This window comes from Setaria viridis, chromosome 7 (assembly GCF_005286985.2).
Source record: "Setaria viridis chromosome 7, Setaria_viridis_v4.0, whole genome shotgun sequence".
Taxonomy (NCBI): domain Eukaryota; kingdom Viridiplantae; phylum Streptophyta; class Magnoliopsida; order Poales; family Poaceae; genus Setaria; species Setaria viridis.
Window position 1 is genome coordinate 12,115,435 of NC_048269.2, and position 62,064 is coordinate 12,177,498.

General features: G+C 44.5%; 1 protein-coding gene, 1 non-coding gene and 2 pseudogenes across 2 annotated transcripts; 3 read left to right on the plus strand and 1 right to left on the minus strand.

Annotated features, from left to right (window-relative positions):
* The first annotated feature begins 36,466 nt into the window (after positions 1-36,466).
* TRNAH-GUG (transfer RNA histidin (anticodon GUG)) lies at positions 36,467-36,538 on the plus strand. Its single transcript has one exon. It is a non-coding gene; the product is annotated as a tRNA-His (tRNA).
* Positions 36,539-37,358: 820 nt separating this feature from the next.
* Positions 37,359-49,122, minus strand: LOC117864208 (transcription factor tau subunit sfc1). Its single transcript, XM_034748231.2, has 15 exons — positions 48,701-49,122; positions 48,366-48,624; positions 48,057-48,243; positions 46,859-46,951; positions 46,667-46,757; positions 43,669-43,735; positions 43,475-43,517; positions 42,383-42,554; positions 42,177-42,275; positions 40,490-40,555; positions 39,906-40,041; positions 38,921-39,113; positions 38,492-38,610; positions 38,387-38,423; positions 37,359-37,684 (listed from the first exon to the last, which is right to left on the minus strand). The coding sequence occupies exons 1-15, from the start codon at positions 48,757-48,759 to the stop codon at positions 37,509-37,511; spliced, it is 1,797 nt and encodes a 598-aa protein (XP_034604122.1). The 5' UTR covers positions 48,760-49,122; the 3' UTR covers positions 37,359-37,508.
* On the plus strand, positions 44,120-45,434 carry LOC140223299 (uncharacterized; annotated as a pseudogene).
* A 5,039-nt stretch (positions 49,123-54,161) lies between the features above and the next one.
* LOC117862473 (factor of DNA methylation 1-like) lies at positions 54,162-58,756 on the plus strand (annotated as a pseudogene).
* The last annotated feature ends 3,308 nt before the right edge of the window (positions 58,757-62,064 follow it).

The following is a 62,064-nucleotide window of genomic DNA, read 5'->3' on the forward strand; positions in this document are numbered from 1 at the left end:
GACTTCTGGTACAAAATCACTCTGAAAAAGTATTTCCACAGCGAGAAGTGGGGCTCGATGCCCAGGAATCCCTCGCACAGTGCGACGAACGCCGCAATGTGCTGGATCCCGTTGGGGTTGAGGTGCTGGAGCTCGAGCCCATAGTGGTGGAGGAGCCCGCGGAAGAAGCGACTCGGGGGAGAAGCAAACCCCCGCTCATGGAAGTGAGCGAAGGAGACGACATAGCCGGAGGGAGGCATCGGAACTTGCTCCGGCCCTGGCAGTTCCCACTCCGCCGTCCTCTCACAGAGGAGGCCCTTCCGCACCAGGCCCTCGGCACGCGAGGAGGTGAAATGGGAGACCCCCCAAGAACCCATCGCTGGAGGAGAGAGGAGATCGACGGAGACGGGAAGAAAGGGCGCGGCTTGGAGCGAAGGAAACGAGGCAGGCGCGGATGAACTGAGCGTGAGGCTGGAAGGCAAGAAGGCTCGAATGCAGAAGGAAGGCGGAGCCGGCGCGGCGGGCCCCCATTTTTATAGGAAAGGTACCGGGGAAGCCAAATCGACGCCCCGGCCGCCATAAATGCAGCGCCAGGTACGCCCCTGCCACACCCGTTTCCTTTTCGAAAACCGCGCGCACGATCGGCCGCGAAAACATCCTATCCTCCTCGGTTCGCGGGACGGCGCTCCCCATAACTCCACTTCCCAGATGGCGCACCCACGACGCCCCCCACGTTCGGCCCAGACGCAACGACCGCTCCGTTCCGGCCCAAGGCCCGCAGGGAGGTAAGAAAGGGATACGGGACTGAAAACGCCCCTACGGCCCATTACGGTCCAGAGGTTCGAAAGCTGGCCCAACACGGGTTCGACAGCTGCCTCAGGACATCCCCCAAGCAAGGGGTGAGAAGGGACGGGTCCGCTAGCGGCCAACACCTAGGCGAGCGAAAGCCAAGGGCGTCCCAACCTCACGTTCGAGTCCCGCCCGGTGTAAAGTTCATGGTTTTTCCACGGGGAAAGGCAACGAGCCCCCAGATCCGGTCGAACGGATCCGGGAACTATATGAACTGGCCGGCGGGAAATTGGAGTGCGCCACCAGCTTGGCCCGAGCCGGACCCCCCCGAACGGGGACCGGGACTCCACTCGAACCTACCCGTTCGCAGCTCAAACGAGCACCACGGTTCATCCAACGCGGATAACGTGGCCCGGCTCAACCCCTCCGTCCTAGAGAACGGACGCTTGAGGGACAACGATCAAAAGTCGACCTAGCCTCCCGATCGGTTTCTTGCAACGAGCAGGAGCTCGGGGGCCAGCATCGCAACCAACGACCACGCGTGTGGTCACAATTCGCAGGTTCCCCGGCCAAGCTGAGATAAAACAAGCGCGCCATAAAACAGGGCCCGCGGCGAAACAGCGAAAGAAGCCTCCGGAGGAGCACTTCTGCTCCACCACAGGCTCGGGGGCTACTGTTGGGGGAAAATATTAACGATCCCCTAAAATACCGCTTAAAAAAGCAGACACGAAGGCCCAAGCCCACCTAAGCATGATCAAAGCTCCGCCTCGCCCGACTGCGGTCTCAGGGTCGGAAACGCCCGACCCCCCTCCACAAGGCTTCCGCCTCGCCCGACTGCGGCCCCGGGATCGGGGGCGCCCGACCCCCCACCACGAAGTTCCGCCTCGTCCGACCCCAAGCGGAGGGGTCGGGCGCGCTGGGGCCCCTGGGGCAGGCGTCCCCCTCGGATGCGGTCCAGGTGGGCAAGACAGACAAAATCCTGTGGGTCCCCCCGTCGGCCTCGCCATAAATGCGCCGCAGGCCTGGCGGAGGGAAGGGATGACCGCGCTCCTCACGCGACCCGTCGCAAGTACCCATGCACAACCACACTGTACAAGCTACAGCGCGGGCGGCTCGCTCCCATTCGCCGCAGGGTACTCATGGCCTGCGCCGGCCGGAGCGAAGGAGAGACCGGCCTGTCCTCGGGCCCCGCGCGCCCTTGGGTCCCGCGCGCCCGGCAGCAAGGATGTGACGCCCTCTCTCCCGAAGCCGTCGCCTGAACGATAGCATCCACCGTCCTCCCCAACAGACACCAGGATAACGACGGAACGCCTTCATCATGACCCGACACCTACGAGTGTCGAAGGAGCTATCTGTAGGATGCAACGACAGTTGGCACACGGCCGCCTCCCCCTCCGGCATGCACGCCGGCGTTCGCCAGGAGCCGGCAGAGGCGTCGGGCGTCTGGGAACTCGCCCCTCCTCCCTGCCGTATTTTTTACCCTTCTACGCTTTACTCTTTACGGTCCTCTTCACCCGATCCCAACTGTAACTCCGGCCACCCCCCTTGCGATATAAAAGGAGGAATCCAGGGTCGGAGGGGGGATCGGCTTCTTCTCGGACAAGCCACAGCACACAACGACTCTCCCTAAGAGCACAAGCACGAAAGAGACTTGGGACCAGTCCCTCTCTCGGCGACCTGTAACCCCTACTACAGAACCTCGCGTGGGCAATACGAGCATCCTCGATACTGGACGTAGGGCTTCCTTTGCCCGAACCAGTCTAACCCGTGTCTCCCACGCCACCACCTGAGGCTTTACGCGCATAAAAGAAATTTACTAGTCTAAGTCTTGATCCGCCGATCTTGACAACGACAGTCAGCTTAGGCCCTTGATCAACTGGTTCATCTTGCTCACAGTTTAGAGGACCTAGTGTTAAAGAATGATTCAGATATGTGGACATATATATGGGGGAACTCTTTATTCTCATCATCAAAAGTATACCGCCATCTCACTAGCCATAGACAAGTCCATCGAGTATTCCAGTGGCTATGGAAATCACGATGTCAGAATAAAAATAAAGTATTTTTTTGGTTGGTACTTAAAGACAGGCTCAGCACAAGGAACATCCTTAGGAGGAAAACACAGGCTCAGCACAAGGAACATCCTTAGGAGGAAGAACATGTTCCTTCCTTCATATGATTGTGTTCTATGTCAACATGGGGGTGAGGAAACCTTATTTCACCTTCTGCTTGGTTGCTCTTTTGCACAAGAATGTTGAATTCACCTTGACCTATTTTTAAACCTTTCTGATGAGCCATATGCAATTTTAGAAAGCTTCAAAACACAGCTGCAGGTGCAATTCTTTATGGAAATTATCATCATCATGAGTTAGAGCATCTGGATGACCAGAAATGATTGGATCTTTAAAAGGGTCTCTCCATCTGTGCAAACATGCTTGATTAGATTCAAATCGGTTTTTACTCAGGTTATTCTTAGAGTAAAAGAGGATTCGAAACTTCCAATATCGTTATGGCTAGAGCAGACATTGCAATCTTTTTTATCTTTTTCTTTTCATTCTTTGGTTCTTAATTCTCGTTTGTAAGTTGATTCTCTTTATTCTTAATATATCATATAATCAGTAGGGGATTTTTCCCCTCCTATTTCATCAAAAAAAATAAAGTTTAAAAATGTGACCGTGGATCGTTTTCTAGGCCTGCAAGGGGTGCGGAGCGGAGCGCCGCTGCCCCTCTGCTCCGTCAGAGAAAAAGAGGGTCACAAGAACCCTGCTGGCCCGCGGGGCACCGAGGGTCGAACCGGGCGCGGGGTTGATTTTGCTTCAGTCAGGTTTTGCTTAAAGCTAGTGCGAGTGGTGGCCCCTGGCCTAGCCTAGCGCATCCGTTCTGCATGCATTTGGCGTTTGCGTGTGCATGAGTTGCACCACAAAGGTGTACCCGTTTTAGTTGATGGCATTCGTTCAGCCATGCATACTTCAAACTGGTGGTATTTGCACAATAACTAATCGCAGATGGAATGCAAATCATGGAAATTCTGAAATGAGAAAGAACAAAGTGTGAAAGACTACTTAAATTACAGAACCTCCAACAAATCTGGCTGGGAACATTAACTCGTTGCCAGACGAAATTTCATGACAAAGCCATATGAGAAGCATGCTCCATATCGTTTCAGAAGATGATCAAATGGATGATAGAAACACCAATCTGATTATCTGAACTGTCTCACATATTTGCTTTCTACAAGATGAATACATGGATCTGAATATTTGTTAGATCAACTAGAAGAAAGATATTTGATGGGAGCATGTCATGGCAGCAACGCGATGTGACCGGGGCCGAGTGGGCACGAGGCAAGACAAATGGCTAGGGGATCTGATGGCTATCGGAACCTGCTGCAGGTGAGGTAGCTGTAGAATCGGCGAGGAAGCTAGGTCGGAGAAGCTAGTTGGACAAACGGCTAGCTCGATCTGGTGGGCGGCGGGGTCGACCTGGTGGGCAGGAATCGGGAGGAGAGCGAGGCGGCGGGGAGCTGCAAAGCCGGCGACGCCGCGAGGTTCGACCCCAGGGGCGATTGGGGTCGATGGGAGTAACGAACCTGTCGCTCCTGTTCTGATTGGGGTCGGTCCGGTTCGATCCGTCTGTTAATTTCAGGGTTGGAGCGAGTTCACAAGTGGATCGACCCGCTCCCTTTGCTGGCCTATCGTCTTCGCTATCATTCCCGTGCAGCAGGGACTTCCCGGGTTTCAGTTCTCTCCAACGGATGTGTAAATCTTCTTCTTAGTACTCGTGTAGCTCATTACATGCAACAAGGCTAGTTAGTCATCCAAGAAGCTATTAGCATATCCGCTTGCAGATGCTTTGTGTCTAAGCGTCGTGCATGTGGGCCCCGTGGATACAGAAACATCAGACGAGAAGTAGTTCCTGCTGCCTTCTATTCCTAACGGGTTGCATGCTTCAACTCCGAACCCGAGTTCCCAACTGGTATCCTCAATTTCGTCCCAAGCGGTCGTTTACTTTTGGTATCTCTACCCGAGATACCCAGGCTCCATAAATACCAAGATGTGTGTTCACACCAGGCTACTAACTATCCTAAGACTAAAAATATGAAAATGGCACTGGGGACTGGGGAAGACTATTCAGGCAGAGAATACATATATATGACAAAGACTAAAATGCATCTAGATGCATTCTGTGCAGCAAATGCACCCGAGCACAAGCGCGAGCCGCGAGACGTGCGGAGCGCGGAGAGCGGCGAGCGTGAGCCGTACCGGCGCGGAGCACAGGCCTGACCCCGGTTGACCCACGAGCCGCCGCGGGGAGGTTGTGCTGTGCCAACAAGGAGGTTGCGCCGCCGCCAGCGGGGCCGCCCTCCTCGCCACCGCTCGGTCGTCCTCGACCGTCCTCGCCACTGCTCAAGCTCGTCCTCGCGCGTCCTTGCCACTGCTCATCAGAGCACGGCCACCCGCTCGCCTCGGCCCTATCCTCCCCTAGTTGTCCAGCTTCATCTCCCTCTCCCTCCCATTCTTCTTTCTTCTTCCTCCTCCTCCACCTAAACCAAAGACAGAAGCGAACAGAGCAAGCAGAGCTTTCACCTGCCGGCCAAATCCACCGCCCCTACTCCAACATTTCCAAATCAACGCCGCCCGCACCTGCCTCACCTTCACAGCTCCCTCCTCAACCACTCCCTACCCACCACCATGAACCATAGCACCGGGGATTGAGAATCCCGTGCCCGCCATTGCCCCACCCGCACAAGCTCCATCCCTCCACCGAGCTCCACCTTCTCGGCCTCCTCCGGTCCAACGAACCGCAAAAACAAAAACACAGTGATCTATTGGTTCTCTAGCCGTCCACCCATACCGCCGCTCACCGCCGGCCATGCTCCAGCTAGTGTCTAGCAGCGGCAAGGGGGGTTACGGGTGTGCCCCAGCGAGCTGACCGCGCTGGCGCCGCTCCCCTTGCCAAGGAATCGCTGGTCAAGGCCGGCAAGACCGGCCATGACTTGGCCTGGGTCAGGTCGACCTCGGACCCCACCCATCTGTCTCTGTTAGGATCTGTTAGGATGAAGATTTCAATGGATCTCGGTGAAAATAGATTGAGCCAGGTTTTAGATTTAGCTAATATTTGTGATTTATGGCTAAATCTTTTAAAATTCATATAAAATTGTAGAAAAATGTTAAAATGCAAATTAAATTTAGTTGATTTCCTTATACTCAGTTCTACCTAGGAAACATACTTGTTCTTGTGAATGAAATATATATTTAGGTTGCTGATTAAAATGCATGTTCTTTAATCTCCTTTATTCTAATAACTAGAGCTAATTGCAACAAGGGAACTTATCTGATTGCAACTACTGCCAGTTGCAACCGGATCCCTTAACTGATTGCAACCATAGCACTGGTCAGTTGCGACTAGTTCCATATACCATAATAGAGAGTGTATAATCTTCTGTTCTTTTTACTTCGTTCCATATACCATGATAGAGAGTGTATAATCTACTGATAAACTCTTAGAAATCCTTTAGGGATAATCTTCTGTTCTTTTTACTTTGTTTTTCTACTATTAACGAAGGGAAATAGGGAATAATCAGTAGTGAAAATGGAAGTGTAAAAAAATTGGCTTGACATTAATCAATCAGTTGCTATGAGTGCTAATAGAATTCTTAAGAGGCCAACATTATCTTGTTCTTGCTGCACGACGGGTGGCTTCATATGTCCCTCGAAGATCGTGCGCTAGCAGCTAGTGGTGGGTCACGGCATTTGCTAAGGTTGGCCTTGCAGCCGCTGCTGCTGCAGACGCCGCCACACGAGGTGCTGGAGGCCGCCGCCGCGCGGTGCCTCAGCACCTCATCCGCCACGACCAAGGCACCAAGCTAGGTAGCTGCCACCGTCGAGCCAGCACGTGCGCACCGCGTGCAGCGCCCTATGAGCGCCCCAGCCCACACGCATCGTCCAGCAGCACCGCTCTACTGTCGCGCCCCGCACGCAATCCGTCCCCCAAAAAATCGAACGCAGTTGGACAGGGACCCCTGGACACGAAGCGGATTAACAGAAAATTGAAGGAATGTTTTGCAAAATTACATGCGCCTGTGGCAGCGTCAGGACGGATCGGCTGCGATCCAACCGACGCGAAATTCGGGCAACATGGCCCGGCCGAATAGGCGCGGTAGGACCCCGGAACAGGGAGCTTGATTCTGTGGCCACCTATAGAGTATTAGTTTTTATATATAATGCACCTAAGTGTATTTTGTATACAGAATGCACCCACCCTCTAGTTGCAACTAGTTTACTCTCGTTGTTGCAACTGGCTCGATCCGAATTGCAACTAGTACGTGTCTAGTTGCGACTGGTTCGAACTGAGTTGCAACCGGCTCAGTCGCATCACAACTTGTAGGCGTCTAGTTCCAACTGACTCCCACCGAGTTGCAACTAGTTCGGTCCAATTGCAAATAGTTTCGTAGAGTTGCAATTGGTCTAGTCTCTCAGCTGCAACTGCGGGGTCTGTTCATTCTGAACAGAGAATGCACCTAGATGCATTTTGCGTAAAAAATGCATAGACCTCTGGTTCACGCGAGCCCACGCACTATATCGCCTCCGCGCGGACCACATAGTAGCCCGCGCGTCCCATCAGCCCCACACGCTAATTCAGAGCGTGATTGGTTTGTTGCCAAATTTTGGCATACTAAAGTTTTGCCAAGCCAAAAGTTGGGTAAGAAACTTGCCAATATTTTGGTAAGATAAGTGGGAGAGGTTGCTAAATTTTGGTAACAAACCAAACAATGGCTAAAATATAGGCTTCCCAAATCCCTGGCATGCTAAAATTTTGGTAGCCAACCAATCAGGCCCTAAGGCCTTGGCCAGCCCAGCGCGCCTGCGAGCCCACGCGTCCGCACGACCAGCAGGCCGCAGCTTTGCTCACGTGCCCGCTGCCTTGCATGCACCAGTCTGGCAGTCCCGCAAAGCAAAGATCAATGAAGCCATCTTCAACCAGGTGACGCCACGTTCTAAATGAACTCTCGGCTAGAAAAGAAGAACATACGAAGCTTTTGTTGATTCAAATTAATTAAATGCGATATCTCTTCCACCAGTAGGCCATGTACAACGATTAAGCTAGCTTGCTAGCTCAAAGGTTGAGCTGGCTCTTCCACATTGAAATAAAAGACACCACGGCTATCAGTTTAGCTCTTGTTGCGGCTGGCCAAAATTACAACTAGGTAGCTGGCCACAATTGAACCCATTACAACTTCCGTCATACACAAATTGCAACTCTGATGTTAGACCAGTTGCGACTCGTGTGATAGGCCAGTTGGAATCCGGTTGGGTAGGCCAGTTGCACATGTCCTGCACGGCTGGTTGTAGCTCCGTTTGTATACCAGTTGCAACTCAGCCCGTCAGCCAATTGCAACTTCCGTCGTACACAAATTGCAATTCTAGTGGTAGACTAGTTGTGACTCGTGTGATAGGCCAGTTGCATTCCGGTTGGTTATGCCAGTTGCGACTGCCCTGGATGGCTGTTTGCAGCTCCGTTTGTATACCAGTTGCAACTTCGATCATCAACCGATTGCAACTTCCGTCGTACACAAATTGCAACTCTGGTGGTAGACCAGTTGCGACTCATGTGATAGGCTAGTTGCATTCCGGATAGGTAGGCCAATTACGATTGCCGTGGATGTCTGGTTGCAGCATCGTTTGTATATCAATTGCAACTCAGACCGTTAGCCGACTGCAACTTTATTCGTACGCAAATTGCAGCTCTAGTAGTAGACCAGTTACGACTCGTGTGATAGGCCAGTTGCATTCTGGTTGGGTAGTACAGTTGCAATTGCACTGGATGGCTGATGGTAGCTCCATTTGTATACCAGTTGTAGCTCATGCCGTCAGCTGATTGCAACTTCAGTCGTACACAAAATGCAACTCTGATGGTAGACCAGATGTGACTCGTGTGATAGACCAGCTGCATTCCAGTTGGGTAGGCCAGTTGCACATGTCCTAGACGGCTAGTTGCGGCTCCGTTTGTATACCTGTTGCAACTCAGCCCGTCAGCCGATTGCAATTTCCGTCATACACAAATTGCAACTCTGGTCGTAGACCACTTGTAACTCGTGTGATAGGCCAGTTGCATTCCAATTTGTTAGGCCAGTTTCCACTGCCCTGCATGGCTGGTTGCAGCTCCATTTGTATACCAGTTGCAGCTCAGACCATCAGCCGATTGCAACTTCCGTCGTACACAAATTGCAAACTTGGTGGTAGAACAGTTCTGACTTGTGTGATAGGCCAGTTGCGACTGCCCTGACGGCTGGTTGCAACTCCGTTTCTATACCAGTTGCAACTCAGACCATCAGTCGATTGCAACTTCAGTCGTACACAAATTGCAACTCTAGTGGTAGACCAGTTACGACTCATGTGATAGGCTACTTGCATTCCTGTTGGGTAGTACAGTTGCAAGTGCACTGGATGGCTGATTGTACCTCCATTTGTATACCAATTGCAACTCAACCCATCAGCCGATTGCAACTTCAGATGTACACAAATTGCAACTCTGGTGGTAGATTAGTTGCGACTCGTGTGATAGGCCAGTTGCACATGTCCTGGTCGGCTGGTTGCAGCACCATTTGTATTCTAGTTGCAACTCATCCCTTGAACTGATTGCAACTTCCATCATACACAAATTGCAACCTTAGTGTTAGAACAGTTGCGACTGCCCTGGATGGCTGTTTGCAGCTCCGTCTTATACCAGTTGCAATTGAGACCGTTAGCCGATTGCACAAATTGCAACTTTTATGGTAGATCAGTTGTGACTCGTGTGATAGGCTAGTTGCATTCCAGTTGGGTATGCCACTTCCATTCCGGTTGGGTATGCCAGTTGCAACTCCACTGGACGTCTGGTTGCAGCACCGTTTGTATACTAGTTGCAACTTATCCCTTGAACCGATTGCAACTACAGTCGCACCCAAAATTAAAACTCTAGTGGTAGACCAGTTGTGACTCGTGTGATAGGCCAGTTGAATTCCGGTTAGGTAATACAATTGCAAATACACTGGACGACTGGTTGCAACTCAGACCATCCACCGATTGCAACTTTGGTGGTAGACTAGTTGCGACTCGTGTGATAGGCCAGTTGCATTCCGGTTGGGTAGGCCAGTTGCTACTGCCCTGGATGGCTGGTTGCAGGTCCATTTGTATACCAGTTGAAACTCATCCCTTGAACTTATTGCAACTTCAGTCATACACAAATTGCAATCGTGGTGTTAGACAAGTTGTGACTCGTGTGATAGGGTAGTTGCATTCCTGATGGATAGGCCAGTTGCACATGTTCTGGTCAACTGGTTGCAGCTCCGTTTGTATACCACTTGCAACTCAGCCCGTCAGCCGATTGCAACTTCAGTCATACACAAATTGCAACTCTAGTGGTAAATTAGTTGCGATTCGTGTGATAGGCCATTTGCATTCCGGCTGGGTAGACCAGTTGCACATGCCCTGGTCGGCTGGGTGCAGCACTGTTTGTATACCAGTTGCAACTCAGCTTTTGAACCGATTGCAACTTCAGTCATACACAAATAGCAACCTTGGTGTTACAACAGTTGCAACTAGTGTGATAGGCCAGTTGGAATCTGGTTGGGTAGGCCAGCTGCGACTGCCCTGTAAGGCTGTTTGCAGCTCCGTTTGTATACCAGTTGCAACTAACACCGTTAGCCGATTGCAACTTCCGTCGTACACAAATTACAACTTTGATGGTAGACTAGTTGCGACTCGTGTGATAGGCCAGTTGCATTCCGGTTGGGTAGGCCAGTTGCTACTACCCTGGTCGGCTGGGTGCAGGTCCGTTTGTATACCAGTTGAAACTCAGCCCTTGAACTTATTGCAACTTCAGTCATACACAAATTGCAATCGTGGTGTTAGACAAGTTGCGACTCGTGTGATAGGGTAGTTGCATTCCTGATGGATAGGCCAGTTGCACATGTTCTGGTCGGCTGGTTGCAGCTCCATTTATATACCACTTGCAACTCAGCCTGTCAGCCGATTGCACCTTCAGTCATACACAAATTGCAACTCTGGTGGTAAATTAGTTGCGATTCGTGTGATAGGCCAGTTGCATTCCGGCTGGGTAGACCAGTTGCACATGCCCTAGTCGGCTGGGTGCAGCACCGTTTGTATACCAGTTGCAACTCAGCCTTTGAACCGATTGCAACTTCAGTCGTACACAAATAGCAACCTTGGTGTTAAAACAGTTGCAACTAGTGTGATAGGCCAGTTGGAATCTGGTTGGGTAGGCCAGCTGCGACTACCCTGTAAGGCTGTTTGCAGCTCCATTTGTATACCAGTTGCAACTAACACCATTAGCCGATTGCAACTTCCGTCGTACACAAATTGCAACTTTGATGGTAGACCAATTGCGACTCGTGTGATAGGCCAGTTGCATTCCGGTTGGGTATACCAGTTGCAACTCTACTGGACGGCTGGTTTCAGCTCCGTTTGTATTCCAGTTATAACTGAACCCTTGAACCAATTGCAAGTTCAGCGTACACAATTGCAACTTTAGTGGTAGACTAGTTATGACTCGTGTGATAGGCCAGTTGCATTCTGGTTGGGTTGTACAGTTGCAACTGCAGTGGACGGCTGATTGTAGCTCCATTTGTATAACAGTTGCAACTCAACCCATCAGCCGATTGCAACTTCAGTCGTACACAAATTGCAACTCTGGTGGTAGACTAGTCGTGACTCATGTGATAGGCCAGTTGCATTCCAGTTGGGTAGGTCAATTGCGACAATACTGGATGGCTGGTTGCAGTTCTGTTTGTATACCTGTTGCAACTTCGACCATCAGCCGATTGCAACTTCGAAATCTGTAAGGATAACTTTCTACTCAAAGCAAACCTATAACTAGGTAACTGGCAACAGTAGATTACTCTTTGCTCCTATTAACTATGTACATCAGCTCACTAGACCAATAAATCTGGAAAACAAATGAATTAAAGGCTCCACAATAGAAATAGAGAAAAACAGAGTTGACACATCTGACCACGTCTTTTGACACATGCAAGATCAAGAACCTCCTCTACTGTAAGATCCATGCATACCGCTAATCAGATTTTTGACACAAAAGGATTTCAGCTTTCAACCCTTTTCCTGGTTCCTACTCACGTTGCAGACCTGAAGAGAGAAACGAAAGGACGGAGCTGGTTTTCAGCTTTGCTGGGCATTTACGCAAACACAAAGCATGCGTCATCTTTCACCCTGGTTAATCTGCAAAAAAATGCATACACAACATGCATCCGTGGTGAGGACGACTTGTATCCGCGTTTAGCAGCTCACCGTGCCTGGATGACTTGCATCCGTGGTGAAGATGCCCGCGCTCACGGGCGCACCGGCGGCGCCGCCATCCTTATCGTATGCCTTCCCGTCTGTCCGCACAGGCCGCGGACAAGCTGCATGATGGATTGTCCAACATCAAATCCTCACGAGCCGGTAACGACGTCTTGGCAACTCTGGACTCTGGAGGGGGCTCGCTGCTCGCTGGGTACCATCGATCGAGCCGCATTGCGCGCCGGCCGGGAAGCTACGTTACTGCTCTGCAAGGCTGGTTTTCATATTGCATAATATGTATTATAAGAATAAGATTTGCACAAAGAAAAACAGAAGGGGAGAACAAGAGAGAAATGAAATCAACAGCAGAATACCCTGCATGAATGATAAAGTACACAGAATTCTTTTGTGTTCAGCTACAAATTGATCTCACCTATTCTGCCTTGTGCCAGAGGTGCCAGCTGCCTTGTGATGATCACCACAAGAACCGTGGCCTTGGCCAATCCTGCTCTTAGCATCTTGCGATGCAGCAGGCCAGCCGCTTTCCTCCTCGTCTAGCTCGGCGACGGCATCCTTGCCGGTGAGCCTCTGGACGACAGACTCGTTGAAAAAATTTGTTGAAAAAATGTGCTTAACAAAATGAGATCCATGAAGGCTATATTTAAGCTATATTTATTGAAATTTTTTTTAAAGAATGTAATTGCAACTAAATTGTACAGTGAGTTGCAAGCACGTCTGCAATACAATTGCAACTTGGTTGTAACCTATTTAGCACTGGTTGCAAGTAGTTATAATCTAATGTAACCCTTTTCCTTTAGTTGCAATTAGTTACTACTCAGTTGCAACCCAGTTAATTGCAACCAGATGTGCTTCCTACTGAATTGAATTGCAACCAGTTATTACCCTTGCAACCAGTTAGTACTGATTGTAGCTACTTACTACTCAGTTGCAATACGGTTGGTACTTTGGTTGCAACAAGGTATGGTTGCAACTTGATATGATTATGGTGACCGGATGCAAACAATATACAGACTTATAATAGTTGCAACTCAATAGTATACAGAGTTGCAATCGATAATACATCGATATGCACATGCAAAAATAATAAAATATACCCATATTGGATCTATTTCTGTTAAGCATATTTTTTTAGTAAGATGCAGCAAACGGTTTGTTAATCGGGGTTACGGTTTAGGAGAAAATTTATTTCAAAGAATCGAACTCATAGAAGATTCCATCCATGCATGCAGGCTGCTAGTTGTCTTTGTTGCGAGTGGCTAATCATGAGTGATGAGAAGTAGTAAATTAGTTATTGGTTGTCTCGGGTGCATGCATGCTGGTTCGTTCACTCTGACTTGCCTATTGGCTTGGGTGTGGGTGTGTGTCTATATACATGGCTAGCATAGAATAGCTTATTCTGTGGCTAACCCATCCAACACACTAGAATGGTTACAATAACTTGAATAGTTTCAGACAACAATGTAGTCGACTTACTAGAATTGATATGTCCATTCTTGTATGTCGTAATTTATTATAAATCGATTGTAGACTAGGAGTTACCATAATTATTTAGTGTCAAGATAATTTTTTTAGAAAAATTATGGTACAATCTGCCTGAATTCTCAATATGATCCGAAGTTCCTTTTGTGTCGCTGATGACGTAAATGGATTAGTGAGTAATGACCCTAGTCCAACCGGCGCCGATGACGCGACTCTCAGCTCCTGGACGCTCGGCTCGCTCCATCAGTGGGCTCGCTGCCAGGGAGGTTCGGACCCTGGTGGAGTAACTATGGCCAATCCTGATGAGCCAAGTAGGTCTGACTATAGAATAACTATTCCTGACTACAGAATATACTCTCTCTACATATGACGAGGTTAAAATACACCCAGGTGCATTCTATAACGTAAATGCACAGACCCCCCACCGTACGTTCCGCGCGCCAGCTAATTCACGCGTCAAGGAAAATCCACACTCCTGCATGCAAAACTAAATGAGAAGAGCCAAGGCTATTTGTTTGTATATAAGGAAAAACCAAACTTCACCTAACAGAGGTTCATGGGTGGACTGCTCAAATTACCACTTCATTAACGATCCACATGATTGTACCCAGTAGTAGAAGAAGATCCACAGCATTCAAGAACTTTATTTGAACGGCAGTCATATACACCCATGTCTTGAAAAATGTCAGAAATACCATTAATTGAGACGGGGTGAGATGGTTATGAGTCACTAAACTCATGCGCTAAGTAATTTTTTGGATGCACATACAGCAACTTATTCGAGCCCTGTTATGATTGTACTCCATCACAGAACGCTGACATGCCACTTGGCAACGTATACCATAAAATGATGTGAACTTGGTAATTATATTACCGCGCATGTGGTAGTTTCAATCTAATAGTAACAGACAGCAATAGTTATCTGACATGAGATACGTAACTTGAGAATTTATGAGATAAAAACTAGTAGATTAATCCATGCATGCTCTTAAACAGACAAGTAGTTTTGTGAACAGAGCTTGGTAAGGTTCCTTATGGCGAACCTGCCTATCTGGATTCGAGTACTCGACTCAGCAAGGGTGCGTTGTGTCCGCCGACAGCGAGATGTCAATAGTAACTTAGTCAATCTTGAAGATTTACCGGCTCAATCTTTCGGATGTGCTTATAGAGGTATGGTTGCGTGCGTGCATTCATAGGAGCAAATATGTCTGCGTACGTGAGCACCTGCATCTGTAATGTGTGATTCGAAAAAAATAAACAAGTAGTTTTAATAGATGAAAGTCTAGGAATTTCGTTAATAAATTTGGGACCTACACCTTGTAAAAAATATTTGTTATCTATGCTTTCCTTTTTGTTCATATTCTAACATAATAGTGGGACATCGTCGTATATATAATGTGAGGAAAATCTGCCACAGTACAGTTGTAGCCCAACCATATCTGCCTTGGTACTCCAAAAGTTTGGACACCGGGGCACAGTATGAAATAATTATGTGTTGAAAGTGGATTCACTGCTCTATAGAGTATGTCATTCGTATAGGCTCATACGTACGTTAGATCCATTTTCACCAGTGCGGTAGCTGAGGAGCGGCTCGAGTAGCGGCATCGGCACCGGCACGAAAACTAATTAAACATACTGGTGCTAGAGAAGCACCGGTACGCTTATTAAATCTACCGGTCCATTTTTCCACAGGCACATTTATTCTTCGTGTCCTAGCCGGTGTGAAATTGGACTAATTCGGTGGAGTGAATTTGGTTCGATTCGTATCAGTGTGAATGGGGTTCAGAGAACTGAAATTGAAGTACTCTATCTTCCCATCCAAGTTACTTAGTTCCTTCCCATGAAGTTGGCGCACAGTGAAAACTTGTGTATACACAGATGATGTGCTCTACCCCGCCTCGTTTCTTGAGCCAGCCAACATTTGTTCTGGAGTCCATCGAGATCAAACGATTTCTAGCAGATCGAATTCAAAAATCCTTAATAAATCTCAAAATCCCATATATGCACCCATATAGGCACGAGGAAGTGGTGGAGCTGGTGCTAACTTTAATCCCACCTTGCTAGTGGAAGAAGAGGATGACCAGCATAAATATCAAAGTTGTCTCTACATCATTGAGCTATGTGTACGGGGAAAGAAGGAAAGCTCCACATGTCCTCGCTCGCATCGCTTAGGCCAAGAAGGGTGGAGGGCGCGAGCGCGGGAATGGTCCGCCAAAATTCGGTTCCTAAAAATTAGAAATATCAAATAGAGTGAATTTTCAAAATTTTAAAAACTTTTTTATGCATTGTGTGCTTATTTAAAAATAAGGTCAACTTCTAATCTCTCATAAAAATTCCCTAAATATATCTCAAAATCATTTTCAAACTTATGTACTAGTTTGATTTGGATTTTCTTTGACTTTCAAATTTGAGTGTGTTTGAATTTTGAATCTGATTCAAAATCCAAACTAAATCTAAAACTAAAAACATAAAAACAAAACCTAAACTAACCCAACTAACACACCAGGCTGGTCCGCAACCAAACTGGCCTGGCCCTCTCTAACTCTCCCTCTCTTCCGCACCGGCCCACCATCTGGAGGAGAAGAAGGAAGGAGAAGAAGGAGGCCGCACCCGAGGAGAAGCTAGAGCACTGCGCCTGGAGGAGCTGCTGCTGCTAGAGCTGTCATTGCCGTTGCGCCGCAGAGGAGTAGCCATGCGTTGCCGTCATCCACGTCAAGAAGATCCGTAAGTCACCACCTCTTCGTCAAGCCGACGTCCCTCTTCTTCGTCGACCAAAAGTGAGCGCCACCACTTCCCTCTCCCTCGCTTTGTCCCGGCCTTCGCCGCCGGCTCCCTTGAGCACGAGCACGACCGGCCGCCGCCACCGCATGCTTGCCCCTCCATGACCTTATCACACCACGGGACCGCGCGCGCTGGGGACGCCGGGCGTTTCTACGCCCCAGCCACACTGCCGGCAAGGCCCCCGAGGCTAGACCCTGCAAGGCCGCCCACGCCGCCACCGCCTCGCAACACCGCGTCACCACCCCACGCGTGCACCCGCAGCCTCGCCGCACCCGAAGCCTCATGCACGCCGTCCTCCCCTCCGTCTCCCGGCGCGGTGACGGCGACGTGCTCTGCCCTCTCCTCCCGGAGATTCCTGTTCCAACCGGCACGAGGCCGCACGCACGAGGGGGACACAGCTTCAGGTCGCGTCCAGTTCGTTCACCTGGTGCTGTCAAGTCAATCTTGTTCCCTGTGCAGCAAAAGGAAAGCGATGACGAGGACATTCACCATCAGTCATCAGATGCCCATCGCTTAAGAGTAGTAAAAGAAAAATATGACTAGATGGATGGATGTGTAGCTGAAGCAACACACGTACGAGATCCAACCCAACACCTTGTTGACGGCAACGCAACGTTCTCGGAGAGGAATCATGTCCAAAAGGAGGTCAATTGCAAAAAGGTAAAACACGGAGGTGGCTGGCCCAGCGTGAAAAGGAAAAGCTTACCGACCAAAAGTGAATGGCGTCTGGAATTCTGGATCACACAAGGAAGAACCATTGTTCACCACAGCTGTTTCTGCATTCCTTATATATTCTCGACCTGTACCACCCCCGGATGGTTATCCAGTTTCTTCGCTTACTATTGCTTGCTGAAAAGCTTCTGGGATGCGTGTGGTGAAAGAATCTCCTTGTATTGCTAGTTCAGGGGTGTTTGGATACACCCTCCTAAACTTTATTACGTGTCACATCGGATGTTTGGTACTAATTAGGAGTATTAAATATAGTCTAATTACAAAACTAATTGCACAGATGGAGTCTAATTTGCGAGACGAATCTATTAAGCCTAATTAGTCCATGATTTGACAATATGGTGCTACAGTAACCATTTGCTAATGATGGATTAATTAGGCTTAATAGATTCGTCTCGCGAATTAGTATAGGGGTTCTGCAGTTAGTTTTATAATTAGCTCATGTTTAGTCCTCCTAATTAGCGTCCGAACATCCGATGTGACCCTTCTAAAGTTTAGCACCTCGTATCCAAACATCCCGAGTTACTGACTACAGTCTCTTCGCATAAAGCCAGGTGTCCTATAGTATCCTACTACAAAGCCACGAGTTAGGGCCTCGCTTTCAGCTTTGGCAAAGCCAAACCACAAAGAATCGAGTGGTTGCATTGTATGATTCTCTTGAAGTGTTTTAACTCTAATAGGTGAAGTGGTTGGGGGGCTTTATTTAGGGTTTTCCGATGAAGAAGGCACACTACTTGCCGAACCAATATCTCTTCTTTCTCTCTGTCTCTTTAACTATGTGCACTTGTCCAGCGAAGTCTTGCATGATCTATCGGCGATGCTCTATCTGTTGGGATATATGGTAGGTTCATAAAGTGGCTTCAGAAGCTTGTTTGGCAAAACACAATGCTGCCTGCTTGGAGTTGAGCCGTCGTTGTCACCCAAAGACGACGTCGAATAAAAGGGCAGACGCAAACCCCGGCAATGACGAAGGCCCGTTTGGATACACCCCGCTAAACTTTAGCACCTGTCACATCATATGTTTAGATACTAATTAGGAGTATTAAATATAGTCTAACTACAAAACTAATTGCACAGATGGAGTCTAATTCGCGAGACGAATCTATTAAGCCTAATTAGTCCATGATTTGATAATGTGGTGCTACAGTAACCATTTGCTAATGATGGATTAATTAGCCTTAATAGATTTGTCTCGCGAATTAGACTCCATCTGTGCAATTAGTTTTGTAATTAGCTCGTGTTTAGTCCTTCTAATTAGCATCCGAACATTTGATGTGACACTGCTAAAGTTTAGCACCTCGTATCCAAACACTCCCGAAGTTGAGTGAAAAGGTTGCCGGGTGTAGATATAGGATTTGAAAGGCTAGTGTTGTAGCATAACAAGTCTACATAGGTGGAGCCTTGGAGAGGGGAATAGCCTTCCTGGCAGAGAAACACTATAAAAAACGATTCGTAGGGGCATCTCGTTTATTTCTAAGACGGGAGAAAGTGTCATCCGCACCTACAAAATAGGGGTGGTACTCACTACGCCAGAAATAATTTGTGCTGGCATGTCGAAATTAGCGGAATTGGCACCCGCTAACACAAAGGTGACCGGAGTCACCGAGTCAGTGCCCGCCAGCACAGATGGAATGTATCTGTGCTGGCGGGTGCATTAGATGGCCCGCCAGCACAAATGCTAGGCGCTGCCTTATCTACTCTCCACCCTCTCTCTCATCTTTCAGTGCCTCACATCTCTTTTTCCCTTCTCTCTCCCAGCCTCACATCTCATTTTCCCATCTCTCTCCAGGTCAGGAGAGCAGCGCAGGTGGGTGGCTCGAGGGCGGGCGGCGCGAGGCCAGCGAGTGGCCAGCGCGAGGCCAGCGAGCGGTGGGGCTTGACACGGGCAGCTTGAGGGCGGGCGGCAGGAGAGCGGGCGGCGCGAGCCCAGCGAGCGGCGGGCCTGACGCGGGCGGCCGGCGCGAGGGCAAGCGGCGGGCGGCGACGAGCGCGGCGGACGAGCGGCGGGCGGCGACAGGCGGCGGACGAGCGGCAGGCAGCGACAGGCAGCGGACGAGCGGCGGGCGGCAACAGGCGGCGGACGAGCAGTGGGCGGCGAAAGGCGCAGCGGACGAGCGGCGGGGATGGAAGCGGCAACCGGCGACGGGCGATGGGCACGGGAGCGGCGAGCGGGCTTTTTTATTTTCGCAAAAATATCTGTGCTAACGGGTGATGTAACACCTGCCAGCACAGAGCGGTCTGTGCTGGCGAGTGAGCACTCGCTAGCACTGACGCCATTTGTGTTGGTTCAAAATTATTGGCGGGTGCTCTATCTGCCAGCACAGAGCCCATTTACCCGCCAGCACAAATCTTTTGTGGCCTAGTGGCTGTAGCATGTGGCGCGCCCCTGATTCTCCAGGGGCGGGTGATGGTGTCACCCACCCGTGCAAATGGGGGCAATTTTCAGGGACGGGTGAAGGCAGCACCCGCCCCCGGAAATGATTTTTTCAGGGCAGTAGAGCTTAACTAAATCAATTGACAGTTGTGTGTTTTGTGATTAGATTGAATGACATATTCCCCTGCAGCAAAATGCACATCAGAAACCGAACAAGCTAGAATTTTAACTACAACATTCGAGAGGGAACCAAATAAACCCAATCAAAAGCTAGAATTTTCTTACTGTCACCAAAGTACGGAACCCATCTTTACGCTCTATTATTCAAGGTTCTTTTTTACTAGTGCCCAATCAGTGGTCTCACTAATCAATCTACATATATTTGGGTTCTCAGGCTCAACCATGTGGAAATTTTTGTATATGACTTTAATATATGGACTAGTAGATCTGTTTCTAGAATGTCGTTGTCCATGCTCCTATATTAGCCGTTTTTCACTGGGCATTAAATCTTGATTCTGCCCCTGAGGCTGATTGGCATTCTGCAGGGCACAAGCACAACGCGCGTATAGGCAAAGAGCGCAGAGCCCCCTGCAGTAGTGCGGCACCTAAATCCTAATTAGACATTTAGACCCATTGGCAAAAGCATGCATGTCCTTTAAGGTTGGGGGACACGCAATGCCAAATCAACTTCTTTGGCATATATTCTCATTTATCATTAAAGGATCTGAGACGTGAGTAGAAATTTGGTAACTTTGGCCAGCAGTTGACAGGTCCAGACCACATGAAAAGAACATAAAGCAAAATGCTTTGATAGCAAGAACATAAAGCAAAATGCTTTGATAGCTTTAGGAAAAGCGTCACTATAAAAAACTGAAAATTGAGCATTAGTTCTAACCCTTAGTACCGGTTCGTTTTTGACCCGGTACTAATATGAGCATTAGTACCGAGTCTAACAGCCTAATAAGGAAGGGCCAAAATGTCAGCCGAGATAACACTAGTAGAGAATTGGCTTTCGATGCGTCCCCTTTTGTCCCGATTTAAAGTTGGCCCGGGATAAAAGGTTTACCAACCGGGACTAAAGCTCTGTCACTGGTGGGGGGCTCACCAACCGGGACCTTTTATCCCGGTTGCAAAGGCTAGTGTGAAAAAAAGATCCTGAGAGGCATTTTATCCCGGTTTGAAACACCAACCGGGATAAAAGACCCCCCCTTTTATCCCAGTTGGTAACACCAACCGGGATAAAAGGGTCGAGAGCCTTTTATCCCAGTTTGTAATACCAACCGGGATAAAAGGGGGTCATTTATCCCGGTTGGTGTTTCAAACAGGGATAAAAGGGTCCCCAACGAGGTCACTGGAACAGCACTAAATCCCTCGAACCCTTTTATCCCGGTTTGTAATACCAACCGGGATAAAAGGGGGTCTTTTATCCCGGTTGGTGTTACAAACCGGGATAAAAGGGTTCCCCACGAGTTAATACAAAAGGGTAGCATCCCCTACACAGTCAGATGTGGTGTGTAGGTGGGATGGCAAGGAACCTACGCGCGAGGCTGGAGGTTGTGGGTTCGAATCCCACGTAGCGCGCACGCGCATATTTCGCGTGAAAAATCGCGTGACTTGTGACTTGCTTTTGTCCCGGTTGAGTGACCCGGGATAAAAGACCCCACCTTTTGTCCCGGTTGGTTTATCCCGGATGGATTTTCGGGATATTTGCACCCTACCAACCGGGACTAAAGCCCAATTCTCTACTAGTGTAAGGTCTCTTGTCCCTGCATACTTCAACTCTTCAAGCGATATCCTACCCCTCCCACACCTGCAATTAATCCCATCTCACAGGCGACTACACAACGTCCAGCATAGGCACCATTAGCAGAGGAGATACATAGCGATGACTCCATGCGTGTTAGCTCGACCCTCCGCCTCGATTCCATACCAACACCGGTGGAAAACTGAGCAATAGTCCCTGTTGGATAGCTTCATATCTCTCAAAAATCTAACCGGGACTAAAGGTCATGGGACTAAAGACACCCTTTAATCCCGGTTGGTATTACCATGCAGGCGCATGCACATCGCCCCTTTAGTCTAAAGACTTTTTTCTTTTTGCCTTGGGTTCTTTTCGATATTAATGCTAATTGTTGTTTCACTTATACATATACATCCTTAGGGTACACTACTTATACGCATACGCTTACATTGTATGCATGTCATATATATATTTCATGATAGTTATGCATAATATTAATTATAACTACTATATATATATAATTCGTAGTATATTATACATATGAAACTAGTATTTATATAATTATTATATATGCAATAATTTGTCCCCTTAATTCTTAGCTGATAGATGGTGAGTCTTCCGATATGGCAATTGATTGTCCATCATAATAAAATTCTCCTTGAATATTTATTACCTCAGAAATCCTAGGAGTGCTTCTTGGATTGCCAAAATCCTATCGTGCTATAGGAGTTCGTCCCTAATCCTAATCATCTTTAATTTGGAAATATGTGAAAGTTAAACCAACAATTAAAATATAAGGAGCTAGACAATAATTAATAATTAATATGTTTATTTTATGTATTTTCATATCTTTCGGTCGCACCTTGTCCTTCATGAAATGGTACATATGCTCACAAACGTAGTATAAACATAAATTATTCCCTTATTCCTATCTCAAACACTTTAGTGGAAAAATAAGTTATGAAATATTCGTGTTATAAAATGTACAAAATGTGCAAACTCCATACGTATCGGAAAATCTATATAGAATTCAAGTGTTTCGTTGAATTCACGATGAGTCTTATGGAATTATTTCCTTGTGCTGTGAATTAAAATAATGAATGATATAATGTTAGGTAAAAATTCAAGAAACAAACTTTTGCATAGAGATGAAGGTCCAACATTATTACAAGTTAAGGAAGTCTTGAATTTCTTGGTACTCTTTCTTTGCTTTCTGCAACGAATCGAAGACAATAACCTTGCTTCTATCAATGATAATTATAAGGAGAATCTAGTGGAACCTATGTACATAAATGTTCATATTAAAACTAACTAACATTAATTAGGTTAGGAAAGAAAAACGAAAATAGATGGTACCCACACTTAGAGTTGTAAGGCAATAGTATGTAATGCTTGTAATTCTGTTGCTCCAAGAATTTGTATATATTATCCAATGTAGACTTTGATTGATGCAGTATCATCTGTTGGTTAACAAGCGCTGGGTCCATGAAGCCAACATTGAAGTACGATTCTTGGCGGCACCTCTGAATTTGCATCCTACATAAAATGAAAGATAAAGTTAGTGGGATGACACACACATAATAATGATCTGAGCCCAAACATCTAATAAACACACACTTACTGAACCCAGGCGTTGATAAGAGAGACATCAAGGGCACCTTGATGGTACACTTCATAAATATTCTTGAATTCCAACCACAGTAGTTGCTCACCATCACCGAAATAATCAATCGGTTTAACAAGAAGAGCAAACATGGTCCTTTCCTTGGCCGACTGCTCCATGTACCGTTGATGGAATTCATACATCTTAGTTGAGAGCTTCCATATAAATTCAAGCCTGACTAGAGGCTTGCCTAACTCAAAGGGCCATTTAGGTATAGCCTTTTCTAGAGGTGGCGGTTCGACTTGCCCTAGGACTTTACCAAGAGAGAGACCTATCTCTGACATAACTTAGCGACCTTCATTTGTTGTTCTAAAGACAAAGCTGCTATAGCTTGTTGATCTTGCTGCCTGAGCTGGGGGATAGTACGACCTAACGACGATGACTCTCCTCGATTTTTCTTCTGGAAAGACTTAATTAACGAGAGATCGTAGCTCGATATTACTTTCTTCTTGACCTCTTTGCTCATGCCAACAAAATATGCCTTCGCATATGGATCTATTGGCATCTTCTTCTCAAGCGATCTCTATTTATGTTCCCTTACCTCTATGTGTGATATCTCCTTGCATTCCTCATAAGTCATTTCACCTGGTCTCTTCTTAACAGGTATAGGCTTCTTTGGTTCCTTGTTCATCAGTTCTTTCGCCTTTGGCTGCCTTGGCTTGGAAGGTGGCCGCGACCTCTTAAGAGGTGCTGCAGGTGGTTCCTGGCTCGCACCAGACTTTAGCCCGATGATGGAGACGGTGATCGAGGAGGGGTGTTTTGGTCGTTGTTGCTCACACCTACAGGATTATTCGATGGTGCTGGAGATGGTGATCAAGCAGGATGCGACGGTCCTGGTGGTGACAACAGTCCTTGAGGTGGATGTGCTGGAGATGACGGTCTTGAGTTCTGAGGAGATGGTTGCTGCGGGGGATCTATGGGAAGAAATGATGTCTCCTGACTGGGATGATGATGCAACGTTTGTGCCATAGAATGATATCGTGAAGTGCATCTCCTAGTGTCCTTTTCCGGTCACCTCCTGGTAGGTTGAGCTCTAGGCTTTTATTATTTACTATCACAAATCTGCTCCATCCCAATGGTGGACTAGCCTGGTGGAATTGCAATGCCATGGCTTGTTTGCCCTGGCACAATTGGTAAAGCACTTCTGTACGCCACCTCCACATATGGGAGAAAAGAAGTTATTAAATTCCCGAGGTGTGAACCAATTGAGATAATTATATTATATTATATATATATATATATGTATACCTTAATAGTGAGGTTGCCAAATGATTTGTACAACTCACATGAGGTGCGTAGAGTGATGTCATCCATGGGTTACCGTTGGTTCTCCTACACAATCACGGGTAAGCTTGGCATGTTCTTATCGGGATGCCCTGTGTAAGCACAGCTGCTTCGGCATTGAGAAGGGCTAACGAAGTTGGGATTAGGCAGTGTTCCAGATTGGGCCATCTCAGTAACTACCAGGGCCACTCGCCATTGAATTTCTTCCTGCATTCTTTCATCTTGTCCATGTATACTTTTGCTTCTAACATGCACCACCACTTCTCATCTTGTTGTTCCTTTCTTCTCTTCTGGCTTCTGTACATGTCGATATCCTGATGAAAATCATACTTGCACAAAACCACCCCATAGCCTCGACAACATCCTGAGTGTTCAGGATTCCCGAGCGCTAAAGTCGGCTCATCGTTCTCTCTATCAGGCTTGAACTTTCCCGCTTTAGAATCCTCAATGTTTTTGGTAAGCGTGAGGGCCTTCTCATGTATTGTTTTGTTGAAAACAAGTGTGCCATCCTCAGGGCTAAGGTTGCCCCCATGAGCGTAATACCAATTCTTCAATTGGTCGGGCCAGTCAATACTCGTTGGTATACGATACCACGATCGATTAGGTCTTGTTCCATCTTTCTCCATCTGAGAATTGCACTCTTGTAACCACCTTGCCCTATGTGATGATGGTACTTCTTCATATGGGCATTGCCTGTGTTGACACGAACCCTGTTTGCACTCTCTTGAGTCATTTTGTATTCTAGAAATGAGTTCCAGTGATCTTTTAACTTTAGCCAGTCATCAAAATTTAGAGTTCGGCCCTTGTTGATAAAGTTGGTATCCATGTTCTTCCTGAAGGTCTCAAATTAGGTTGCCATCTTATTTAGAGTCCAATCTTTCATAATTTTTTCATCAACGCCTTCAAGAAGTGTTGGAGCATGTATGGCTCATCTTTTTTATTGGACTTTCATTATCGAATGCTGATGGGCACGTTGTCCTTTACAATAACCCTGCATTGACTAACGTACTTTCTAGCCACATTTTCGAGAGCAATTAGCTGGCCCTCTTTTGTCACTTCGGTGATCTGAAGCCTTCCCTCCATTATATTTGTAAGACCTCACGGCTTCTTTTGTGTCATCGATTCAGAGGGCTAAAAGTTCAAGATTTGTTAATTAGTACATAGAAATAATTAATATGAAGTTTTAGATGGGGTAAAATAATGTCTTCCACATTTCGTCAACGTTGTGTTCGTGCTCATCATTACCATCACCGGACATGTTCAGGTACATGTCCGCCTGGCTACCCTCATACTTGGTTGGAATGTTTGAGCTACTACCGTGATGGTAATGATAACTTGCTCCACTATATACCTTTCATCATCTTCGACTCCCATCTCAACTAATAATGACATTAGTTATACACACATGTAATCATAGATAAATTAAAGATTGTCTCAAATAGTACAATAAATGTATATACATGAAATCATACATCAACAACCATGACATAAAAGAAACTTATACATGGAATTGATTGAAATATACACATGATTGAAATATATACAAATGAAATATACACATGAAACCATAAATTAAATTATACACAAGAATTGAAATATACAATAAATTGTCAATCTACTAAATATACACATGATTGAAATATACGTATATACACATGATTGAGATATACACATGATCTAAATATACTAATTTTCTAAGCATTTATAACAATTTTCCTAAGCATTTATACTAATTTGTACTAATTTCCTAAGCATTTATAATAGTTTGTACTAATTCCTAAGCATTTATGAGGTTCCACATTTTTCTATAAATAAATACTCATTTTCTAAACATGTGCACTAATTTTAATTCTAGTATATTGAGCATTTTTCTAAGCAGTTATACTTAATTTATACTAATTTTCAAAGGATTTATTTTAATTTATATAATTATTCTAAATATTTAAACTAATTTATACAATTATTCTAAGTATTTAAACTAATTTATACAATTTTTAAGGATTTGTTCTAATTTATAAAAAAATCAAGTATTCTAATTTATAACATGTAACTAATCTAACTAAAACACGGCTTGCGTCACCCGTTACCTCGCGACGGGGCATTGGTGGCGCGGGCGCGGGGGCGTGGTGGATGCACGGTGACCGGCAATGGGGGAGGAGCGACGCATGGCGACTGGCGACGGGCGACGACGATGAGGGCGTGGCAGCAATGGGTGGTGCATGCATGGCCAGAGGACGACGACGTACAGCAGCGGCGATCAACAGCAATGACGGTGTGGCGAGCGCAGGGGCTTTCGGCGTGGAGGACGACGGCAGTTGCGGCCAGGTCGGGCGGCGGCGGCGGCGCTGCACGGGGAGACGGGCGTGAAGAGGGGCGCGGGCCGGCCGGGGTGAGAGGGCCAATGGCGGTGGGGACGTGACGATGACGATGGCGAGATGCGCGGGGAGAGAGGCTGGGGCGGCGGTGGAGTGCACCTAGAAGGTTGGGGCCGCGCGTGGCATGTCACGGGGCGGAGGACAACGAGAGGGAGAGGGGCGAATGGCAGAGGAGATGAGGAGGCGGCGGAGGACACGTCGAAGCAGCGGCGTGGAGTTTCTGGATCGGAGGAGGAGGAAGGGGGAGGAGATTTATAAGCCCACTCTTTAGTCTCGGTTTGTAAGACGACCAGGACTAAAGGATTGGTATTTAGTCCCGGGTCATTTTACCACCTGGGACTAAAGCGGTTCCACGCGCGGGAGATGAAACTAGACCCCTTTAGTCTCAGGTAGGATTAAAGTGCGCGCTAACAGTTCGATTAAATTGATTTGTTTTTTTCATATGTTCTCAATTAATTTTGTACTTCTATTATCTAAGAAAAATCGTAAGATTCAATATTTTGAACATGAAAATATATTAAATTATCAAATATATGTATAATAGATTTGAGCCAGTCATTATTTTTACACTATTTTATTATGTATAATAGGGTAGTATACATTACATGGTAAGTAACATGATATACCACATTTATACATTATGAAAGTAAATTTATAAAATTCTAACTGCAGTCTGAAGTTCTAATTTACCTCGCATAAGAAGATGCATAAAAAAGTGATACGCAAGCCATCGGCACACAGCAAAAGCAAAGAGTAACAACTGAACTTCAGAGTAGAAATGAAACACAGGTGCACACGCATACACTAGCTTCTTTGCTTGTCAACATAAAAAGAAAGGTGCGACCATATGAACAAAGACCTAAGTAACTACACAAGGGATACTGTTTATCTATGACAACAATCAACTTGAACATGCAGGCTTTATTAGTGCAAAAGCAGGACAACAGATGCACGACTTTTTGATTTGAGGTCTCCAGCAAGCATTTTGCAATCTCAGAAAATAAATCTGTTCTAATTCGGATGCAATCGGTGATTTATTAAAGCAATTCAGAATACATTGACAATAATTTCTTACCATGTTGTTGGCGCCGGTGAAGCAGGACGCGGGTTGAAGGGAGCAGCACCTTCCGCCGTTCCTTCCGCCGCAGGTATCCGTTTAGAAAATTACAGACACATTAATAATGATGAATATATATATGTTACCTCTAATAACTAATACTAATTGTGATTCAAAATTACGTTGTGTATCCTAAATAAATGCATATAGAACCAGTGAAATAGGGTCAATTGATCATTTGATTGGATGTACGTACACTGGTAGAAAACTGAGCATTAGTCCCGGTTGGTAAGGGTCATATCTCTCGGATATCCATCCGGGATAAACCAACCGGGACAAAAGGGGGGGGTCTTTAGTCCCGGGTATTTTAACCGGGAGTAAAGGACCCCCTTTAGTCCCGGTTGGTGTCACCAACCGGGACTAAAGGGCCTGCCACGCCAGGCGCGGGACAGGCCCTTTAGTCCCGGTTGGTGAAGGGGTCCCCTTTAGTCCCGGCTCAATTCCAACCGGGACTAAATTGCGCTTGCATGGCACTGGTGACGCCTGAATTTTTCATGCATGCATCACGTATACGTGTAGTAGTACCGCGGCCCTTTTAATTTGTTAACCTTGTAGTTGAGATTTTTTTAGAATGAATTAAATCAACTAGTATTTAAACGAATGGGATTTGTAATTATACAACTACTATATATATACACAATCCTTATACACAATTCATATACACAATTCAACTAGCTTAATTAGTACAAATCGATCATATATACAAATAAATCAAAGTATCTTCCTACGATCTTCCCGTCGTGGTGTTGCTGAGAGGAGTGTCTAATTGTCGTTCATCGTAATAAAATTCTCCTCTTGGATTTACCACCTCGTCCATTATGAATCCAATGAGACCTTCACATATTGCCGCTACTCTTTCTTCCTTCAAGAGTCCTTGTTGAATATTTAACATCTATAATTTGGAAATTTGTGAATGTTACATGAACAAATACATATAAGGAGCTAGAAAATAATTAACTAGTAATATATTTATTTTACGTACTTTAAAGTTGTGCTGCGTCATCTTCGGTCCCTTGGGTCCCAAAAAACTGTGCATGTGCTCACAGATGTAGTAGCCACATAGGTTATTCCCGGGTTCCTGTCTTAAGCACTTCAATGCGGAAAAAAATAAGTTATGAAATATTCGTGTTATACAATGTAATAAATGTGCAGACTTCATACGTACCGGGAAGTCTGTGTTCCATGTAAGATTTTCTTTGAATGGACCTTTGTGTGTCCTTATGAATTGTTTCCATACGCTGCGGATTAGAATAATGAATGACATAGTGTAACAGGGATAAAATTTAGGAAATAAATTTTTGCATAGAGATAAAGGTCCAGAATTATTACAAGCCTAGCATGTCTTGCAATTCTTGGTAGTCCACCGGATCTTTCCGTAACGAATCAAAGACAGTGACGTGGCTTCTTTCAGGATTAGAACACCCCTCAGTGCAACCGGAAGCAACTGGGTCATCAACATGTGGCAGTCATGAGCCTTGAGATTTGTAAACTTCTTTTGTTTCATATTTATTATTCCCTTTATATTCGAGGAGTACCCAGACGGGACCTTCATACTATTCAAGCATTCAAACATGCTATCCTTCTCCTCCTTGCTGAGAGTGTAACTGGCAGGACGTAAGTAGTGCTGTCCATTATCTCTCTTTTCCGGATGTAGGTCATCTCGTTGCCCCATGGCTTTCAGGTCCTGTCGTGCTTCCAATGTATCTTTTGAGGTTCCATAAACACCCATGAAGCCTAGCACGTTCACGCAAAGATTCTTCGTCAGGTGCATCACGTCTATTGCGTTGCGAACCTCTAGGATTTCCCAATAAGGTAGCTCCCAAAATATTGACTTTTTCTTCCACATGGGTGCATGTCCGTTATCATCGTTCGGAACAGGTTGGCTACCAAGTCCCTTTCCAAAGACTACATGTACATCCTTCATCATCTCGAACACATGCTTTCCATTACGGTGTGCAGGTTTTTTACGATGGTCTGGCGTCCCTTTGAAATGCATCCCGCTCTTTCTCAGCTGGTGGTGAGCAGGGAAAAATCGACGATGACCCATATAGACGCCCTTTTTACAGTGCTTCAAGTACATGCTATCTGTGTCATCTAAACAGTGGGTGCATGCCCGATATCCCTTATTTGTCTGTCCTGAAAGGTTACTCAATGCAGGCCAATCGTTGATGGTTACGAACAACAGTGCTCGTAGATTAAAGATCTCTTGTCTATCCTCATCCCACACACGTACACCTTCTTCCTTCCAGAGCTGTAAAAGGTCATCAACCAACGGCCTTAGGTACACGTCAATGTCGTTGCCGGGTTGTTTTGGACCTTGGATAAGCGCCGGCATCATAATGAACTTCCGCTTCATGCACAGCCAAGGAGGAAGGTTGAACATACAAAGGGTCACAGGCCAAGTACTATGACCACTACTCAACTCACCGAATGGATTGAATCCATCAGTGCTTAAACCAAACCTTATGTTCCTTGCTTCACTTTCAAAGTCTGGGAATGTTCTATCAATTGATCTCCACTGTGCCCCATCTGCGGGGTGTCTCAGCATCTCATCTTCCTTACGGTCTTCTTTGTGCCATCGCATCAACTTAGCATTCGCCTTGTTCCTGAACAAGCGCTTCAAGCGTGGTATTATAGGGAAATACCACATCACCTTCGCGGGAACTCTCTTCTTGGGAGACTGCCCCTCGACATCACCAGGATCATCTCGCCTGATCTTATACCGCAGGGCTTCGCAGACGGGACAAGCATCCAATTCCTCGTATTCATCACCACGATAGAGGATACAGTCATTAGGGCATGCGTGTATCTTCTGAACATCCAATCCGAGAGGGCAAATAATCTGTTTAGCTTCATATGTTGTGGACGGTAATTCATTATTCTCGGGGAGAATCTTCTTGACAATTCTCAACATCCCCTGAAATGCCTTATCGGACACACCATTTTTTGCCTTCCATTGCACAAATTCTAGTGTCGTACCTAGTTTTTTATGGCCCTGCTGGCAACCTGGGTACAACAATTTTTGGTGATCATCTATCATGCGCTGCAACTTTGCTGCTTCCTTCTCAGTTTCGCAATCTCTGTATGCATCTCGTATCACCTGACCAAGGTCATCAGTAGGGTCATTTTCTGCAAACTCATCTTCATCAGCCTCGCCCATTGTAGTACCTGCAAAAGCTTGGCCTGCAACCCAGTCCGGAATGGTGTCATCTTCCTCCTCCTCCTCGCCATCTTCCATTACAACCCCTAGTTCACCGTGCTTGGTCCAAACCAAATAGTTAGGCATGAAACCGTATTTAAACAAGTGGCTGTGAATAGTCCCCCAGGAATCCTTTGAATACTCCTTCCTGTTATTGCATTGGAAGCATGGACAACATACGAACCCATTCTCTGGCTTGTTCGCTTTTGCCACTTCGAGAAAATAATGCAAGCCATCAATAAACACCTTGCTCCGCCTGTCTGCATTATACATCCAATGCCGGTCCATCTGCATCGTATTACGCACGAAAATGGATTACACTTGACAATGGATTACGCGTGAAAATCGATTAAAGATCCAAACAACATGGTACAATACAACAACATAAAGATCCAAATACACATATTTAAATTAAAGTCCCAAACACTGCATAAGTTGTTCAACTTGAAGACCGTGATCATCTCGCGAGGATGTCCTCAACTGGGCGGCACCGCACTTCGTCATTAAAGAGGTTAGATGCTACGGAAAAGGGGACACGGTCACGATATCCGTATCCACTCTTTCTCGTAGAATCGAACCTCCTTCTTGACATACGTTGCTGCTCGGCGGAGAACATCCTCGGCGAGATGAACACGGTATGCAAGTTCAACAAGTAGCAGAAGTCATCTATGTACAAAAATTCTTTCCTTACCACTACAGAAGTTGTTGAACTTGAAGACCGTGTTCATTTCGCGAGGATGTCCTCAGCTAGGCGGCACCGCACTTCGTCATGAAAGAGGTTAGATGCTACGGAAAAGGGGACACGGTCACGATGTCCGTATCCACTCTTTCTCGTAGAATCGAACCTCCTTCTTGACATACGTTGCTACTCGGCGGAGAACATCGTCGCAGAAATGAACACGGTATGCAAGTTTAACAAGTATATGGATTTTAAAAAACCATATTGAATTTGATAAGATAAACCGTCTAGACAAGGTAGCATCATTTTTAAACCACTGAAATAATGCATACTATATATGACACATCAATCTCCCTCACATTCTAGCTCAAAATACCTCTCCATTTTTCTACTTCATCATCACATTGTAGCAAATAATCTTTCCATCTCCAAAGCATAAATCAAAGCATAACACGAGGATGAAGTAGCAAACCTTCGCAGCACTTGTTGGCTGAGTCAAATTCCCACGAAAATGAGGGAAAAAACTTCGGGCAGCACCTCCCTTGCTTGGGCACCACCGGAGAGTAGGTGAAGCTCAGCTCTCTATCAATGTGCTGGACTGCTCGGGCTGGAGGAAGAAGAAAGTCTCTGTCTCGGGATATAATGGGGGATGAGTTTTAATCCCGGTTAAAAACTCCAACCGAGACAAAAGGAAACACCTTTTGTCCCGGTTGGAAAGTTAGTCCCGGTTGGAGGATCCAACCGGGATAAAAGGGACACCCTTTTATCCCGGTTGGAGGCACCAACCGGGACTAACCCTTTTATCCCGGTTGGTGCCTCCAACCGGGATAAAAGGGTGTCCCTTTTATCCCGGTTGGAAGGGTCCCGCCACCGACGCCCCCCCGCTAGCCGTTGCAACCGGGACTAAAGGGGGGCCTTTAGTCCCGGTTGCAATTACCAACCGGGACTAATGCTCCCCTCCAAATTCCCGCACCCCGGCGCACCCCCTTTTGTCCCGGGCCACTTTTAAACCGGGATAAAAGGGGGTGGATCGAAAGTCAGTTCTCTACTAGTGGTATTTTTCATATATATATTTTTTTATTAGTGTGAGTGTTGTTTTCATATATATATTTTTTTATTAGTGTGAGTGTTGTTTTAGGCGTAGCGCCTGGCTGTAATGCACATGCAGGAGCAGCCGAGCAGCACTGCTCTAGCTTCAGTTACATCAATGAACAGATTGTTTTACAAGTAAGAACAGCAAAGTATAACTACTCCGATTCACCCGAGCATGTAACTGGCTTAGAGGTAAACTATTAAAACATAGCTACTCCATTCTGGACCTAACTAAAAATAGAAGAAAAATAATAGATGTATTTGTTTATATCAATTATGATAGATTTTAGGAAAAAATCCAAATTATTACCCTCAACCATAGTCAAAATTTGAATAACCGTTAAACTATTTTTAGTTCAGTTTACCCTCTAAACTATATCATTTGGTTTAATGTGTGCCTAATATATTTTTTATTTCTTTATTGAGAAGTGGAACCTTTGAAGAAAACCATCATCTTATTTATCATTATTTTGAAGGGTGGGATATTTAATAATAAGCTAATTTTTTTGGTTATAAATTATATAAAAATGATGAAAAATTCATAATATAGTTTTAAACATGTACTGTGATGTCCATTAACACCCTACATTTTAAATTAAAATTCAACTTGTGCGTGAAGTAGAAAAATAAGATAAATTGTATCATGCAGTAATTGAACCAAATGGCATAGTTTATGGGTAAATTGAACATGCAGGTAGTAATTTGAACTTTTTCCAATTATACAATCAGCCTCGCGCCCTAAACTTATAGGCGGCCTGGTCTATGGCACCAAGGTTTAGGAGTCCATCTCTTGTACTTCCAAAAGGTCTAATAAAATCTCCACACCGTTAACTTCTGTCATGGCTGTGAAAGGTGGTTAGAGCACCTAACTAACATCTATCGGCCCTGATTCAATTTCTTATGTGAGCGAATTAAACGGATCTGTAATAAAAATATATTAAAAATAGGTTAGGATTTTCCTACTGACTTTGGTAAAAAAAAACTTCGGTCATGGCTTCTCCAAGTCCAAACTGAACTCTAGGTTCATTGCCATATCTGGATGTAGGTGGACCCAACGCAAGTACTCTTCATCAACATAAGACCACGTACATGACGCTGTATCTTCCAAATGCAGGCTGATCGATGTGACAAGAAAAGAAACACAAGATATTTCTTATCCATTAATTCTTTTCCATTCTAACCCTTCATTAAACATCCCTCTAAAGATCCAGTCAATTTATTCACTGACTCAACTAACTCCACTAATCGATTAATAATAAAATAAATAGTTTATATAACATTTATATTCTTGCTCCTACTTTGAAATTCAACGTGATTCTCATGGTTTATCTGAGTCAACGGGAATTAGGGATATTGATTTGCGAAGGAATTCTGACATGAGACCAATGCTATTGGAAAGTATATCTTCTCAACTTTTCGTGCATATGTAGAATATCGAAAATGGAGTCTGTATGCGATGTAGGAGATAAATTTAGTGTGTGTTGCTCCTGTATTCCGAGGTAGACTCAAATTTGATGTGTTTGGGCCTCCACTTTGACTTGAAGTCCTTACTAGCCTTGTCCACCTCCATGATGTAACGACCCAGCCCAGGAAAACGGTCCATACCTACTCTGCATACTGAGTGGACCACACCTACATTGCAACCTGCTTACGCATTTGTCCTCACTTCGTGTAAAAGGGTTAACCCAAGGTTGCAATGCCTCCTAGAGCTAGCTATTTAAGTTAGCTCATCCCACTCTCAACTTCTCATTTGGGACTATTCTAGAGCTACCATGCTTCATGCATGGTACTCAAATTGTTGGCCCAACTTGACCCATGGGCTGTTACATCCACCCACCCTTAAGGACTTGACATCCTCGTCGAGAGCTAAGCTAACTCACCCGTACGGGACAACGGTTCAGGATCGACTGCCAGTGCATGTGCCATACCCTGTCCGCACAGGACCCACGCGTCATGCGCACCATGCCCGCGCATCTGACCCACGCGCGCCCGTAACACAACAAAAGTTGGCTCTGATTACCAATTGTAACGACCCAGTCCAGGAAAACGGCTCATGCCCACTCTGCACACTGAGTGGACTACACCTACATTGTAACATGCTTACGCCTTCGTCCTCACTTCACGTAAAAGAGTTAACTCGAGGTTGCAATACCTCCTAGAGCTAGCTATTTAAGTTAGCTCATCCCACTCTCCAATTCCCATTTTGGGACTATTCTAGAACTACCATGCCTCGTGCATGGTACTCAAATTGTTGGACCAACTTGGCCCATGGGCTGTTACACATGGCTCTCTTCAATAGCTCTCTTCAAGTACTTCCTGGTTTTCTCTATATTTGTTAAGCACAATAATATTATTAGGTAGAAATCTATCCTCAAAATCATTAAAAGTATATAGGAACGAGCTTTATTCAATAATTGACCTTTGTATAGCAACTTGAGTAGTGTCGTGTGCATCATAGAAGTAGTGTCCTCATCAATGGACATTTCCCATGGGAACCCACAACATCCTTCCCACCTATGACGTTCTGAACCTATAGATGAATTATCAGTTGCAGTTTTCAAAGAATATGAAAGTAATGTCACATTTAGTATTAGTTCTTGGCTATGGTTATATATTTATTTCTTCTATCCAAAATAAGGACAGAAATTGGTATTAAATTTTTGTTTTATCTTCGAAAGTGGTTTGCTGCTGAATTTTTATCTATAGAATATTAAATTATTGGTTACTTCATTTTTTTAATAGTCACATGTTTATCGCACGGCCATCACACAGACTTGCTGCTTTTAGTGCTAGTAATGTTGAGCGAACTTCCATTTGGTGCCCCAGATTGCGTACCGTGGTTTGTGCAGCCTTTATAAAAACATCGCGTAGGCTCTCGTGTGGAGTACAGGAGTGAGTGGAGTCTCACCGTCTGACTTCGCTTCCGATTTGGTCCATCTGCAATAAAGATAATTAATAGCTATTCGGAATTAGACAATCAAGTGACTGTAGTTTACTGAGGAGAATTCTACGTTATGGCCGTGGAGACCTGGGCTCGAATCCAAGCAGCCACATTGTTTTTTTTTTTTACATTGGTTTTATCCTGGTTTAGGAATCTGGTCGATGTTAATGAAATCTGCATGCTAGGAGAAGACCTAAACGTGAAGGTTCTTACGGGCATGGGATCGGACTTTTTCTTTTTGCTAGATTTGATCTTACCAGATATAGATGGATCCAAACGTCAAATGTGTAGTGAAATGTAACAGGCTTGATGTAACAAAGCTTGACGTGATAAGCATCCAATCCAAGGCCCAAGCTATCAAGTTTACTGTGCTCGGATGCCCGAAGATTGTTTTGTCTAGTTCTGAATTTCTCATCTCAATAAGGAACTGTTTGCTCATTTTTAGAGACGCAAAAGTTGTAAGAATACATCACAGGGCACGTAGCCTTGCACGTTGCACTCTTGCTGCTTTTTGGGCGAATCTTGATAAACATATGGTTTGGGTGTGCTCGGACTGGGTAAAGATATGTGCATCTTCTTTGTGTTAGCCAGCGATTAAGCCTCTACCTTAGATGAACTGAACCTGAAAATGGTCTGGCTTATGATTCGTTCCTCCAAGTTTCCTAATTCCGTAGATATATATGCTCTAGGTGCATCCACCCTGAAAGCCTTTCAGCAGAGGGATACACAGGCTTTTCCGCATACAACGGACAAAGCCTCCATCCTTGGTGCTTGCCCACCGAATGGCTAGTTCGTTACGTAGAGGCTACTAATTCAAGGGCGGCATAGATGAATCTAATGATCGGCTAAGAACAGGATCATCCATGTTTGATTTTCCCCGATTTATTTTATTATAATTAAGGATTAGTAGAGGGCTTTAGCATAAGGTGGCTGTAGTTTAGTGGTGAGAATTCTACGTTGTGGCCGTAGAGACCTGGGCTCGAATCCCAGCAGCCACAAATAGATTGTTCGCCTTTTTTCCTTTTGCCCAGACTCCAGAATGAGGAATCTGACCGATGTTAATGAAACTGCATTAGCGATGGACGAAAGTCATGATCCTTTTTTCCATTTTGTCTTGAATATATTCGTTGTTTCATGTGGAGTCAAACCAAAAACGTAAGTTATGTCTGACGACATGATCAGCACGACAAAAGTAATGCCCTGCCCAACCAGAAAAGTAATGCTTTTCCCCGGATGCTGAGCTACCGGATCCAACCCAACCCGACAAATGATCGTCTGGGAGTGACACACGGTGCTCCCAGCCATATGATTTCTCTCAAAAACCTTTCAAGCAAATGCCGTCAGGAGGTCCGGGATCTTGCCTATTCTGCCGCTACATATAGCATTCAGTGCAAGGGTATGTTTCATAGAGCTCCTAGCTCCAACTTCACCACCACGAGAGTTGCAACTAACTGATTCACGTTATTGACCGAGTGAGGATCTGGAAAAAGAAAAACCCGCGCCCCCGATTCACTTCCGACTCCGCCCCGTGCTCAAATCCAGGGGGCCCGGCGACGCCACTTCTATCTGCCACCCTCCTCATCCTCCACAGCCACGGCGGTGACCCACGCAGAACTCCTGCCACAGGGGTGGCCATCCCTGAGCTGAGCTCTACCTAACACGGCCTGAGGCTCGGGCAGAGCTTTGGTGGAAGCGGGCGAACAGCAACCGAAACTGACGACTACCTAACGGCATAGCAAAACTCTACGACGGTGTGCCTTGGCTGATCAACATGTTGGGATTATACGATTTTAGTAGCCATGGAGTAACTCATAGGAATTGAACGAAAAGGTAATTTAAGAAAGCCATTCTTACATGCATCATAGGAATTGAACAAAAAGGTAATTTAACAAAGACATTCTTACATGCATCTGATCTATATGCTTGCAAAACTGAAGCCGTGGAAGATGGACTGCCATAAAAACCCATCTAACCATCAGACGACTCATCATTGTCACTGGGCTGTTCGAAAATTTCAAACTCCCCGTCACTACCATCAGCACCATTAGGGGCATCACCTGATTTGTTTTGGCCATCTTCCTGCAACGGAAAGCTACGCAGCATTTCTTCAAGGTATCCATTGGAGAAACCTTCACCGAGTGCATCTGATACAGGTCATAAGAAAACAACTAGGGGCTCCTTTTCAAAAAAAGGAAAGAAAGAAAAGAAAACAACCAGGAGCCGTGTCAAAGGGTGAGTTTGGATCGAGGCAATTGGTCTCTATGTAGAAGCTTCTGTTACCCTATATAAGTTGAATCTATAGTGTCGACCTTAGCAGAAAATAAAGATGCAAGTAGTAATGTCATGTTTCTGACAGAATATTGGGTTTATCAAGATTAAGCAGATGGTGAAATCAATTCATATGACCCAACACGGTTGCGTTTTGCCTGCGTTTCTTTTGAAAACCAACATAACGATGTCAATGTATCAAATAAAAATAATAAATGTTAATGTGACATTTCAAAGGACACCAAAGCTGGTCTAAAAAAGAGACAATAGGAACAATAAGAGAAAACCTATTAACTGTCATGGAAGAGGCCTTGTGGATTTTCTGAGCTTATTACTTGGACTCGAACAGATGTATGCTTGATAGGTAGATAGGTAAAGTCCAAAAGGCAAGTATCAGACATGGACTGGCTGAAATAAAAATTCCCAACCATTTTTAATCCCCAAACTTTCAATAGATGTGTGAAATTAAATGTGGCACTCTATTGCGAACATAAACATGAATATAACCAAACCCACCGTTAAATAGTAACATGGTGAAGAGAGAAACCAAAAGTGATAATTTATGGTATAAAGGATACAGGAATCATCCAAGGTGAAATCACGAAACCCCTCTGCCTACAACAGATACAGTACGTTAAGTTTATATAGCATATAATGGGAAATTATTTCAGGTGGTGACATACCATAGGCGGAGAATCATAACCATCCGACTCCTCTTCCTCTTCTTCATCATCCATATCTTCACTATCAGAGTTGTTAAGGCCAACTTGATCCTCAGTTCCAGTATGTGTGGCAGGAGCTTCTATAGGGAGAAAAGGGGCATTTAACATCCAGGATAGATGTGCTAAGCTATCTCTCCCAAGAAAGGACAATTATAATACTCTTCGCAGGGAAAGTAAAGCTAACTGGCCTGAACTTGCACCATGCCCAAACAAAAACTACAGTTAGCTTAATAATGTTTCAAGCTGTCCAAACAGCAATAAATTCATACTGCTTGTGAAGCTTGGCAGGTCCATAGGTGTTTTTAATATGTTCTCAGATTGCACATCGCTCATCCAAATCGAAGTTTATGCATTTAACTAGTAATAAGAAGTAGATGAAATCAAACAGACCTTCATCAACATGCTCTTCTTTAGATCGCTCAGATCTCCAAAGGGCTTCCTGCTTCTTAGACCTTTCAATAAGTTCATGGGCATTCCTCAACAAGCTTTTTGCCTCTTCACTAGGTAATAAAGAGAGGAACCTTATGCTCACTTGCAACCTCAGGGTTTTCATCATAGGCTTAGAAAACCATCCTGTAAAACGCTACACAGGAATCAGTTGTTCTGGAGCATACATTATAGGGCAAAGAGAATCTTGGTGCTTGCTATAGATAAGGTTGCTGCACAGGCAATGATCACAGCAAATTGGAGTGAAATTGGTCTAAACTAAAATTGGTGAAAGATGAAGAGAACATCCAAGGCTGGCCCTGTGTTTGAGGGAATTGGGGCGAAACAAAAAACAGAGGCCCCAGTTGAATATAAACATCAAATTATTTATATATCAGTTGCAAAGATAATTTCAGCTTATTACTTCATTATAAAAAGTTGTTACAGCTAAGAACAGTGCAAAACAAATTTGGACATGAAATTAACAAAAAAATAAGTTGCTAAAAACTATTGCACACCTAAAGAGCAATTGAAACATAAGTGGTTTTATATGATACCAATACACCCGAGAGCATCAATCTACGCCAAAGCCAGTGATATTTGCTTGCTTAAAATTGAGCTGATGTTGTTTCTTTGTTTCACGTTAGCACTTATATGCACTTGGACTTGATCTGTTGCTGCCTAGCATGTCTTAGATATTTGCATGATGGTCCAAGGCTTGGATATGTTTTGGTGAAGTATGAAATAACTTGCAGCAGCACCAATAAGCTAATTTCTACTGTTTCTTTACAATGAGCTCCTGATATCAACACCAATCAATACCAACATCAGATTCCAGGACACACAAATATCACGTAATTAATTAACCCTGATGGATATGCAGTGAATGAGCAATAATGAAGAGTTCAGACAAAATTTCTAAGTAGGACGAGACTATCTAGGTACTCACTGAACAAATTGATTGATAAGAAGGTTTTCGAATTTCTTCTTGAATAAAGTCATCCTTCAGTTCAAATAATTGCAGGAAGATGAAACTCTGTGATGGCATAACTTCGAGCTTGCACATCTCTGCCCACTTTTGAGATCTGTAAGTACCAAAACACATTAAAAAATAGAGATAAGCAAGGGGGACAAATGCAAGCAGCAACGAAAAACACCCTCATAGTGAGTTGCAGACCAGGGAAAACAACAGCACTCAGTAACACTGAAAGAAAATTCCTCTGAACGGAAACAAATACAGAGCAATCAAGAACAATATAAAGATGCTGATAGACAAGGCCATCATCTTGTTATGGGCCCAATCCCCATGGGCCATACGGGCCAGCCCGACCTGAAGGCAGCAGCCACCAGGGTTACAGCTGCCAACTCCATGCCCAGGGGCCGCCAGGGGAGGAAAGGCCCTCTTGCTTGCCACTCCCCCCTGCTCTACCACGGCCACTGTTTGTTCCATTTGGAAATCTACTTAGATTAGTGGTCAAAGTTCTTCTATAGAAATTGCTTCGACTACTAACTAAAAGGAAAAATATGGCTCACCCAGAATCCTTTGTCCTTAGAAGATTCCTTAGCTCAGGAGGCACGCGAAAATCAATTCTCTGGTATCTAGCAAACAAAAACATGTTAGCTGATACATATTGCTAAAACATAACTTATCTGTTCAAATGGAAAAAAACAAAATGCACAGAATAGAAGACCAAAATAGCCTTTGAACTTTGGGTTAGTTCATTTTAGACCCTCCAAATTTCAGATGTATCTATTAATCCTCTAATACTTAAAAAAAAATTGGGAGACAGAAAAAAGAATATAGCAGTAGAAAGTTACTTGATTCCAAAAAAAGATATCACCCATGTAAGCATGCCAATTTTCTATTTTCCCAAGAAGAAAAGTTCTTTTAGATGGAAGTTAAGTAAATATTTATGAAAAGGTGAACATCAAATCAATTTCAAGAAGTGCAGGTGCCTCCTAATACAAACACATTTTCCTTTGCAGAAAGTGGACTAAGAGCAAAAGGAGAACAAGTTCAGATAAATTCAAATTATTTTATTCATTTTGGTGTTCACAGTTTCTAAGCATTAGCGGTAAACTTTACTGAAAATAACCTTTTACAGTGGTAATACCATTCTGTTGTTAATTGCATTCTCTAGTCCTGTATGACAACCAAGGAATGAAGTTATTTTTAAAAGGAAAAATGAATACGTCAGTTTTTACATAAAAAATGAATAATTAATGGGCGAAGGAGGCAGCTAAATCATAGATCAAGTGGCAATGCTTCACGTGTCTCCCTGACCCAAGTACACTCATTGAGGTTGATGGGTAATCTCCATGGTGAGAAATTTGCCTTTTGAAGTGCCAAATTTAGTGGTTTGGATTTCGATTATGAGTAGTGCATGCATTGCAAATCAACTTGACTTAGATTTTGCAATGAGAAATATGTAGGATTTTGAATGCAACTATTCAACATGAAGGGGGGTATTTGCAAGTGGGGCTAAAATCTGGGATTGTATATGCAGTATTTCCTTTTTATAAAACTGTAATGCAAACAACTTGACATTTTAGTGAACAGTGATCCCAACATTATTTATGTTTTTGCCAATCCAAAGTATACATGGTGAGAGACAAAAGGATACTAGAGAAAAAAACTTACAATTTCTCTCCAATTTTGCCATTTCCCATATGCAGGAAAGTTTCAAAGGAATAACTGAAAGCTTTTATGAACACAGCAGGATCTACCCAATCAAACCTTTCTGTTACATGAACAGAACAGATGGCATGCTGACTCTAAGAGTTCCATGACAATACTACTGTCAGCACTTGTCCAAAGTTTGCAAGGTTCCTGTATTTATTTTCGTTCCTTCTAGTTAAGTACTCCGTAGTTCACTATGCTTGATGCTTCTTTTTCTCTCTCTTGCTTTACAGCACTGTTTTAATGATGGAAGGTTTAAAGCATATACCACTTTATCCAATACGGAAAACAAGATCTGAACCTCAAAGACATGTTAATGCTTGACATCAGCGTTCTTAGTTTCTTTTATGCTTTTTGGTTACTAACTTACTATATATGTAGCCCAACCGAACATGGAACTTTGTTCATACTTTCAGTTGGAAAAAAAAAAGAGCAATGGAAACAGCTGGTGTCTACAATAATGCAATTGAATCAAAAGCACAAACAAGTAACAGTTTGTAAAAAAGACACAATACTATTAGCAATGCAGTTGTTGCTTACATTCGTGAGTCAGGGTCTTTACGAGGGTCATATCCTCTTCTGATCCAGAATTTACCAAAGGGTCCAGTAGAGAAGTAGTATCCAGCTCTAAACAGAAGCCTGAGCAAACAAAAAAAGGCATATGAGCAAAGAAAATTACAATTGAAAGACATAACAAAGGAACTAAATGATGAGGCAGCTCTACAAGAGTTAAAGAATAATGAAACCTTTTGAATTGGTTTTGTGAGACATGCACACCATCATCTTGCAGCCGTTCATAAAGTGATTGCCTTGGCCACACAGGACGCTCATCAAACAATTTGCAGACAGCCACTTGCCAGTCCCAATCTACCGAATTCTTTCTTACGTGGTCTTCCCAATTAATCTTCTCCGGGACAAGTATATGTCAATTAAGGTAACAAGGAAGGCATGCAATGATATTGCAATTACATCATGACCAAGGTACAAGAGGCAGGCATGCAATCAAACCTTGAGAGGGGACAAGATTTTGCTTTCTATGAAGAATATCTAAGCAATGCACATTAAAAATGTGCATTTTGGAAGATCATGTCAGAACAGCAAGGCATTTGGTCATAACAAAACAGCAAGTCATTAACACAGCATTGTTATCACTGAAAAGACATGCAAAACTGCAGCATATATAAGTTTGCTTGTTCTCATAAATGCAAAGCTGTGGTTATGGTGCTTGCCATTCCACTTCCTCAAGAATCAACACGAGTATGCATATAACACCAATCACTCTTCGAGAGACGATGCTTTTAGCAAATGATATACCTTCATCACATCAGAGTGGAAATTGATAACTATATTTGATGCACGCTTATGAATATCACAGTAACCGTACTTAGATATGACCATCTGTTATTTCTAAGTCTCAGACGCATATCAGGAAGAATAGAGTTTTGAAAATAAAACAAATGATATCCACATGCTTCTCAACCCTGACACCATAACAGGTACATCTCAGGCCCCTCTCTCCTATCACAGCTGCGCCCTGTTCTCACACCCTTATCTGGCAGTCACTCAAGTCCCCCAGCTACTTTCAACACACCTTCCCAGGATTCAGCCCCACAGTGGGTTCCTCTGCCCACCAATCTCTTCTACCCCCTGAATTGAGTTTGTATTCTTTCTTTTATATTATTTTTTCTTCTCTTGACTGACCATTGCCACCCGAGGGGCTTTTTCTTTTTCCCATTTCTGAATTATTTCCTCTTTAGTTGTATTTCATTTTTCACAAAGCATTGTGTGCCCACTTAATGAAGATCACAATATCATACACATGTGTACCCAAAGGATATCTTGAATGTTGAAAGGAAGAGCAAGAGTTGGTCCAACCTTCATCTGTAACCAAAGAACAAATAATAATTAATTAATCCAGTCAGTCAGCCATTTCACACTAGGTAGGGTGGCTGCATCTCTGAGAAGTATCCATGGCACTGTGTAAGAAAGTAAGAAACCATAGACATAAAGCAAGGAAATAAAGTTTATGTACCTCCCATCGTTCTTGTACCACTCCCCTGTGCATGGTTTTAGATACTGCATTTGATGATGGTAGAAGCCTAGAACAATTGCATTAATAAATATTAGGCAATATTTATATTCAGTTTAAGTGAAATGAAATTTTACACATGCTAATAGTTAGGGTAATGAAAAGTTTTTAGAATCTGCATCTGTTTTCTGTTATGCAAAATGAATGTCCATAGACCAAAGTAGGAAAAATAAAGAGACACATCACTAGTTCCAGAATATCAGCAGGCTAACTTTAACCTTTTTCCAATGGGTGCTTTTCAATTATGAGCAGGACTAAAAAGTACAAAATTATTTTATTTTAAAGACGTAAGAGGTAAGGAAGCACAAGGAAAAATAGGAACAATTCTGAAATCAATGGACATGCATTCTTGGAGTGTCACCAATGGCGGGCAATGTCGCCGACCACGTCCAACATGGAGAGGAGATGAGAGTCATTTCCCACCGGAGAGGGCTGCGGCAGGGGGACCCATTGTCGCCAATGTTTTTTATTCTGGTAATGGATGTGTTAAGCCACATGGTTACTAAGGCTTCGGTAGATGGTCTTCTACAGCCTCTTTCACCTAGAGGTTTGCAACACAGAATTTCTATTTATGCCGATGATGTGGTGTTACTCATCAGATCAGTGGCCAATGATATTGTGTTATGTCTTGAGCTGCTCAATCTTTTTGGGGATGCTTCTGGGCTGAAAACAAATGTACAGAAAGGCAATGTTTTCCCAATTCAATGCACAGAGTTGGACACTGCCACCGTACAGGAACTTCTACCTTGCGAACAGCTGGGATTTCCTTGCAAATATCTTGGACTTCCTCTATCTTTGAAGAAATTAATGAAGGCTCAGTTACAGCCATACATCGACCTGTTGGCTGCACAGCTACCAGGGTGGAAAGCTGAGTTACAGACTAAGGAAGGTCTCGCAAGATTCTGGTACAGCATGTGTTAACTCCAATCTTGATTTACTTGATGATGGCCATTAATCTCCCACCATGGGCCATTAAGGCTTTTGACAAGATCAGAAGAGGGTTTCTGTGGAGAGGAAGGAAAGATGCAAATGGTGACCACTGCCTGGTAGCATGGCCTAAAGTATGTCTTCCAAAAGAATTGGGGGATCTTGGGATGTCCCATCTACAAAATCTGAATTGGGCACTGAGAATAAGGTGGTTATGACTGAAAAAAACAGATCCAAATCTTCCCTGGGCGTCCTTTAATTTATCTGTACACAAGTGTGCACAAGCCTTTTTCTCCATAGCTGTGGTCTCTGAGGTGGGTAATGGTGCAGCAACTCTTTTTTGGTCGGATAGATGGATCCATGGTCAGAGGGATAGATGGATCCATGGTCAGAGAATTGCTGATCTTGCACCACAAGTCTTGGCGACAGTATCCAAGACGAGAATTAACAAGAGAACAGTACAGGAAGCTCTAACTGATAATGCTTGGGCAAGGGATATACAGGGTGCTCTAACTGTTGGAGTAATCAATGAATACCTCGCTCTCTGGAATTTAATCTCTGAAAGTCTGAAGTGGTACTGCAGCCGGAGATTGATGATGTCCACATTTGGAGGTTTTCTAGTGATGGAAAATACTCAGCAAAATCAGCTTATGACAACCAATTTCATGGAGCAGTGGCCTTTAAATCATGGGAAAGGATCTGGAAGACTTTGGCGCCTGGTAAATGCCAGTTCTTCATGTGGTTGGTGGTTAGGAACAGGTGTTGGACAGCTGATCAGCTAGCAAAAAGGAATCTGCCACACCCTGCAAGCTGCCCACACTGTGATCAAGCGGCGGAAACCAGTAATCACCTGTTGATAGAATGTGTCTTCGCTCAAGAGTTTTGGTTTAATATTCTGAGGAGGGTTGGACTGCAGGCTCTCACCCCTCATCTGGATGCGAGAAGTTTTGAGGATTGGTGGGAAATAAGTTCTAACAATGTGCCTACTCCCATTAGACTTAACTCTCTGATTATTCTGGGAGCCTGGATGTTGTGGAACCATCGCAACCGATGCGTTTTTTATTGGACCTCTCCAAGTGTTACTAGAGCTTTGTTATCGGCCAGCGAGGAGTTACATTTGTGGGGTATGGCTGGAGCTTGAGGAGTTAACCACCTCCTTTCTCTAGTGCCAATTGAGGAGCGAATGTTTAGGTCAAGGTCGGTTGTTATTCTGTGGAAAAGGCGCTCGTCGGTATGATTTCGTAGTGGTGTGTGTGTGTGTGTGTTGTAAGGGCTCTTATCTCTTTTTTATTCTTAATATAATGATACGGAGCTCTCTTGCGTGTTCAAGAAAAAAAAGGGGAAAGTTGGAGCTAAAAGAGTCAATTGCATAACAATCACATAAAGCTGAAAAATACACTGCAACAAGCTGTACCAATAAAGTCACATATTCATTATTTGAACTTTTGAACGTTTTGAAACCATACTTCATATGTTTCAATAATGAGCAATTCAGTCAGAAGTCATGCACATTAATCCACAATGTTTATTTAGGTTGTTCTTGCTTCCAAATAAAAATTTTAGCTCAACCTATTTTAATAATAGATGCCACGATCAACATGCGTGTGTCCTTGGCAGAAAGTCGTACTCTAATGTTTCATGCCCAAGCTTAAGCTGTTTGGAGAAAAGGTGAGCTATTACTCCAAACCTCCCCTCTATTGTCTTGGCTCACAGCCCGACAATGTAGACTATGGACTTAGAGGGGGGCTGCCTTTATCTTTTCAAACCAGGCAAGTGGGATATTTGATCACAGACCAAGACCTTTGGCTGGTGTCGGCAGTGAAAGATGTTCTCTATACAAAGATCACATGTGCATGAGCGCCATACAATTCATATCTTGGAAATTTCACTAACACTTTTTCAGGATGAGCCTAATTTCTATCCCTTGGAAGGCAATGAAGCAAATTGCAAATACCAACCGATTTGAAGAAATTAAAGTTCAAGTCATTTGATATGTGCAACTAATATAACTTACGCTATCTTTGTTGGTCTATCCTTCACTGAGAAGAGTGGGGGTACCAACATCATGACATCTCCATCATCTGTTTCCAGATGTCTTGTCTTATCTTCCATCCAGAAAGAAAGAAGATATTGATTAGACATGGCGACATTACAATAAGCTTGTAATCCACAAAGTAAAGAGTGTCAGAAAGGAAGGTACCACTACCTAAATATTCACAATCATTTTGGGAATCTGACCGTTTTCTTTTTCTCACTTGTGCAGCATGCACTGGAACAACATGCTGAAAATCAGCCATACCTACATTAACCTGTATATCAGCAAATTTACACATAGAATAAATCAATGTAAAATATATCACATGCATAAATTCAAATGTCATCAAACTAATTGGAGAGGGCTGGGCGAATCAACTTTCAAACAATATCGGAATAATGAAAATCTAATTCATGGTTAAAGAAAAGCAAAAACGAATTCAATTTATTTTCTAGTTTGCAATAAGTATGGCCTGCAAATTTGGCTTTCCTTTTAGGCCTATTTGGGACGCAAGTATGGAAACGAAACATAGGAGAGACATCGGGATGCAGTGAAAAAACATCAGAACAGAAAATTAACTTTAAAGGATACTACTGTTTGGATCAAAATAAGAAAACATAGGAAACTATGTAAAAACTTTAAACTAATGAAACAAAACATTGTGAATCTGCAACGTGGTTTAGTTGCTGAGGAAGCATAAAAGTAAAAGAGCCATTCATGAGAATCCCTAGCATAAATTTATCCAGAATTTATAGATTCACTATCGCCAGTTCCCACTTGTGCTTATCAACAAAAGACTTGTTTCTGTCCTTCTCGCTAATACTAATCAATGACTTCAACCGAGCACGAGAGTAGGAAAGATGGCAAGCAGTCAATGGCAGGTAGCATCAGTAAGCATGATTCACATGATCAAGACTCTTAAGAATCTAGCGGAACTTTTTTCCATGGATCTGACCTCTTTTTATTCATAATTCCTTTACTCCAAATGGCTATGGAAGACAAGAAATTGACTGATTCCAAACTTATGAACCTCCTCTGAAAGCCATCCAATCCAGTGTGGGTCATTACATCCTAACTTAACATAGTTTGCTCAGTAACCATTTGTTACCAACTCACATTTGACATGATGAGATGTATACTCCTTTCATCTTCTGTTTTACAGAGTTTGGTATAGGATGCAAGATAGCCACCCAATTCACTCCAGATTCATCTTGATACAAATAAGAAGATAAGTTATATAGCTGACTGACCCGTCTTCTAACTGGACCAAGTTATATAACGCGGAAAGTTCCAACACAACAACCGCTCTAGAAGAAGAGCAAGCAGGCGGCATTTCATCGAACAAGTCGCGCTCAGGTGCGGAGCTTACCTTCGAAGTGGTAGGCGGTCCGGACGCGCGCCACCACCTCGGCTCGCGGCGCCGCGGCGCCCTTGCGCCTGGAGAGGCGGAGCACTAGGCCCGTGGAGGCGCGGGACTCGCCGAAGGCCGGGTGGCAGTAGGGGTCCTCGGAGCGGAAGCGGAGCTCCAGTCGGGCGCCGGGGTCGGAGCTCCGGACCTGCGAGAGAGAGAAGAGAAGAGGACGAGGAGGAGCCGCACGGCCGAACAATCAGTTCACTTCGCTCGAGCACGCCGCGAAGTTTGAATGGGGGAGGGATTAAGATTTTAGGCAAGCAGTACCTTGACGATGGCGGGGAGGCCGCCGAGGGTGCGCGCCGCGCGGGCGGGGGATGAGGGGTAGCCCGGGTAGTGCACCGCGAAGGCCTCGGCAGCCGGGAGCGTGCCGGAGACGGCTCCATCCGTGATTGTGGATGGGGATGGCTGCGGCTCGGTCGCCGGCTCCGGCGGCGTGGGGGTGGGGGAAGAAGGCGGTGTAGGCATCGGATTCGGAAGGGGGCGGAAGCAGACTGCAGAGACGGCGCGCACGGAACAGGCAAACCTGCGAACACGAGAAATTTCGATATATGCGCGTGCGAATTCTTTTGATTCAGAAGTTTTCCTTTACTTTTCTGTACCTTATTTTATTTTCCCTTATCCATTTTCCAGGCCTAGTTTGCCCTTTGAGCGAGGGCATGCGCGTTCGTCCGAACGAAGCTCTGCGCCGGCACCATCGCCGGAGCTTCACCGGCGTGAGAGCTCCGGCCACCAATTGGGACGGGGAAAGCACTGGGAGAGAGAGGAGATTATAGGAAACCCGTTTTGATTGTTCTCAACGGGGATTAGCGCATGGGAGAGACTACGAGCGGGAGCTGCCATGGATGGGAGCTCCGGAGGTCGAGGTTGGCCATGGTTGGAGGCCGCACGTGCTGCAAGCCTGCAAGATGGGAGGCCACTTCAGCGAGGGGAGAAGGAGAACGGCGGAGGGTGGCGGAGGAGAGAATGCCGGAGGTAGGGACGGGTCAGCACGTGAGGTCGAGAGAGAGGCAGCCATGTGTTCGGCATGGGCTGATGATTCGATCCAACCGATGAAGAAGAGAAGGGAGGGGCAAAGTTGTCTATTCACTAGGCCTTGTAATTGAGAAGGAAAAAGGAAATAAGTGAAATAGATAAAAAAAAGAGAGAAAATCCCCTGAATTAAAAGAATTCGCAGGAACTTTGAAAGGCACGCAAATTGAGAGTTAAAAGAGGAGAGGCGTGCGAATTAAATGTCAAATATCAAAATTTGTCCGTGAACACGCGAAATCGCTGACTGTAACACTGGAGTGGGCCGAGCCGCCCATTTCTATCAATCTGGTGGCACGGCCGACTGGATTTATGGACTTGTTCACTGAATCTTTATGATTGTCGGGTCTTTCCTTAAAAAAATTAAAAAAATTATAACTGATCTTTGTAATTTATGGTGTTCCAGTAAAAGTGAGACTAGCGGTCGATCGTTGATGCACTACTTCTTTCCGCTTTCGTGTACCCTCTCGGAACCGACCAACAACCATACATTTTTTGAACCCATTGAACCCATGCCAACCGCCGCCGCTCCCTCCGAGGGCTCACCATGGCCGTCGCCGCTCCGACGCCGGTCGGGTCCGCCCACCACCGCTCGCGCGCGGGGAGCTTGGTGCTCCGACTCGCCCACCGCAGCTCCCTCCCTGGAGCCCGCCGAGGCCGCTCGTCGCTTCTTCCGGGGAGCACGCCGTGTCCGTCATCACTCCGGCTCAGCTCCGGCCCGTCCTACCACCGCTTGTGCATGGCGCATGTGGAAGCTCTCATCGCGCGCAAGATCTTGGCGGCGGTCGAGCTCCGCCGCTGGTTGCTCCATCCCCTGTACGTGGAGCAATCTCCGGTGGCCCTGGATTGGAGAAGAGATTCGGAGAGGAGAAAAGGAGAAGGGGAATGGACCGGGAGAGAGAGGAGGTGGCAACTGGGAAGTGAAAGGTAGTGGGACCCGCCAAGTGCTGATCGCAACACATCGACTGTGAGGTCAGAACCATCCGGTCACACGTAGATTCAACGAGATTTTCGTCACTTAAACATTAGCCACTCCCAGTTCTCTTTTGCTTTCATACATGGTTGGCTACATTTTACATGGTTAACTTCAAATGCCCAAGGTTAATTTTATCTTTTTTTTTCCTCCTTTTCTAGTGGTTAATGTATATTTACACATAAAAATGGAATAAACAAGGGGCTGAACTGCCAGTTCTGCGGCAGACCCAGCTTAATGGTAAAAATGACCAACAAATGGTAAAAAACCGACTCACGATGCTAGCTCTTATGTAAAGATATTATTTTTTGAAACAACCCGCAGAGTTCTACATGGCATATATTGATAGAGAAGGAGACCAACGAATATAACACGTCAACACCAACACACACTAGCCAAACAAAAAAACAAAGGAAAAAAACAAACACCAACTCAAGAGCAACAAACACCATACCACTGTCACAAGCGAAGCCGCTCACCGACCAACAACTTCCAATGTACCGACATGAAGCAACAACCACAAAAGAGACCTCCTCTACGAAGCCTCTTGGAGGACACGACGTCCGCAAACGCCGCCAACGTAGCTCGGAAAACCGAAGTAGCCTTTCAGCCAGAGACTCCCAAAGGTGACTGGCTACGTAACAATGCCTCCAACGGGGCATGTGGCGCCAAAGGCGTCATCATTGTTAGCTCGGCGAAGTCGAGCAAGGCTTTCGCCCAATGCCTCCGCACCCCAACTTGTGGTCAAACCATTGACACACCAAACTTGTTCGTTGTGACAACGTTCGTAGAAAGCCACCTCCGGCGGGCTAGAGCTGCCGCATCAACCAGGCCACAGGCATGCGGAGCCTGTCGTCGCGGCGCTGACCCTTGCGGGGCATAACTAGCCCAACCATCGCCGGCCACCATGGAAAGCTGCTCCACTGCTGTTATTGACGACCGTCATCGCTGCCATTGGCCTTCACCGCAAAGAACCGCCATTAGCTTGGTTGTCACTACAGCAACAAACTGACCACAGGCCTGCTTGGCAAGCTGCCGCCGAGCCGGTCCCTTGGACCACTGCCAACCCAGCCAAAGCCAACCTTGCAGGTCGCCGCCTGCAGCACATGGCCGTCTCCACATCGATGTCGGCGCACACCACCACTTATCAGATCCGCCGACTTCGTCGCAACAACCTCCTCGTGGTTGCACAAGGCCGCCTGCCATCGCCGCTCGACGCATGGACATCGTCGCTCCTCCGTGAGTGGCCGCTGTCTCCTCGACGCGTACAGCGACAGCACACTCTCGCCGTCTCGACCACCGCAGCCCAGCGACCATCAGCTGCCAGAGAGCACTCAAGTGCCCGACCTGCGGTACCATACCGACCTGCGAGTTGAGGACGAGTAGGTCCGGCAGCTCCGGTCCTAGATCCGCTCACCGGGCATGCAGATCGAGCTCCTCCATGTCGATTTGCGCCGCCACCGTCACCACCACGAGAGAGAGGGAGGATGGTGGAGCTCCAGGGAAAGGGGGAAAGCCTTGTCGCCGTTGTCCTCGCAGCCGCGCGGACTTCTGTCAGTGTGCTCGAGCGACGGCGAGGCGTAGGGGATGAGAGAAGGTGGCTTCGGTGCAGCGGCGCGGGGTTCCACTACAGTCGCCCGGCACGGAGCGACGCGGGGGACATTAAAAGATCTCATGTAATATGTAATTTCGCGTCAAAAGGTTTGGGAACACCCGGTTAAAGTTTAACACCAGTCATATCGGATGTTTGGATGCTAATTAAGAGTATTAACATAGACTAATTACAAAACTAATTGCACAGATGGAGTATAATTCGCGAGATGAATCTATTAAGCCTAATTAGTCCATGATTTGACAATGTGGTGCTACAGTAATCATTTGCTAATGATGGATTCATTAGGCTTAATAGATTCGTCTTGCGAATTAGCACAGAGTTCTGCAATTAGTTTTATAATTAACTCATGTTTAGTCCTTCTAATTAGCATCCGAACATCCGATGTGATACTATTAAAGTTTAGCACCTTGTATCCAAACACCCCATTAGATGACATATATAACCGAAATAAAATCAATCCATTAGATGGCATGTTATATCTCTAATATTTAATTTCTAAGCTCACTTGCAAATATGTACTAAAAATGAGCGTGCGCGAGAGAAGATGACGAGGAGAATGAAAGAGAGGGCCGGGTGCTTCAGCTCTCAGCTCGGGGAGCAGACGGAGACGCCGTTGAACAGCGGGCGGCGCAGGTGTTAACAGTTTGCACTCTCCTTGAGTCGAGCTAAGGATCCTTTGGCTGATGAGACGGTGAAACCTATCATATCCGAACCGAATGGATGGCTCCGTTGTTCTCTCCAAATGACATTAGGATCGCTACTACGGATCGGACCAGAGTCCCACCCCTATGTTTTACATGATGAAATCAAATTATTTTATTTCCAATTCCAGCTGAAGTCAAGCTCATGTTTGAAAAAAATATGAAAATTAATGGAGCAAGAAGCTACATGTAATCATAGTCTACGGTTTTTGACGTTTTGGTACCTGTTCCCGTACTCCTCTTTTAATTTGTTGCACGAATCTTGAAGCAACGTAATTTATTTATTAAAGGAAAAAGTGTATTTTTCATCCCTCAAATATTGCTGAAGTGTGACATTTATCCCTTATGTTTCATTTGGTGAAAATCAATCCCTTTAACTAAATCGGTCCATTTATCATCCTCACCTTAGTTTAACAATAGTTTAGTGCTATAAAATGGTAGTTTATGGCATCTGACTAATTACTAACCCATGCTATGCTGAGACACGGACAAATAAACTTAAAAAAAATCAGTAAATCCTCTAAATTGTCTATTCCATACAAAATTTATTTGAAAAATTAATGGAACCGACTCAAACTGAACTATTATAGCGATTGACTCAACATTATACATAGATAAGCAGTGATCAGTAAGATGATTACATGGCCTAAACCGATGCTCTATGACTCTAAACTATTGTTAAATTAAGGTGGGGATGATAACTGCACCTATTTAATTAGTCAAGGAGTTGATTTGCACCAAATGAAACACAAGAGATGAATGTCACACTTTTGCAAGACTTGAGGATGAAAAATATAATTTTTCCTTTAGTAATATTTTATTGACTATTTATCTACCGGCTTTCGTCTAGGCCCAAGTCTGCCCGTACCAAGCCCTGCGCGCTAGGGTTCCATTCCACGCTATAAGTCATCGATCTAACCAAAGGCAAGGGCGCTGCCGTGTACTACAGGATTAGAGCAGCAGGACCCTCTGGTCGCATTCCCCAGTGTAGAGGTAAACGTAGTACAAGACGATAATAACAAAGATAAAGTGCAAAATCATTGTCGGGGGCTACGTAGTTCAAGTGCAGATGCTCTTCTCATTGATCGTTTTAGTTTTCTAAGTGCATAGACGTATATACCTAAATATAGTATCTCTATATACATACAAACATCTATAAAACTAGAAAAGCTAAAACGACCTACAATTTAAAATAAAGGGAGAAGTAGTCATTTTCAAACGTATTGGGAACACGTTACATATATGTGTTCACGCGAGGGTCACCGTCACCGCCGATGAAAGCGGATGACAGAAACAGGTTGCCGCCATGGAGCGCTAGTGCGCTACAGCCTCAACTTGCTCGATCGCGCCGCTGCTATCTTGAAGCATGAGTCATGTGAACCTCGTCGTGCGACTTGAATGGTGCCAAACAAAAGATGTCCTCGACACGGGCTAGGATTGGGAGGGTTGAACCATTCGTGACCCACGTACAAAATAGTTAAGAAAATAAATAATTAATTGTGCAATTCTCTAAAGAGAGGAGTACTGGAGCAGTTCTCTGTATTCAGAGGGAGAGGATAAGGCATGAGCAAAATTGTCCGTTCACATGAGCTGTAATTGGAAAACAAAAGAAAATGAAAAATTTGCACGCTTGGATGTCAAATTTTGAAAGACGGGTGTCAACTAATGGAAGGTGTGCTCATTCAAATCGTGCTAAACAGAAATCGCCAAAGGTTGCAAACCCAGTTTACTCGACAAACACATACTGTTCCTTTGCGCCACCTCTAAACAAGAAGACGAAACGTCACAAAAACGTTCCATCTTCCCTGAAACTCTGCACCCGCTTCCCACGCATCACAAAAACGTCAATACCCTCCTCCCCTGGCCGCGGGACCCCTTGGCCGCGCCGCCGAACACAATCGCGAGGCCTCCTTCCACAGTTCCACTGGAGCATGTCGCTTCGGATTCATCTCGCGTAGCCGCCGCGCTCCTCCACGCTCTACTGTTCGCACAGAACACGCTCCGTCCGGATTGGAGTGATTATTTCATCTACCGTTGGTAAGCGATCCCCTTAGCTTAGCTTGATGGAACATGGATCCTTCTTTACTGCTTGCAATCCGTCCAAATCAGTCGTTCCTGCATGTTTACGATCCGGTCCCGGGTCCTCCCAGTCCTAGTTTGTTGCGATTCGGTGGTGTTATAGCTGGATCCCCTGTTTATCTTGTTCATTCTTTCTTCGTTGCCCGATCTGCATAGACCTAATGCGGTGGTTGGTGGCCAAAAATTCTTCAGCGGCGGAAATTTATACGGGGTAACTGACGCCGAGCATTGGGGTTTTCTGCTGGCTATTTTGCATTCGATGGGGGAGCTCGGAGACTTTGTGGAAGATTCCAGAAACTGGGGATAGGTTGTTGAAGAAAAATAGAGTTATTGTGAGAGAAAAGACAAATAAGTCACGTGAGAAAAGAATTGGGTAGGCATCGAGACTCAGACAAGGGGGGTAAAAAAGAGGAAGTGCTGTGGTCATGACTGACTGATGAGTTCTGAGAAGAAGCTGAAGCAAAAAAATAAAAAAAAGAATGACCAACTCAAATTGGCTGGAAGAAATGACAGTGGAAGTTTAAGGATAGATACGAGGTTATGATATGAGAAGTTGGATGGTGAAAACCAAGCAAAATATCTGATTGTCCTTGTCTCTCTCTCTCTCTCTCACTCTCTCTCTCTCTCTCTCTCTTCTAGTTAATCTGTTTTCCAGTTGTCGCTTGGAGGTGACACTCAACTATTTCATATTCAGAATATTCAACTGGTGTCTGATGTTTGGGATACCTCTGTTGATGTAAACATGCATGTTCAAACAATTGAAGTTGATTTTTCCTCGTTATAATCTGGTTCTATTCATGGTTCTTTTTATATGTTTGTGGTGTCCTTTGGTGCTGGGGCGGTGACCAGACGTAACTAGGATCTTGTGGCGTTGGGAACATGCCTAGATGCTTAGGCAACACCCCAAAAACCATAGTTAGATTTACTATTTTTTTGGTGCATGATTAATGATGGTTAATGTTCTTCTAGCAAAGTATCCACCAAATTACTTATTCATGCCCAGTCATCATAGGTAGGGTGTGAATATAATTTATTTTTTTGAATTTAAAGCCAAAATTTATATATTTGGTTGATGTTTTCCACAATTGAAGTCACCTAGTAGTTTCCCAATGAGTTAATGTCTTACAAACAGAAATCAAAATAAGAGGTAACAAAATTCTCATTATGCTTATACGGTTTAAATATACTCAGTAACATGGTTCTTTCATGTATGGTGCTATAGGGAGTATATGCAATGACTTCAAGCAATCATGGGTGTATGAGGCAACAATTTTATGGAAGGGGAACTCCACAACAACGAGGAGATAATAGGGGTTTCTATCAACCTAGATATGCTGAATCACCGTGCCCTTGGGCTGAATATGGAGAAAGTGATGATTATCAGTATGAGGAGGATTACATGGAGTATGAGGATGATGTGGAGTCTGATGATCTGGGTGGTTGGCATGGAGAAAGAGCAAGATATGATTTTTTTAGACCCAATAATAGAGGGTATGGGTCTGTAGGTGACATTGGACAAGGAAGCTCTCATCTTGTGGACGGTCGACAATGGGCAAGACATTCATATTATCACCCATCACAATGTGGCAGCACAAGCTATAACATGCAACATAAAAATCGAAAAAATTATGTACTGCAAGCACATCAAAGAGAGGGAAGATGCAAAGGCAATGCTCCATGGCCGGTTCACAAACAACGGAAGGATGGTCCAACTGAGAGGTAAAAAATGACATGTAGAAAGGCAGGAATTCAACAAATAAGAAGACAAGAGTTTCCTGCATGTGGAAGAAGTTCAATAAGTATTTTTGTAGAAGATAATAAGGTCCGTATGCCTGTTCTCGTATTATAAATCTTTTTTTCATCATATCTAGAGTGGACACATGAATATCTTTCATAGCGCCAAATTAAATCAACATAAAAAGCTTTCTAAAAAATGCCGATGTGGTTTGTTTGAGTGTATTAGCACCTTTTAAACTCAAAATAAGGTAAATATGCTATAAATACTAAATTTTTCTTTTTTCCTTGGTTTACTATATAATATTTTTTTTACAGTCGCTCTGAATATATATTAAATTTAAACTTGAAAAATTTACTGATATGTAGCATAAAGTTAGAACTGCATGCGCAATATTTTTCCATAATCTTTTGTGCCAATTTGGTGTAGTTTAGATTAAATATATGCAGCTTTTTAATATCATGATTCTTGTTAAAGCTTGTTTATGTAAACATTGAGAACGAGAGAGTTAAGGAAACAAGATTCATGGAACTTCACTGAATGCAAACGCAGGACAAAAAATTAGATGGATCAACTGTGATTCCTGAGCCAAAACATCAGTTAAATTCTTTACAAAAACTGGAACTGGAGATAAAAGAAATGAAGGTCAAATTGGAAACAATGAGCAACTCAGATGGTAAAGATTCAGTATCGGAGAAGAAAATCAATGAATTGAGCAATCAGTTGCAAGAAAAGGTGGATGAAATGGATTTTATTGAGTCATCCAATCAAATTCTGGTTATCAAGGAACGCAGAAGCAATGATGAGCTGCAAGAGATACGGACAGAACTAATAAATGTAAGTTAATCTTTGTGTTATCAAGTTGTCCATTACTGATCCATAGAAGTATTGATATATACTTTGTTATAAGATTCCAATTAATTTCATTTTTATTTGTGCTTTGGTTGATCATCTGGCTCAATGGATAATGCTCAATAGGGTCTGCTTGAGCATGGTTGTGCCCGAGCACATATAGGCATCAAGAGGATGGGTGAGCTTGATCCAAAAGCATTTTCAAATGCTTGCAAGCCAATATTGCCTGAGGACAATGCCGAAGTTAATGCTGCTATTCTTTGTTCAAAGTGGGAAGCTGAAATAAAAAAAAACAGAATGGCATCCTTATGATGTTGTCACGGTTGGAGGAAAAGATATGGTACAAAAATCTATATATTTGACCGAACCTTTTTTTTTCTTCATACAGTACTAGCTCAGACAGCACAAATTACTATTGGACAAACATGTCTAGTTTTATACAGTTTTCCTCTTGGAGACATTTTCAGTGGTTATATCTATGCTTGTTTTGGTTTCCCTTGTCATGTACTAAATTTGATCAAAATATATGTAGTCCTAACTTGATTCATCTTTTGACATTTTTTATTTAGAAAGTGTAATGGACGACAGTATCACACATGAAAAAGTAAATCGAGCTGTAGGTAGACTGTACAAACTTGCAATTTATATCCATTGATGTATTTAGATTTGTCATGTGAAAACAATACTAATAGATTCCACATTTAACATTATATACTTAGAAAGAGTAATGAACAAAGGAATCCTAAATGAAAAGTAAATCGAACCGTAGAGTTCACAGATTGTTTATTTTATATGCTAACTACAACATTAACAGGCATAACCTTAAACCAATTGACAAAAATCAACACATGTGCACCATGAAGTATCGATACTAACCTGCCACTCTTTATATGCAGATATGCCCAGTGCATTTTTTGCTCATCTTTATTTAGTGCAAAATGTTATCCCTGTGCTATTTTTCTGTTCTGTATATGCACTGCCTGCCCTACAAGGATCTATGTGACAGTTATCTTGTTATGAAACGAATTTCGTTTATTCCCCAGGATCTATCTTCGGAAACATTTTAGCGTAGCTTATTTGTTGTCTAATGCCGCTTGCTCTGATGTAGGAGGTAATCAAGGAAGATGATCCGAAACTTAAAGAACTAAAAGAGGAGCTCGGTGGAGAAATCTATGCCCTGGTGACAACAGCTCTGCTTGAAATCAATGAGTATAATTAATCCTAGCGGCAGATCCTGTAGCTGAGATGTGGAATTTCAAGGAAGGGCGGAAAGCAACACTGAAGGAGGTTGTCCAGTTCGTCCTGAAACAGTGGAGGACACAAGAGGAAACGTTGATGTCCGCTGCTTGATCGTTAGCTGCAATTAGCTGCTTGGGAATTGGTACGCTCATCTTTGATAGCATAGGTGTATTTTTTGGGAGTGAGGTAATGCATGAATGAACTATGCTAATTGCATGAATCATGTCTGAGTCGAGGCAGCTTTTGTGCATGTATGGAGTATGGTTGCCCATCATGAACTGTTGAACAGGCGGCAGTGGCCAGTAGATTAAGCTAGTAGTTCAAGCTGTATGGGCATTGACAAACTTTTGGGATAGTTCTCGGACCTCATGCCAAAATGTTCTCTCTTTTTAGTACTTAAGTGGATTATCCAAAGGCAAACCCTTTTAACTAGCATTACTATAAATATGAGCATTCGTTCTCGACCTTAGTATCGGTTGTTTTTTATCCGGTACTAATGTTAGTATTAATACTAGGCCTAACGGATAGTTCCCGAAGTACCGGGTGGAGGCTCCACCTGGTACTAAAGGTCACCTATTAGTACCAAGTGAAGCGTCCACCTGGTGCACTTTAGTACCGGGTGGGAGCTTCACCCAATACCACCCGGTACTAAATAGCTCAGCCTTATCCATCCCCAGCTGCCGCCGCTTCATCCATCCATTCGTCTCCCCCTCTGCCTCTCTCTTAGCACCCTCACTTCCTCTCTCCATCCATCCGCTTCTTATCCTCTCTCTCTCCCCTCTCTCTCAGCACCCTCACTTCCTCTCCTCCTTTGCCTCCCCACCCTTTCCCCCTCTGCTTGCCCCTCACAGGCAGTGAGCAGCACCCTCACTTCCTCTCTCCATCCATCCGCTTCTTATCCTCTCTCTCTCTCCCCTCTCTCTCAGAGCACCCTCACTTCCTCTCCTTTGCCTCCCCTCCCCTTCCCCCTCTGCTCGCCCCTCACAGGCAGTGAGCAGCAGCAGCGGGATGATGTGAGGCAGCGGCAGCGACGGAGGGCGGTGGGAGTGGCGGCGGGCGAGGCGAGGTGAGGCGGGCGGGGAGAGGTGAGGCGGCGATAGCGATGGCGATCAGCAGGAGCGGCGGCGGTGGGGGGAGGGTGGTGAGGTGAGGTGGGCGAGGCGAGGTGCGGCGGGTGACGGTGGCGGGCGACGGCAGGCGGGGCGAGGTGGTGGTGGGCAGGTGGCGGGCGGGCGGGGGGCAGCGGGTGCGGTGGCAGGGTGGGAGGGCAGCGGGAGGCAGGAGGGCGGCGGGGTCAGGCCGGTGGGAGGCCTGATTTCACTTTTTTTATTTTTTAAAACTAGTTATTTGACCCGATACTAAAAGACCCCCCTTAAGTACCGAACTAGTAGTACCGTGCGTAAACGATACTAAAGGGGGTTCCCAACCGGTACTGAAGCCCTTTTCCCCAGTAGTGTAGCTCTAACCATTAACGTCTATATGTTATATAGACGGACAAGTGATAAGACAGGGTTCAACTAATTATTACTCCCTCCATTCCAAATTGCAGGTCGTTTTAGATTTTTAGATACATAGATGTTATGCACCTAAGTATAGGGTTATGTGTAGATATATAACAAGGTCCATGTATCTAGGAAAGTTAAAATGACCTACATTTTGAAACGGAGGGAGTAATAGATTGATGATCATGAAAAATTCTTTCACAAAATGCATATCCTTTCAACTTATAGTGATATACGCAAGTACATATATAAACTCTAAATTTATAATGAGGGTTGTTCGATGTCCAAGAAGGGGCCGACCATATGCTAGGTGGGCCGCGGCATACCCTAGGATCCAGCCCAGCGCAAGTTGTCGGCAGTTCAGAAATCCCATCTATCTTCCCGAAGGTGGGAAGTCAAGTGATCTTCCACTTTGAGATTTGTGCGCGTGGGTGAAGTGAACGGTGCTTCTCACGCGTGCTTGCTAGGCATGTCGCTATCACCTGTCGTAGGCTTAGATGATGGGAATTAGGGTGCCCGATCTTCCGTCAGGTAAGGATAATTCTCGATTTGGTGAAGTAGCAACACACTTGATCCGGCTTCTGATTAGCAAGATCTGAACCCTACAATCGAAGCACCACTTCTCCTTCTCCTCTGGTTATCAACCGTGTGCATCTCGGTTGACCTCACACGAAGGCTACCTCCTACAAGCGAATCAAAAACACAAGCAAGAGGAAGGAAGAACACAACTAAATTGCAGAAACCTTGGACTAAGCATATAAAGTTGGGTTCTTACAAACCGATGAACGACGATTGTCAATGACAGATTGAATTTAAGCAAAACCCGAGTGTCTAGGACGGCAGCTACCGAGTCTTATACATCCAAGAGGTGGAGGCTAAGGGGAGGAGGACCTAGGGCACCCTTCAGGCGTTCTCCTCCTGGTTGGAGTGCACAACAACTTGAGCCTAAGTTCCAAGCAAACTTACAAGACCTAAGGCCCGACAAAAGGTGATGCGACATCCTGGTAGATTCTGTACATCCACTTGTTTCGATGATTCTTGTTGACTCCGAAGGAATTTTGATACGAGATTGGTGCCACTGGAAAGTGTATCTTCTCAGCTTTCCATAGATATGTAGAACTTTCAAAACGGACTCCATATGTGATATGGGCGTCAATTATAAGGTGGACTGCTGCTGAACTTCGAGGTGGACTCGAACTTGATATTGTTTGGGCCTCCAACTTGGCTTGGACGTCCCTTGCTAGTCCTCTCCACCTTCATGCCTCTCTTTAAGTACTTTATGGTCCACTCCATGGTTCTTAATTATAATAATATCTTTAGGTAGCATTATATTATCAAAATAATTAAAAATAGGACACAGGAACGAGCTCACCTTATCTTTAGCACGAATGGTCGTATCTAAGCATGTCATCTCCTCATCATCCATATCTCTCTCTCCAAATGTTTTCTTATCATGTGTGTATCCATAGGAGTCATGTCCACATCACCAGACGCTCGGCTATGGGAGGGAGGCTAGCTAGGAGTGGGATGGAAAAGTAGGATGTGACCATACGCTCGGCTATGGGAGGGAGGCTAGCTAGGAGTGGGATGAAAAAGTAGGATGTGACAGGTTCAAGATTCAAAATCATTTATCTCCTAAATTGCTCATCAATTTTTGAATCCATTTGAACCACAATATTATTTAGAATTAATGTAACAAAATAAGATTCAATATGCAATATTTTGATAAAAAAATAAATATTCAAAATTTCACATGGTCCATTTCAACATTTATACTAACTGTTTCAACATTTTTATACTGTTTCAACAATTTTTCTATATTACCTCAATATTCATGTTGAAACAATTTTTGCAAAAATGTTGAACTAGATCTTAAGAAATGTTGAATATGATATTTTTTCAACATTTTTATATAATGTTGAGGCAGTTTTTCTAAATTGTTGAGCAAGGTTTTGAGAATTGTTGAACTATTTTTCATATACTATTTCAACATTTTAGATATACTACTTCAACATTTGCCATATAACATGTTGAACTTATTGATTCAAAATGTTAAATGCGATAGTAATTAATGTTGAATATGACTTTTCTTGAAAAAATAATGTTGAATATTAATATAAGTATAATTATTATTATTATTTAGTTTTTTTAGAAAATCAACATTTGACCTCTACAATTGCAAAATTTTAAACATACTATTTCAAATTTTTTAACATAAAATGTTGAACTAGTTTATAGAAA

What these genes read in the sequence shown, in the direction of transcription:
- LOC117864208 (XM_034748231.2), bottom strand. Translation starts at nt 48,759, where the DNA reads ATGCCCTCGCTCAAAGGGCAAACTAGGCCTGGAAAATGGATAAGGGAA. An exon ending in ATAAGGGAAAATAAAATAAG is followed by an intron (nt 48,625 to 48,700) that starts GTACAGAAAAGT and finishes TCGTGTTCGCAG; the next exon opens with GTTTGCCTGTTCCGTGCGCG. An exon ending in TTTCACCTTGGATGATTCCT is followed by an intron (nt 37,685 to 38,386) that starts GTATCCTTTATA and finishes GACCTGTATCAG; the next exon opens with ATGCACTCGGTGAAGGTTTC.